Source organism: Rhinolophus ferrumequinum, chromosome 12, assembly GCF_004115265.2.
Source record: "Rhinolophus ferrumequinum isolate MPI-CBG mRhiFer1 chromosome 12, mRhiFer1_v1.p, whole genome shotgun sequence".
NCBI classification, from domain to species: domain Eukaryota; kingdom Metazoa; phylum Chordata; class Mammalia; order Chiroptera; family Rhinolophidae; genus Rhinolophus; species Rhinolophus ferrumequinum.
In genome coordinates, this window is record NC_046295.1 from 3,426,262 (window position 1) to 3,498,350 (window position 72,089).

The following is a 72,089-nucleotide window of genomic DNA, read 5'->3' on the forward strand; positions in this document are numbered from 1 at the left end:
TACACCAAGATCAAGTGGGATTCATTCCTGGTATATAAGATTAATTCAACATCCACAAATCAATTAATGCTATACACCATGTAAACAAAATAAAAAGTAAGAATCATATCGTTATATCAATAGATGCAAAAAACAAAAACAAAAAAAACATTTGACGAAATCTAACATCCATTGATTAAAAACTCTCAGCAAAGTGGAAATAGAGGGAACATACCTCAACCTTATAAAGGCCACATATGGTAAACCCACAGCTAATATCACACTCATTGGGGAAAGGCTAAAAGCATTCTCTTTAAGATCAGGAAAAAGACAAAGATTTCCACTTTCATCTCTTTTATTCAACATAGTTCTGGAAGTCCCAGCCACAGCAATCAGACTAGAAAAAGACATAAAACGTATGCAAGCAGGAAACAAAGAAATAAAATTGTCATTAGTTACAGATGACATGATACTATATAGAGAGACCCCAAAGATATCACCAAAAAACCATTTGAACTGATAAATGAATTTAGTAAAGGAGCAGGACACAAAATTAATATTCAGAAATTCATTTCATTTTTATATACCATTAATAAACTATCAGAAAGAAAAATTAGGAAAACAATCCCATTTACAATTGCATTTAAACGATAAGTAGGAATAAGTTTAACCAAGGAAATAAAAAACCCGTATTCAGAAAACTATAAGATATTGAAGAGAGAAATTAAAGAAGATACAAACAAATGGAAACATATATTAATACCATGCTCACGGGTAGGAAAAATTAATATAATTAAAATATTCATAGTACCCAAAGCAAACTATAGATTCAGTGGAATCCCTATCAAATTACCAATGACATTTTGCAGAGTAGAACAAATAATCCTAAAATCTATATGGAACCATAAGAGATCCTGAATAGTCACAGCAATCCTGAGAAACAAGAACAAATCTAGAGGTATCACACTACCTGATATCAAATTATACTACCAACGCCATAATAATCAAAACTGCATAGGATGATATATAGAAAACTCTAAAGACTCCACCAAAAAGCTATTAGAAACAATCAAGAAATACAGTAAAGTTGCCGACTGCAAAATCAACGTACAAAAGTCCATTGCATTCATATATACTAACAATGAAATCTCAGAAAAAGAAATACAAAAAACAATTCCTTTTGCAATTGCAGCAAAAAGAATAAAATACCTAGTAATAAACTTAACCAAGGATGTCAAAGACCTATATGCTGAAAACTACAAGACATTTTTAAAAGAAATTGAAGAAGACACAAAGAAATGGAAAGACATGCGTGCTCATGGATTGGAAGAATCAACATAGTTAAAATGGCCATATTACCCAAAGCAATATACAGATTCAATGCAATCCCCATCAAAATTCCAATGGCAGTTTTCAAAGAAATAGGCCAAAAAATCATCAGATTTGTTTGGAACCACAAAAGACCCTGAATAGCCAAAGCAATCTTAATAAAAAAGAACAATGCTGGAGGTATCACACTCCCTGACTTTAGCTTGTATTACAGGGCAACAATAATCAAAACAGCATGGTATTGGCAGAAAAACAGACATGTAGACCATGGAATAGAACTGAGAACTCAGAAATAAAACCACATAAATATGGACAGATAATTTTTGACAAAGAAGCAAAAAACATACAATGGAGAAAAGACAGCCTCTTCAATAAATGGTGCTGGGAGAATTGGAAAGCCACGTGCAAAAGAATGAAACTGGACTGCTATCTGTCACCACGTTCCAAAATTAATTCAAAACGAATCAAAGACTTAAACATAAGACCTGAAACAATAAACTGCATAGCAGAAAACATAGGTACTAAACTTATGGACCTTGGGTTCAAAGAGTGTTTCATGAATTTGACTCCAAAGGCAAGGGAAGTAAAAGCTAAAATAAACGAATAGGGACTATATGAAACTTAAAAGCTTCTGCACAGCAAAAGAAACCATCGACAAAATAAAGAGGCACCAACTGAATAGGAGATTATTGCAAACAGTGCCTCCGATAAGGGGCTAATATCCAAAATATATAAGGAACTCATGCAACTCAACAACAAAAAAACAAACAACCCAATTAAAAAATGGGCAGAGGACCTGAAGAGACATTTCTCCAAAGAGGACATACAAATGGCAAATAGACATATGAAAAAATGCTCAACATCACTAAGCATCAGAGAAACGCAAATAAAAACCACAATGAGATATCACCTCACCCCAGTCAGAATGGCTATCATCAACAAAACAAATAGTAACAAGTGTCTGAGAGGCTGTGGAGAAAAAGGAACCCTCATACACTGTTGGTGGGAATGCAGACTGGTGCAGCTGCTATGGAAGGCAGTGTGGAGATTCCTCAAAAAATTACGAATAGAATTATCGTATGACCCAGCAATCCCTCTCCTGGGTATCTACCCAAAAAATCTGAAAACATTTATCCATAAAGACACATGTGCTCCAATGTTCATTGCAGCTTTATTTACGGTGGCCAATACATGGAAACAACCAAAGGTCCTTCGATAGATGAATGGATAAAGAAGTTGTGGTATATATACATAATGGAATACTATTCGGCGGTAAGAAAAGATGAAATAGGACCATTTGTGACAACATGGATGGATCTTGAGACTATAATGCTAAGCGAAATAAGTCAGACAGAAAAAGCAGAGAACCATATGATTTCACTGACATGTGGTATATAAAACTGAAAACAACAAAGGAACAAGACAAACAAATGAGAAACAAAACCTCACAGACACATACAATAGTTTAGTGGTTACCAGAGGGTAAGGGGGGAGGGAGGTGGTAGATGAGGGTAAAGGGGATCAAATATATGGTGATGGAAGGAGAACTGACTCTGGGTGGTGAACACACAATGGGATTTATAGATGATGTAATACAGAATTGTACACCTGAAATATATGTAATTTTACTAACAATTGTCACCCCAATAAACTTTAATTAAAAAAAAAACTGCCTAGCATGGGCATAAAAACAGACACATAGATGAATGGAACAGAATAGAGAGCCCAGAAATAAACCCATTCCTATATGGTCATTTAAATCTATCATGAAGGAAGCAAGATTCTACATTGGGGTAAACTCAGTCTATTAACAAATGGTGATGGGAAAACCAGAGACACGTACAAAAACACTGAAACTGGACCGCCTCCTTACACCATATACAAGAATAAACTCAAAATGGATTAAAGACTTAAATGTAATACCCGAAACCATAAAACTCCTGGAAGAAAATATAGGAAGCAAACTCTTAGACATTATTCATAGTAATATTTTTACTGATACGTCTCCTTGGGCAAGGGAAACAAAAGTAAAATAAACAAATGGGACAACATCAAATTAGTAAAAAGTTTTTTTCACAGTAATGGAAACGATCAACAGAACAAAACAACATCCTACTGATGGGAGGAGATATTTGCCAATGATACATCTGATAAGGGGTTAACAGCCAAAATTTATGAAAAAAACAAAAACTCATACCACTCAACACCAAAAAACCCAAACAATCCCATTTAAAATGGGCAGAGGACCTGTATAGACATTTCTCTATACAAAGAGGATATCCAGATGGCCAATAGACAGGTGAAAAGATGTTCAATGTCACTAATCATCAGGGAAATACAAATAAAAAACCACAACGAGGTACCAGCTCACTCATGTCAGAATGGCCATCAGTAAATCAACAAACCACAAGTGCTGGTGAGGATGTGGAGAAAAAGGAACCCTTATGCATTGTTGGTGGGGTTGCAAATTGGTGCAGCCACTATGGAAAACAAGGGGAGGTTCCTGAAATAATTAAAAATAGAACTACCTTATGGCCCAGCAATTCCATTCCTGGGTATTAATCCAAAGAAATCCAAAACACTTGTTTGAAAAAATATATGTGCACATTATTCATTTTTATCAAGAGAAGTTCTACAACTTACTTTTTTCATTTAAAAATCCAACATCAACATCTTTTCATGTCTGTGCCTATAGATCTATTTCATCTTAAAAATAAAAATAACCCCCCACACACCCCAAATGTAACGCTGTGGAATAGTGTATGTGTATTTGTTTCACCTCTCCAATGCCAGCTAGTTATTTAACAGTCATAACCCCTACAGCTTCATTATTTAGATTATGAACAGCCAAAGTGAAGCCCTGGGTCATTTGATCCCTTTCTTTGCCTGCATTCCCTCTCTGAGTCCCATGAATCAGCCTTGGCCACAGACACCCAAACCTTTCCCTCCCGTATGAGGAAGGTTTTCCAGTAATGACAGCTCCGTTCTTTGCCTTCTCCTCCAGCCTCCCCAGCTTCACCATTGTCTCCACTCAGTAGGGAGGTGCACCTCAAGGCCAGGCCCTCCTCATGCCCTCCTGTGACGGCCGGAGGTGTCTCTGTTCAGAAAAATCCCTCCACATATCTCTGCATCTCTGGTACTTTTTCACGCCAAGTCTGGTTCTGACTGCCCTAAGGTCCCTAGGACTCACAACTGTAAAAACATCATTTAAAGGCTAAGTATGATAAGCTCCACCAAGAAATTTCCAGGTGAGACGGGGTATAAAAATGACACATTGAATATATTCTTCAAAAGTGGCCTTGTTATGAAAAAGAAAGGCTGAGAAACTGATCCAGATGAAAGGAGGCTAAAAACAGAACAACTGAATGCAATATGCAATTCTAGACTGGCTCCTGTGATGGAGGTTTAAAAAAAGTCACAAAGGACATTACTTGATAAATTGCCCAAAATAGCATATGAATAGGAAATTAGTTAAAAGTTTTATGCCAAATGTTAAATTTACTGAAAGGAATAACTGTACTGTATACAAGAGAATCTGCGTTTTCTTAAGAAATGTACAATGAAATACATAAGGAGAAAGTGCATGATGCATGAAATATATTCTCGGATATTCAGGAATGTGTGCATAGTTTTCATGCATGTGTGTTCATGTAGAGACAGACATGGGAAGGAGGGACGGAAGGAGGCAGAAACAGAGAGCGAGACAGGAGAGAGATGGTAAATGAGTCAAAATATTAGTAGATAAATCTGGATAAACAGTTTATGGTTTTAGAATCCATACAACTTTTCCACAAGTTTATTTTGAAGTACATTTTTAAATGGACCATTCACTTTTTAAAAAGTTGTTTTTACCTGACCTTTGAGATTTCTGCCTTTGAAACCCACAGCTACGCTCACCACCACATCCAGACCCCAGAAATGTACAATGCAACTTGCAACTGTTGTCTCGGGTCCTGTCCCAGGAAAGAAACCTGGGACCCTCTACACATTTGAAGCATTCTAACATTGCCACAGGATTTCACAAATTACTGGAGCACTCTCTCCCCTCCAAAATTGTTTCTTTAATTATACACGGTTTAAAATAAGCAATAAATTGAAGACATTTACAGATTGGAACCCCTAATTTCTCTGTTTCCTGGTGCGAACAGGTTGTCCATCTTCTGGGTTTTGTGGTGTGAATTGGTTTGCCAGCCCTTCCTCTGCTCTGCTTGTCACTTACCACTCCTCCAGGGATTTCAATCTTCCAAAAATGCGTTGGCATCTTTTGTCCTAGCCTCTTCCCTTCTTGTCATGCTCAAGCACTTAGTCTTTTAAAATCCTTTACTTGTTTTAACAGCTTTATTGAAATTATACTTCACATACCACAGAATGCACCCATTTAAAGTGTGTAATTCCCTGATCTTTCCTATATTCACAGACATGTGCTTCATCACAATGTTAAAATATTCATGACTTCAAAAAGAAACCTTGCAACCTTTCCCTACCATCCAAGTCTTCCCTCCTCGCCCCAGCCTTTAGCAACTGCTAATCTACTTTGTAGATTTATGTGGACATTTCATAGCAATGGGATCATACGCGGTCATTTGTGACTGGCTTCATTCGCTTAACATAATGTTTTCAAGGTTCATCTACGCTGTAGCATGTACCAGCATTTTTTATTGCCAAAACGTGGCATTGTATGGATACTCCATATTTTATTTACCCATTCATCGGTTGGTGGACATTTTGGTTATTTCCAGCTTTTGACTCTATGAATAATACTGCTAAGAATATTTGTTATAAGTTTTAAGTAGACATGTTTTCATTTCTCTTGAATATATACTTAGAAGTGGTTGCTGGGTCATATGGTAACTCTATGGTGACCATTTTGAGGAAGTGCCAGACTGTTTTCCCAAGTGGCTGCACCGTCGTTCATTCCCACCAGCAGGGTACGAGGGTTCCACTTTCTCCACATTCTCAGTGACACTATTATATGACTTTTTGATTCCAGTCATTTGTGTGAGTGTAGTGCTATCTCATGGTGGTTCTGATTCGCATTTCCCTGATGCCTAATGATGTTGAGCATCTTCTCATCTTTTACTTTTCATGGCTTTTTGGGAAGGAGGAGATAAGTGTGTCTGATCTACTGTGTTTAACTCAAAACACAATAGCTCATTTCAAATGTTAGACAGGAAAACATTTCTTCTAAGTAGTTGGAAACATGTATGCGTACAGTGACACCAAGTCCTTATCAACATGTATAGATTTCAGGTTCTATACTTTTTACATGTTAGTGTAGTTACTGTGTGATTAAGGGACAGCAATACTGTGCACTGGGTTTGCTCTGTAAGATTACTACTTAGGTGGACTTGAGGGGGACATTCACTCAAATTAATCCTCGTGGAGGAGTAAAACGCAGAACAGGACTGATTGCCGAAGACTCCAGAAGCACAATGCTTTTTTGTCACCAATGAGGTTTACATCTGTGGTATATAAGTGTGTTCCACGGGTGATAAATATTAGAGAAATGTGAGATACTTTGACAGGGCACATAGCATATGATTGAAAGGTAGATGGCAAGATGCTTCAGTGGGCTTTTTCACTTGATTGTGGTGTAAAAATGGGATGCATCACACATGCCAGATGATAACTGTGAAAGTTGGGTGAGGGTACATGGAAGATATATTTTTCTACCTGCTCTTGTGTTTAAACATTTCTGTAATAAAAAGCTTTAAAAAATGAAAAATGTTGGGTGCCTCATAAGAAGAGGTAGGGTACAAAAGGCTGACCAGGGTGTACCACTCCATCAAATCTAGCGTTTAGCTATGTCTCAATAAGGAGAATTCAGGAAGTGTCATTCCTTTGAGGTTGGGAAGGAAATCTCTTTCCATATAACAGGAAGAAAGAAGACGTGGAGGAATAGGAGAGTGTTTTGATGAACAGTTCCCATCTCGTGGCTTCTAGCTCCTCTGTGAACAGCGGTCCAGTATGTCTGCCGAGCACATGAAGATGGCCTCAGTTTGTGGAAATGGAAAGGACATTTGAAGTAGATTTGAGTATATCAGAGAGAGCATTGACTAAGGAAATAGTGACCTCGGGTCCATTTGTTTTCTTCCTGTTAGCAAGCATAGAATCATTATTTGTGGACTGAGTGAATTATTTCCAGGGAGTGCACGGGCTCAATTTATCAGGGCACCAGGAGACTCCAATGTGAGAATTGATCCAATAGTGATCAGTTACTTATATGAAGGAATTTCTGGAAAAGGCAGAGAGATGGGCTTTTTTCCAGACAAAAAGGATTAAAGTGTATTGGAAGGGTCCCACTTACAGTGGAGCTTTTGAAGTGTTGGTTAACTGACAGACCATCTGGTCTACCTTGGTCTATCCACATGGATGTTAGAGCCCTCCCAGATCTCCCCACCTCTTTAAGTTCCAGGCTCTGGGCCCCATCTCACCTTATTTCCGTCCTAGGACCTCCACAGAATCTGCATTCTATCTGTGACGCTGAGCTTCAGACATTGTAGGGTCAGTGTCATAACCCTGGACAAGATACAAGTCAGGTAGTGAGAGAGGGCTGTGGGGGACATCTGTTTTGCATTTGTTTTTTTACACTGGGTATTCATAAGCCTTTCTAGAAAAATCTTAAGTGCTCTCTAGGACATTCGTCCTATTTTTTGAGTCACAGCCTATACAAGTTGAGATGTGTTCCCTCCAGACCCCTATTGTAAGGATGGGTATCAGCGCTATTGTAAGTTTGGGTCAAAACAGAGCATCCCATGGAGGTCCATGATCAACCCTAAATATCTGCAATCCTTGTGCATAGTCTAGGACTCATCACGTCTGATTCATGAGCTGCAAATGTTCTGGGGCAGATTTATTATGGCTCCACCATGGCCATGAATATCAAAGGTGACATTCATCCTCAGAACTGAATGGTACACGCTAAAGGCAAGACCATGTACATTTGCATCAAGCACGGATGGAAGAAGGCACCAAAATCGCCTTCCCCAAAGACAGGGATGCCATGCCTGATGACATCCCTGCAAACACTGTTTTACTACTCAAACAACAGCCCCGTGCCTTTTGGTCTAAGGCACCTGCACGCTCTCTGGTGCTTTGATAAGCTTCAAGCAGGTGGAGCTTGGGTCAGACTGAGGAAGCTGGGAGCAAGGCTGGGTCCCAGTGCAGGGATGATGACGCATAGACCTTTGTTCCACCAGCAAATTCGTTCTCTCCCCTTCCTTGCTTCTTACTTTCCCTCTCACTCTAAGTCATCTTTTCCGTACCTTCAGCTGTATTTTACCTTGGACCGTAGGTAGCTGCCTGGTCAACATTCCTACCACTAACAGCTGAGCGATGCTTTTGCTCTGCTAAAAAAATATCATCAATCCAACCACCTGAAGAAATACCCAGGGGCAGGAACCCCGTTTCCAAGGTGACTTTCCAGTAAGGAAACTTCAGTGTTGACTTTAAAGGATGCTTCCCCAACACATTAACATGACCCACGAGACAGACTTACAGGCTGCATCTATGCTCTTCCTGGACCCCACCCCAACCAGCCCAGGATCCACTGTAGTAATATCCCCCGAAACACACTCACTGAGGGTCACCCGCCCTGGGATCCTCTCATCACTGATTTCTCCATAATGACCACGCCACTGTTTCTTCTTCACTGATGTTTCCTCAAAATGTACCTGTCCCGGACCCTCTTCAGGTACAGAAGGCCCGTCATCCCCACCGCCCTAAAGGATATAAAGCATTCCATGAGGCAGAAGGTGTGGGCTGCTATACGTGGTCATTAAGGCTAAGCTAGGAGGCAGGAGACACAGCCCATCTCCTCACACTCCGTCAGGGACAAAATGGGCTTTTGGGGGCCACATGATATCTCTTTCTCAAGTAGCGCTCCAGGAGACTGGTCCCCCTTTAGAAGCCAAAGGAAGCACTCAGTAAGAGCTGAACTGACTGCTTTCTTTCCCTAAGCACAAGCCCTCAGTTACCCAAAACCCATGCCATCAATACAGTGCACAGAAAAGACATCATCATTATTGGGGAAACATGTATTGGGAGAATCAGTATTCTCCACAAAGGAGATTCATTCGGGGGTGGGGAAATGTATTTCCTGGGAATTATGGACAGCGGTTTTGCCTCTGAATAGTTGAGACCCAAGCCTGAAAGCAGTGCCCTCAAAGGGGTGAGAGCAGCCTGAGGGTCCTGTTGAGCATGACCCCCACAGGTGGGGCTTGGATGGGGCCCAGGCTCTCTGGGGCCCTGGGTGGGGTGCGTCTGACATGAGAGCTGCCCCGGGATGGGCCCTGCCTGGGCTCTTGCTTGGGACTTCTGCTGAGCTTTCCCAGACTTCACTGGGGAGGGAAGGGGCTTTTCAGGGAAGGGGATAACTGTTATACGCCGGCGCCCCAGTTTCTCCTGTAGGAACTTCCCAATGGGTGTCTTCACTTTCTGACCTCTGGTTGTCCCAATGAAGACAGCTCTCCTTTGATCAGAGCCTCTGCTCTGTGTGGATGATACGGGGATGCCCTTTTCCTGGGAATTTTCTTGCTTTTTCATGCACCGTATGCTCCCAGGATTAAGGCACTGAAAACAGCCCATCATTTTTTTCCTGAAAGGTATTTGAGGAGGAGACTGCCCCTTCTGTGGCAGGGTCTGGGAAGACTTGCTCCCAAGCATCTCCTCTAATGCCATGTCCTGAGGACAAATGCTCTGCTGTCCAGGTGGGGATGTTCCCAAGCCTGGATTGCCTCCGCCAAGCTCTCTGGTTTAGGGCATTGAGGGCTCACTCTGTTTTTAGTGTGTGGGAAAAGATTCCTCTGACACCACCTGAAACTGTGCTTACGGAGCCGAGGCTGCTGCCGCTGCTCCAGTCTGACTCCTTGGGCATCCACTCAAACGTGCGGCACGTGGGAAGCTCTCATGTCCACACTGATCACATGCTCAGCATAAGTCAGGGAGGTTGTGTGAGTCAAGCCATCGGAGGCAAGGGACATGTCAGTGTGTTGGCCTTGGGCCTGGCGACGCTCCCTGCTCTCTATTTCAGACTGTAACTCATGAGAGAGTTGCTCCTTAGAGTCTGACAATTGAGGATCTTGGAGAACTGGTATTTTTGCTGGGGGACTTTGAGTGCCACAGGGTGACTGACTCAGAGCCCCCTGTCCTTCCTGGCCCACATGCGAGGTGGCAGGGAGAGGACGAGCCAGGATGGAGGCTGTGCATGCTGCTGTCACGTCATCTCCATGAAGACATGGACAGCTGCCTGTAAGGGGCATGAAGCCCCCAGATTTGAACTCCACCTCAGAATTAAGGCTCATTGAGGAAGTGAGGTTGGAATTCAACAAGGAATGGGACAAGCGACCTTCACATCTGGAGACTTCAGTGGATGCAAGGACCTGGGAGGGAAGGTCCCCCAACTTCCTCATATGAAAATTGTTACTGTGGGCCTCCAACATCTGCACTACACCCAGGGACGGAAAGCTCCTGGCAGGTACTCAGGCAGTTGTCCTGTGCCACATGGTGGCAAGCTTCTGTGTTCTGTTATGGTGTGGGGATTCACGGAACAAGTTGATATTTGCCGCGTATCATGCCATGTGCAACGCACAGATCCAGGTGGCAGACCCGCCTTGATTTCTTCAAACTCTTTGCTCGATTGTAGTTTCCAGACATTTTCAAGTTGTCTCTGACATAGACTATGCCTGACATTATTGTATTTTCTCCCACCAGACTCGGCCTAGGACTTTCCAGGTCTTCCTCAGCGTCATGCACCAGGTGTTTATCTGAGGAGCCCTCTGAGTCACTCAATACATGATCTCGTTTGCCCTTCTCTGGGAGTAGGGACTGAAGGTGGTCCTGGGGCAGGGTTTGAATGAGACGTAAGGGCTGGGTTTGGGGCAGGATTTCAGGGGCGGGTTCAGGCTGGTCTGCAGGCAAGGACGGAGGTAGGGGCTGGAAATGTACTGGGTACACGTGGTATGTGGCTAACCAATTGGCTAACCGGCTGCAGCTGACGGCCAACTAGCCACAGCCGACGGCCATCCACTACCCGAACCAGCACCTTTCCACGTGAGGCCGAGAACCTGGAAACTGCTCTCTGGGGCTCTGTCCCCAAACATAGTCACGAGATGTAAAGTACAGCATAGGAAATGTAGTCAGTGGTATTGTTAATAGCTTTGTGTGGTGTCAGATGGGTAGCAGACTTGTTGGGGTTATCATTTTGTGAGGGGTAATAATCATTATGTTCTTTTGTATACCTGAAACTAATAATAAAAAATTTCTTTTAGTAGTTTTCTGAGCACACAAATATGCAGTAAAATATAAAACACAGTCCAGAAGGATACATACCAACTTCATGATAACGGTTATCTGAAGGAGAAAGGGTACAGGATTGGAGACAATTTGAAAATATCTAAAGCTTGGATATGCAAAGGTTAACACAATAATGGCTGTGACTCATTGCTGTGACAGTAAAATGCATATTCTGTTATTCATAGTCCTTTGAAAATATGACTAAGAACTCATTAATTTTCTCAATTATAGCTGTATCTGTTGCATTAGGCCAATTTTGTTTAAGGATACGATATAGTGAACTGTTCTAGGCTGGCAGAATCACTGGTTCACTACAGTGTGCTTAGTCGTTTCTATTCAACAAATTCTTTACTGGCATCCTGGAGACCTGATCAATTAGAGAGTTTTCAGTGTTTGGTGTCTCCTCTACCCATGGAAAAGAAAAAAAAAATCTCATTAGACATGGCATCTTAATTAAAAGCTATTAAGTACCAATTCCTTCTAACTGAAGCAATAATTTTCAGAAAACAATATTTATTAAGGAATGAGTTCTTACTTAGCTTGAAATGAAGTCACATTCAGCTACAAATGATAAAAATCACTGTTAACATCATTAAAGACCGTTTTCCTCCATGTTATATTCTAAATCAATGCTACGTGTTTGTTTTGTTTCGTTTTAAACTTGTGATACTGCTGGCAACATCCATCAATTGAATTTTTCCCAATGTTTTTCACTATTAATCATCACCCTCTTTTTTTTCCTTTTTTTCTTTCCAGAAACTAGCGGGATGTTTCTATTGCTTTTGCATTTCATTCTGACATTCTAATTCAGCAGAAAGCAAGGTCCAAATGGAGTATTTAACTCAACCTAAAGATGGAGGGAAGTTTCGATTGGAAGTAAAAACGTGAAAATGCTTCAGTTTTTTTATGTTTAACATCTTTATTAAAGTCAGCCTATTTCTATGAGTTCATTTCTTCCTTGCAAGTGGCAGAGATATTACCAGACAGAAACTGGTATAAATCCCATGCAAACGATTTTTATTGAACATCTACTCTGCACATTTTAGGGACTGTATTCTACCTAAATAACGCAGGAGCATGTGATGCCTGCCAAATCCCACGCAATGCTGAAACCCCAGTTAGTGTTTTATCTTCAAAGAGAGAGCTCTGCGTCCTTTTGGCAGCTGATGAGTTCAGACAGAAAACATGCCAGCAGCGTGGACCGAGGCATTATCACCCGCACACCCCCGCCTCACGGTGTTTGCCAGCAGCGTGGACCGATGAATTATCACCCGCACACCCCTGCCTCATCGTGTGCCATCACATTGGCAAGCAGAGCCCAGAGCTCTTTAAGAACAAGAAGCTCATAGGTAACGGTTGAATCGCACAAGGGATAATTAAATGGAACAACTGAAGGGCATTGGGCACCCCAGCAGAAAATACTCTTCAGCGAGAATCATTTCTGCCTCCCCTTTCCTTCTTTCTTTCTTTCTTTCTTTCCTTCCTTCCTTCCTTCCTTCCTTCCTTCCTTCCTTCCTTCCTTCCTTCCTTCCTTCCTTTCTCCACTTTAGTTCTGACTAAAAGTGTATTCCTGTACTTTCCAAATGAGAATTTTTTTTAATGTCAAACTCTGCAAAACATTTTAATATTTAGAAAAATTTCTTCAATGTATATAAACATATAGACATATTCTTATTTTCAATTTTTTAGCTTTCATCTTGCCATTCTAATGACATACCTGTTTGACAAACCAACCACATATAACACTCCTGAAAAGTGAAAGGAGAAAATTCTATGTGTGCAGAATATTTCTGAACCGCACGTCCTACAATGTGGGTGGAATTCATTCATTCTTCTCATTTAGGATAAATACACATCAATGTTATCTCTGCTTCTCATTCTTCAAAACTGAGATTCACAATGGATTTCAATGTGTCTTCACCAACTTCTTCCGAATTCTTTCTCAGAAATGCTTCATTTTTCTGGTTTGACGGCCTGGTGCTCAAGTTTGCTTGTTTATGAAATACGTTTAGCAGATAATCACAGTTGATTTAATATGCATTTACTACTGTCTGAGGAAAAAAACAGCCTTTTTGGAAACACAAAGAGAAATATGCATCCTCTTACCCTGAGGCCACTCAGAATTGGGTGTGCTTGCTGATCAGTGAGGATTGTGCATCTTGCAACAGTAAAAGGCAAGAGAGGAACCATCAAAGGATGTAAACCTAGCTTAGCTCTACTTCTTGATCGATACAAGGAGTCGGGGGTCCCCATCCCGACCCATTTGAATTTAGTATCAACAAGGTTATCTTGATAATAGTGCGAAATGCGTCTCACTTCCAGGCAGGGCTCTGAAAAGTTAGGTGAAAATCAACTTTGTCACTTTGGTCGTCATCCAGTCTTTATTCAGCACCTGTGATGTGCCAGACCCTGTAGTCAGTTCTGGAGCTAAAAATGTAAATAGAATGACACTTGTCACTGTCATCTTGGTGATTAGAATCTAGCAAGAGTACAGATGTAAAGAAATAATTAAAGACCAATGATATCTGTGACAGGACCCAATATCATTTATGCATTATTCCAGCCTGAAATACAGAACATAAATCTAACTATGATGAACTGCCACCCAAAACCAAAATGACATCATTTCTATTTAAAAGGGAAAAACTGACCAAATTCTTTAAAAACTTATCAGTTTCTTGATAGACAAAGCTGTGGAAATTTTATGAATTAAAGAAGACTAAAGAAATAACTAAATGAGCATACATTGCTTCCTGTCCTAGTAGGTGAATTAACAATAATGGTATAGAGATAACATAATGAGAAAACCTCTGTTTTCTACCTTCTGCACTGGGAAAAACCCTGCTCTTCCCTACTATGTCTTTCTTTCCTGTTAGTCTCCTGTACTCGTCAGAATTCTAGACTGCCCAATAGGAGAGGCTTGTCAAGTCTTTTTGGATGCCTGACAGAAAGAGTTGAGATTGTTTTGTCTAATTTGACTTCTGCTGGCATATTTATTAACAGGTATGTAACAAGTGACACTAAGCAGCTAGAAGACATCCATTTGGGGCATGGTTCTCCAACCTGAGTCTGGGAAGGACCCCTGGAGGGCTTAGGACAGACAGACCCCTGGGCTCCCCCCTGGTTCTCATGTAGGGGGGGAGGGGCTGCTGTTCTGGGACATGCATTTGGGGAACAGCTGGTCTGGGGTTCTCCCGTGCAGCACAGACATGCACCCTCTCTCCACATGTGCCTCCGGCCTCTTGACATGGGCAGGTGGGCGGCCCAGTGGGGTCAGTTCTCCCTGCTGCCCCCCAAAAGAACCCTCTGAACCCAACACAAGCAAACATGAAAATGAGTTATAAAAACAACTCAGGAAACATTTGTGAAGAAGAAAATTAGACCATGAAGACTGGTTCAGCAGACTGAATCCTGGTGGAGACGTTTCTTTCTGGAGAGAAATCTTGTCATCAGCTAACAGAAGTCATTCTGGGTAGCAGTGGGACAGGAAGAAGCTGTCTGTACTCACAGAAAGAGTAAGAACATGACTGCATGAGAAGAACAGAGAAGGAACAGCAGAATGCAGGTGTCCTGGCCCACTGGCTCAGGAGGCTGCACTCTGCGGAAGAGATTTTGGAGTCAGACCATGCCTACCTGGGGTCGGGGAGATTCTCATTCTGTAGGACTGAAGGTACGTCATGGCATCTGTCTCTACTCGACAGAGCTCTAAATCCCTTCTGGCTTCAATAATCTGCCCTATTCCTTTCCCAGCATAGCCGAGACAGCCCAGTGAGAAAACTGCTGTCTTGCTTCATTCCTGGCACCTACTGGGAGCCTGGGTCCACTGGTGTGGGTGCATCCGGGCGGTGTCTCTAGTGGCCTCTATCTCTTAGCAACGCCAGGTTTTTCTTTCCCAGTGGGATGCGCCCTGGCTCCCTGAGCTTGGCCCTGCCCCTCCATCCTTGGATGACTGTGGGTTTTCTGGGTTCCTCAGAGGAAGAGTCCCCAGAATCCCGAATGGGGAGACAGGACAGCATGGGGACCTTGAAGATCAGATGAAGCATGGGGGTGTACCACACAGAAAGGAGGCGTCTCATTTCAAGTTGTGTCCTTCACTTGATCTTTGAGGGCTCACTCCCTCAGGAGGCCGCTGTGCGTGGAGAGCCGACTCTCGGGGCTCTGCTGGTCCTGAGGGAAGCATCACTTTGGTCCCTGTCACAGGAGGACAAAGACTCCAACGGGGAGGCCAACTCTGCTCAGTTCAGGTGAGGAAAACCTCACTTGTGGGATGGTCCCTCCCCCACTGCGGGCCGTGGACGGTCGTGGAACACCCTGCGAGCCTCACAGGTGGTCAGATAGAGATGGTCGCGTCCACCGGGGGTATTGTGTTGTGAAGGGGATTCTTTCTAATGGCGAAACACAGAGCTTCATTACCTTAACATCCCTTCTGACTTGGATTTTTAAACTTGATTCAGGGCAAGTCCCCACACTTACAAAAACTAAACCATGGAAACAATTATTTATAAATAATAGAGACCACTCTCGTGACAAACTTAAAGGATGGCAAACAGAGGCCTAAACATACTCGTATATTGGGAAACAATGAAATGATCACATGCAAAAGATAAATGCTCTTTAAAAAATAGCTAAAATTTTAGTGTATCCAAAAAGAGACCGTGTACCCTGCTGTGGTTTTGCCCAAGTGAATATAACTCCTCACAGATTACCTGAACTTTTCATCCACAGTGTGTGCTTTGTGATTTATTTTTATTCGGTTTCCTGGGAAAATTGCTATTTTCATTCTAAAGTAGTGCATTTTAAAGTATAATAGTTTATTACAACTTGTGGCTAAAATGGTTTTCCATGGGGAAGAATTTCTGATTTTATCGTGGAAATCAATGCAGAAATATAAGTTAGTTCACTGAAATTCACTTTGCAGCATTTCAGCAATAGTTAATTCCCAAAGCCATTTGGAGAAATTCTAGACTCCATCATCAGTCCCTGGAAACCACTTTCCAGACATGGACAATCTCCCTCCACAGGACTTTCTCTGCAGCTGGCTGCTGCCACCTCATGGACCCTCTGCAACGTGGGCCTTGAAATCCAGGTACAGCTGCCTCCAGATACAAAGAAACTGTGATACATTTATATAATGGAATATTACTTGGCCATAAAGAAGAACGAAATCTTATCATTTGCAACGATATGCATGGGCCTAGAGAATATTATGCTAAGTGAAATAAGTCAGACAGAGAAAGACAAATACCGTACGATCCCACTTATATGTGGAATCTAAAGAACAGAATAAATGAGCAAACTAAACAGATACAGTTTCAGAGACATAGAGAAAAAACTGATGGTTGCTGGATGGGACGCGGGGGTGGGGATCAGGGAGAAAGTGAGGGGATTAGAAAGTAAAATTGATACCCACAATATTGCCACAGGAAGATGAAAGACAATATAATCAACAATGTAAAGATTTTGTAGGGTATCAGATGGACACTTGTCTTATTAGGGAGACCACTTCATGGACTGTGTGGATGCCTGACCCCTGCAGTGTATATCTGAAGCTGAAGCTGAATAATGTTGAAAGTCAAATATAAATATATATATTCCTGGGATGTGGAGTACACACAGGGAATAGAGTCAATGGAATCATAACAACTATACAATGTCAGAGGGGTAGTAGATGGGGGGAGTGTGGTTATCACTTTGTGAGGGGTATAAATGTCTAACTATTGCATTGTTTTGTACACCTGAAACCAAAAAAAAAAAAAAAAAAAAAAAAAGACACCCTTGCAAAGACCAAGAATGAAGATGAATTTTCTTTGGGAGAATTTTGTGGGTCTTTGCTGAGGAAAGGAGATGATTTGGAGAGAACAGATCAAAGTAAGCCTTTAAGAGACTCTAAAGCATTCCAAATTGGTGCTTCCTTCTGCCACATGTGTCCCTCAGGATATTCTGGTACTTCAGGGAGGCGAATCCCATCAAAAATCCTTCCAAATTGTCCACACAAAAGCCTGCACACAGATATTTACAGCAGTTTCAGTCATAATTGCTCAAACTTGGAAGCAACCAAGATGTCCTTCAGTAGGTGATGGATAAATAAACTGTGGTCCACACAGATAATGGAATATTATTCAGTGCTAAAAGGAAATGACCTAGGAAGCCATAAAAGACATGGAGGAAACTTAAATGCACAATACTAAATGAAAGAAGCCGAACTGGAAAGGCTGCATACTGTATGATGCCAACTACATAGCATTCTGGAAAAGGCAAAACTACGGAAACAGTAAAATATCAGTGGTTGCCAGGGGTTAACAGGAGGTGGGGATGGAATACAGAGAATTTTTAAGGCAGTGAAACTGTTCGGTACAATGGTGGATATATGTCATTATACTTAAAAAAAAAATCCTTCCAAATTGAAGGATTTGGCAGAGCTGTGTCCTCATGACATGTGGGCGTGCAGCCCCCTTTTCCACCAACCACGGTGCTCAGACCGAGGCTTCCCTAGGCTGGTCACTGGGACTATTTGCCCAACTCTTTCCCTCCTGACATATCTTAAACTCAAAGGACAGGTGAAGAAAGTTCACCCAAGTGACATTCAGAAGTGCAGGGAGAGACACCTGGGAGCGCTTTCAAAGCTCAGAACTCCTGACATTTCCCAGGGCCTCCATCCATGCAGGCCTCAGGCCACAAACTTCGGGAGAAGGAAGCGAAAGGGGCCTGCAGGGCATCCAGGTTGTGGTCCCTCAGCTCCCGGCCTCTGAGTGACAGCACTGCCCTCTGTGAGCACCTGGCTCCTTTCAGCCCCACCAGGGAGGGCTCCCACCTGCGGCCTCAGACTCAGATGCCTTGGGCTCCAACCTGAGCATTAACCTGGCTCCTGAGGAACAAGAAGTCAGTAGCTTGGCTCTGTGGCCTGTGGAACACAGGCAGCCCTAGGGCTGTTGTTTTGTTGTTTTATAGCTTTTGTGTATTTTGTTTTCTAGTTACAGAGTGAAATGCGTTCATCGTTAAAAGAAGTTATTAAAATAGACAGGACAAGCAATGGATCTGCACTTGTCTGGGCTGACTCACCCTCAGCAGTGGGGGTCAGCATTTAGAATCGCTGTTCCCCTGCTTATGCCTCTTAGAATAAAGCTCACAGCTCTTAGCCTGTGATCTCCTCCCTCTCACACCCTCCATCTCAGTGTTCTCTGTATCTATGAACTTGGTTTTGTTTGCTTATTTTTTTGTTTTTAGGTTCCACATATAAGTGAGATCATATGGTATTTGTCTCTCTCTGTCTGACTTACTTCACTTAGCATAATACCCTCAAGTTTCATCCATGTTGTTGCAAATGGCAAAATTTCATCCTTTTTAATGTCTGAGTAATACTCCATTGTATAAATGAAGCATATCTTCTTTATCCAATCATCTATCAATGAACACTTAGGTTGTTTTCATATCTTGGCTATTGTAAATCATGCTGCAGTGAACATGGGGTACATACTTTTTGAATTAGTGTTTCTGTTTTCTTCAGATAAATACCCGAAAGCGGCATTGCTGAATCATATGGTAGTTCTATTTTTAACTTTTGCATCGTCCTACCCTTTTCCTCGTAATCACCCTGAAGCAGACAGTAGTTCCTGAGTTCCTCAGAAGGAATCAGTTCAGTTGCCATGACTTTCCCAGTGGTTGAGTTTTAAACAATCCTTCTGATGCTGGCGGAGCGAATCCCCCAGGGTGGGGACTCAAGCCCTGGGCCAAGAAGATCCTTGGCTTCACGGGGGAAAGAAGTTAAATATGAGCTGATACAGAGTTTAAGGTGAAAGTAAGTTTATTTAGCAGAGAGTGAGTAAGGAAAGGCCATCCCACACACGGAGTGATAGTCTCTAATCGCTAGTGGAAGGAGACCCCTTCTACCCACCGGGGTAGTGTTTATATGTGCTTCTTGTTTCCAAGGAGAATTTCTGGTATGGGGAAAAGGAGGAAAGAAGAATAATGGTAAGTGTAACTTCTGCAAGGTACAAGAAGAATAGGGGCAGATTTATCTGTCACTTTTGTAAGGTACAACCTGTGGCTAGTTTGTCATAGGTTTAATTATGGGAACGGCCATCACAATGGAATCTCTTTGCTCAATAGGCTTTGGTTGGTCTGTTCTGTGTGACTGACTAACGTCTGCCTGAGGTCGGTGTCTGGTGGCAAGTAAGCAGCGTGCTTGGCATCCAGCCTCCTAGTTCCGTCCTTTGTAAAAATAGTCGTCATGCCCCCTCCCTACGTGATTTCCACGTAATTAACCCTGGGCCCTCTGGCTGGCTGCACACATGCTTCTCACAAATAGCATGTGCTCAGCACATGTGTGTGTCCTCTGCTTTCATCTTGTCAGCAACCAGGAGAGAAAGTTACTGCCTGTCCTGCTTTATGGAGGGAAACCTGATTGTGAAGCCACATGGGCATGAAGTAAGTGACCCAGATCCTGCATTTTCTATCTTGCACACATTTAATGCTTCATTCTGTGGCTATGCACTCAAGTCCTGACACACGGAAACACCATGCTACGTGCTGAGAATGCAATTCTGAACACGACAATCACAGTTCCTGTCCTTATGGAGTCTGCATTAGAGTGAGAGAACAGGCGTTTTACAAATAATTACACGATAAGCATTAAATTGCAACTGTAATTAAGTACAACAAAGGAGAGCTACAAAGGGCCATCAAAACAGGACACAGGGGTGGGACCTCTTCTGGAGGTTCAAAGAAGGCTCTGTGAGAGAGGCCACGGGGAGGGGAACTGAGGTGTCCCAGCCATCGTTCAGCACCAGGGGCCTTCCAAACCAGTTCATCCACCAGCTGAATTTAGTCACGTGAATGACCCCAAGCAAGACCTGCAGAAGTCAACCCACCATGAGAAATACAAAGTGGTGTTGTAAGCCACACAGTTTTGGGTTGGTTTTGTATACAAGTATAGAAAACTGAAATAGAATACAATGGCTAAACAGAAAATGATACTTTCTATTTTTGCCTGTGGTCATTTGGGCTGAAGTGTTCAGTTCAGTCAAGCTTTTGTAACCACTATAAGACAGAATACAGAATATTAGCGATTCAAGGCCTCTAGGGCTCCAGTGGGGAACGACTGCTTTACTGGCACTGGGCAGATGAAAGAGAAAGAAGTTCAAATCCCAACACATGTCCTCAACCCAGGGTCTTCCGAAGGTGTGTTAACAGTCTCTTATTGCTCCACAGAGTGACAGTAGCTAAAAATCAAAAGCAAAGTTAGATCCAGGGGTTTCCCAATTTACGGTAACAATTGAATTCAAAGGGCCCATCTGTGACCGTTAAGGATGAGACAGGAAGCAGTGGCAATGAACATAGAAACAGGGATATGTGGGAGAATGAAGAAACTCAGAGAGACTTGCTCACACGCACCCTTCGTCCGTCTTTGGAAAATACTGTAATTTCCTTTCCTGAGGAAATTGCCCTGCACAGGACCGATCTACAATTACACTCAGATGTGGGAGGCGAATTCCAGAGACAAATCATAGTCAAGACTGATGACACCATACACGCACACCAAGAGGGTATGAAAGGACTTCTTACTTACACAATCGAGGGCTCTGGGGGAGCAGGGCAGGCCTCTCCAGCAGGTCCCAACCAGCCAGGAACAGCCAGGGATGGAGACTCAGCTGAATCTATTGTGGGAGACAGGGTGCCGGGCTGAGAGTTCCCACACTGCACAAAGGCTTGCAGAGTTTGAAAATGCTGTCCACTCCAAGGAGGGAGCAGCTGGCTGTCCTGTCTGTTTTCTCAGATGTGGGATACAAGGGGAAGAGGGAGAGGTGAGACTCAAAAGCTGTCTGCAATCATATGTCCACAAATGGGACTCCTTATTCATAACTTCTTTGCGTTTTAAAAATGCTTTATTAGAGTTTATCATTCTGACTTACCCTACACTGCAGAAAGCCATGGACTTTCCGTGGGGGTCGAGAAGTAGGACCCCATCCAGCTCTGATGTGTCCGTCACAGCTGCTCAGTCACGTCACCTCCCTCCCCACCGAGGATAACTATGCTCCTCAGCTCTGCAAACTGAGAGCGGTCTGGCTGGTTTTGAGCTGCACACAGAGAGTCACACAGAGAGTGCTTCTGTGTTAGGTTTGCTTTGCTCCTTTTGTGAGGTCTGCCCAGGCGGTAGTGTGGGGCGCAGGGCACCTCATCTCTAAGGATGTGCCCAGGTCCATTTAGGACCACGTGGAATTTGTTCCCACGCTACTGTCTAGGATTGGATTCGTCCCAGTGCTACTATTACTCTAGTCATGGTTCCAAATAACAGCGAAACAACCATTCGTTTGTGTCTTTGGGGCACATGTGTAAAATTTCTGTTGAGTAAACACATAGGTGGGGATTTGTTGAATCTCAAGATGTGTGCTAGTTGAGCTTTAACAGATACTGCTAACAGCTTTCCAAAATGATTTAACTATGTACACACCTCGCACAAGAGACTGACAAGTGTTCCAACCCTCACTCATATCTGGAATATTCTGCCTTCTTAACTTTACCATTTAGGGAGAGTATAATGGCATTTCACTGTGGCTTAATTTTTGAGTATCTTTTCTTATGTTAATTGCCATTGAACATTGTCCTTTGTGAAATTCCTGTTCATGACTTTTATTCACATAAAAATTGGATTATCTTTCTTTTTCTTAATGATCTGAAAAATCATTCTGAATAATCGTCTTTTGCCACCTATATGAGGAATGACAATTAATTAAGCAAACTTTGCCACCGTGCGCTTACATTGGCAGCAGTGTACAAACATCTCGATAAGGTTTCATAACCTTGGTATATCAGTGCCTCACAGCTGTGTTCATGTGGACATGTGGCGGTGTCTTTCTGAGTGACGTTTACTATTGTTGTTGCGTGTTTTCATGTGCTATCGTGAGAATGTCTGAGCTTGAATGAGAGCAATGAACAAACATTAAATTTCTTGTTAAACTTGACAAGAGTGGAAGTGAAATCAGAGACGTGTTAGTCCAAGTTTATGGGGAGAATGCCATGAAGAAAACAGTAGTGTACAAATGGATTAAAGGTTTTTCTGAGAGGAGAGAATGCATCACTGATAAAGAGAGGTCAGGATGGCCAGTAACGAGTAGAACTGATGATAACAGTGCAAAAATTCATCAAATTTTGCGTCAAAATCATTGGCTGACTGGAAGAAGCATAGAGATCAAGTAAACATCGATAGAGAAACAGGAAAATCTTAACTGAAAATCTTGGCATGAGAAAGGTGTGTGCAAAACTGGTCCTGAAGGAGCTCACTGATGAACAAAAGCAAAGGAGAATCGATGTTTGCCAAGACCTTTTGGAGACGCAATACGATGTATTGGGCCATGTAATTACTGGTGGTGACACATGGGTGTACCAATGTGATCCTGAAATAAAGCATCAAAGTGCGCAACGGAAGTCAGCCAATTCTCCAAGACCAAAAAAGCTCCGTCAGTCCAAATCAAGAGTCAAAACAGTCAGTGGTAGCGCGGGGACCTGCGGGAAAAGCGGGTCGGTAAAGTCGCCGTGCGTGGTTGCCGGTGCTGCTGGAACCCGAGCGGAAGAGAGTTCACGGGTGATAACCACGTGACTTATTAGAGATCGCTAGACAAAATCAAACGGGAAATTTGCTAGAATCAAGAATGATGGATCCATGTTCAGTTGGAGTCCAGCTTCGTATCACAAACGAGTGCCATAAAACCTACTATACTCGTCACACAGGTTTCAAGACTTTGCAAGAGTTGTCATCAAATGATATGCTTTTACTTCAACTGAGGACTGGAATGACACTTTCTGGGAACAATACAATTTGCTTTCATCATGCAAAAATTTACATTGATAGATTTGAGGATTTGCAGAAGTCATGTTGTGACCCATTTAACATACACAAAAAACTAGCCAAAAAAAATTTGCATGTAATTGACTTAGATGATGCCACTTTTCTGAGCGCAAAATTTGGCAGACAGCTGGTACCTGGTTGGAAGCTTTGTCCCAAATGTACGCAGATCATCAATGGAAGTGTGGATGTTGACTCTGAAGACCGGCAGAGGAGAAAACCTGACTCAGATGGAAGAACTGCTAAAGCTTTGAGGTCATTACAATTTGCAAACCCAGGAAAGCAAACTGAATTTGCTCCAGAAACTGGTAAAAGAGAAAAAAGAAGGCTTACAAAGAATGCATCCGCTGGTTCAGACAGACAAGTGATACCAGCAAAGAGTAAGGTCTATGATAGCCAGGGCCTCCTCATTTTCAGCGGGATGGACCTCTGCGACTGCCTTGATGAAGACTGCTTAGGATGCTTCTATGCGTGTCCTGCCTGTGGTTCTACCAAGTGTGGGGCTGAATGTCGCTGTGACCGCAAGTGGCTGTACGAGCAGATTGAAATCGAAGGAGGAGAAATCATTCATAATAAACATGCTGGATAATTTGTGGTATCAGATGTAGGATCTTTAAAAGTTCTTTCTCTGTTTCTAAAATTCTGTCATTTTGAGGTACATTTTAAAGTTGATTGCCAAATGACAGAAATTTGAAATCTGTCTCAACATGGACTCACCGTGTGCTAATACTGCATTTAGGGTGCTTTACAAGTCATGGTTTGATGTAAATATAGATGGCCCATTACTCAGCAGTCAGCTCAAAGCCTGTCTGGGTCAATGTAAACAAGTAGGGTATAGGGAGTCCTCGATTTGCACAATTCCCACATCCACATGTTTCGATGACAGTGATTTAGTTCACACCAGTTCCTTAACAGCACAGTTCAAATTTTAGTTACCACGGTATATTAACTGAGTAATTACACCAAGTGTAAATTTCCCTGCTAGCTCTTTAGTCCATAAGTCACTATGTGAGTAACAGATGTATTTCATGTTCAGTGACCAATCATGTTACTTCTCTCAAATTCTGCTACTGATTGGTCACTGCACATCTATTAATCAGTTCACTCACAGCAAACTATGCAGTTGTGCTGTCTGTCACCCATGTGACATTTTATAAACAATGGAAAGAATTGGCCAACAAAGATGAGATTGCAGCAAAAAAATGAAAAATTATATGCTAGAAGTGAGATTTGAATGAATTGAACATTAATGGATCTGTAGAAGAAACCACTGAGTGTGGGAATATTGACCCTGCGCCTTTCTGGAGCCTCTACAGACATAGCCAGAGGTGCTTACTGAAGGCAGTTTACCAGCCTAGATGGGGAAAAGGAGCTGAGGAAGTGATGGTAAGACTTCACATTAAAGGAAATCACAGAAATATTTCACAACATTCAAAGTACAAATGATGAAATAGTGGAAACTTAATCCAGACTTAAAGGATTATGTCATTTTGCCATGGTATGGAAGAGATGCTTACCCAAATAAGTTATTTGACAAAAAAAGGCAAGCATTGTTCAAATTACACTTGATTAGTTGTTTTACAGTGAAATAACACTGATTCCCATTGTTTCTAATATTTTAAATTACAGTGTACTAAATACTTTTATAATTTTGTATTTACATTTTAACTGACAGAATTTTTAATATTTTGACTAGATTTTTAAAACTTGTAGAACAAGCATAATTTTCCCCATTGATTATTAAGAAATATTGCTTGGCCATTTTTTATGGTCCCATACTATCGTGCAAGGCAAGGACTGCCTATAGCTAAGAACAGTGCCTACTTCAGGGAAAGTTAATTTTGATACAAGTAAGCGGTAGGTTGGTAAACTATTTGGGGAATAATCTACATATCTTAAGTGCTAAAATATGCTCTTTTTGTCTCCCCACTTAAACTTCAAATAGATTATTAATATGGTGTACTACAAACCTTTCATTGCATAGACCAGGCATTTTTGGTGAAATTGTGTTCTTGGTGACAAAAATCTTATTTCTATGTATAAAGCACGAATATACGAGTACATACAATACATGAACAGATACACATTAATTCCTTGGCATTAAAATCTTACAGGGTGTTGATTAGGATTAAAAGGTCTAAAAAAGGCTCTTAAAAAAGGTAGTAATTTTTTTAAAAGGTGGAGAAACACTGGTTGAGACTATCAATTATTTGGAAATTGATTGAGACTTGATGGCATTCGGGTGCTGTTTGGAGGCTGGGAGTGACTGATAACTTCTCTGTTTTCTTTTTTTAAGACAGCTACCTGTCATTCTGTCTAAAATCTTTCATCATCTAGGATATTGCCACTAAGCTAGTTTTTTTTTTTTTGTCTTCCTTAAATATAGTACTTTAATCAAATGAGCTTTAAACAATTTGAAATATTTTTGTAGCTATTGAAACTATAAATTTATACAGCCAGTTTTATTGAATTGATCAACAGAGGTTTATTTTTATTTCTGTACACTTTTGGTATCTCTTTAAAGTGATTGGTTTTACTTTGATAGAATGCCATTTTCAACCACAGAATTAAATGTCATCTTTAAGTTATAATTGTTCACTGACCTAGTTATCAGAAGTACATTTAATCAATTCCAAAGCACTGGCAAAAAGAATATTTTAACATTATATGCTTAAATCTGATGCTAGGGTTTTTTTTCTGAATTAAATATTTTTTTATAAAGGATACAGACTCTAATATTTTGATCCTATCATTTTTGTTGCTTTTAAGTATAATTTAGTATATTTATTAGGCTCTTTCTAGGGACAAATTAAAATTTGATTTTTTGTTTAAAACAGGAATATCTTTTCAATGGACTAAATGGCTTTAAAATTGTGATATTTCGTCATTCCTTAGTAGAACATTTCCGTTATTTTTAAAAGATAGTAGTAAGTTTTTCAAGGTAAAATTTCTTGAACAGTTTTGCTAATATTGGTTCATTATACCTATTTAGAAGAGCAAACTTTGAGCATGCAAAACGTTTACAGAGAAAGTTATATCTGATTTAGAGTAGGCTGTAATAACTGTTTTGGAAAATTTGTATCACAAGTCTACTTGCTGTTTTTAATATAAAAATTTCACAATACAGAATACAACGAAATCGTCTACATCCTTTTTATATTTTACATATGACTCAAGGTGGCTAAGTTATTTTAGAATGCTCTTTATCTAAAAAGAAAAATAAAAGTTCTGTAAACACTCCTGCTAAAAAAAAAAAAAAAAAAAAAAAAAAAAAAAAAAAAAGAGTCAAAACAATGTTACTAACCTTTTTTTGATATTACAGGAATTATTCATTATGAACTTGTACCAACTGGACAAACAGTTAACCAAGTTTACTATTTGGAAGTGCTGGAAAGGCTGCATGAAAAAGTTAGACAAAAATGACCTGAAGTTTTCGCCAACAAGTCATGGCTCTTGCATCAGGACCATGCACCAGCTTACACAGCACTGTCTGAAAGGGAGTTTTTAGCCAATAAACACATAACTGTATTGGAACACCCTCCCTACTCACCTGATCTGGCCCCCAATGACTTGTTTCTTTACCTGAAGATAAAGGAAATATTGAAAGAAAGACATTTTGATGGCATTCAGAACATCAAGGGTCATACCATGACAGCTCTGTTGGCCATTCCAGAAAAAGAGTTCCAAAATTGTTTGGAAGGGTGGACTAGGCGCTGACATCAGTGCATAGCTTCCCAAGGGGAGTATTTCGAAGGTGACCATAGTGATATTCAGCAATGAGGCATGTTGCACTTTTTCTAGGATGAGTTCACAAACTTAATTGTCAGTCCTCGTAGCACTTCCACTTTGCAGCATGTCATTTCTGTCTTAATATTTTTTGATAAATAGAAATTCTTGGTTTTAATGACTCTAACTGGTCAATCTTTTCCATTATGCTTAGTGTAGTTTATCCTGTTTGAGAAATATCTTTGTACCCTAAGGCAATGTGTTCTTTTCTAGAGATTTTTAAATTTGGCTTTCACATGTAGATATCTAATCCAGCAGGAATTAATTTTAGTCTGTATTATTGGGGTGGAGTCACATATTTCATTTTTCTCTATATGTATATCCAATTTACTCAGTGTTATTTACTTTAAAGAACTATAATTTCCCATTTTCCTTAGTGTCACCTCTGTCAAAAATCAAGTCTCCCTTTACCTTTGGGTCTGTTCATGAAATTTTTATTGTTTAGTATAGGGCTGTTTACCTGTCCTTGTGCCAATGCCACACTGCTTTAAGTAATATGCATTTACAATAAATAATGATAGTAAGTCCTCAAACACTGTTTTTTTGTTTGTTTGTTTTTTCAAATTAAGATTATTTAGGTTCTTCCTGGTCCTTTCTATTCCATATATATATATTTTTAGAGTGAGCTTGTCAATTTCGGTTGGAAAAAAACAAGGAGGATTTACACAGGATTGACACTGGATTTTTAGAATCAGTTTGGAAAGAATTGACATTGTGACACTGCTGAGTCTTCTTATCCTTAAACACAACATATTCTTCTCTTTATTTAGGTTTTGTTTAATTACTTTCCATAATATTTTGTAGCTTTTGTGCAAAAGTCTTCTAATCTTGAGAGTTGTATGCCTATGTATTTGATTGGTTTTATTTGATAATGTGGCAAGAATCATTTAAAAATTGCATTCTCTCGTTTTCTATTGCTTGTATATAGAAATATAATTAATTTGTACAATAAATTTGTATCCAGAGACTTTGCTAATTTCAATGAATAATCCCCTAACTTATTTGTGGATACTTGAATGTTTTACGAATACAATCATGTCATCCAGAGATAGACACAATTTTCTTTGTTCTTTCCAATATTCGGACCTTTTCTTTCTACCACTTTCCAAATCACATTGGTCAGAACCTTAAGTAAAAGATGACTATAAGTCTTGATGATGATGTCCTTATTTTATTCCTGGCATTTGAGAGAACTTTGAAATGTTTTCTATCAAGTGTGATAATCGGTGAAATTTGTTGCAGACATCTTTTCTCAGATTAAAGAGGTTCTGTTCTTTTACATGTTAGCTGAGAGTTTTAATTATAATTAGAAATTGGAGTTTATACCATCTTTTCAAATATTTCATGAGAGAATTACATGATTTTCTTCCTTTTTTTCTGTTAATGTAGTGATTTATATGAATTTTCCAATGTTAAACCAACTTTGCAATGTTGGAATAAACAAAACTTCTTTCTGTTCTAGTATCATTTCCACATAGTTCTTTACTTAGATTGCTACTATTGTACTTAGAATATTTGTATTTATGTTCATGAAAAGGAGTGGCCTACAATTTTTCTATCTTTTAATGATGGATAAAGGTTCTGGTGAGCAGGTTATGTGGTTGTCATTAACCACGTTGCGAATTTTTCTATCTTTTTTCTGTACTGTGAAAGAATACGTGTAAAATTTGTGTAATTTCTTCACTAATTTTTTTTTTTTTAAACACATTTCTCTGGTGAAGCTAACTGTACTGAAGTTTCTTTGTAATTTCTTTGGGTTCGGTTTTATTATAAGACTACTAAAACGTTCTACTTATTGTTTAGTTTAGGATGTTTGTTTTTCTAGGAATTTGTCCAAAATTGTTTCTGTAAATTTTTCATAATATTGTCTTATTAAGTTTTAGTGTCTATCATATCTGTAGCTTTTTTCTCCTTTATACTCCTGATGTTGTTTGTGTTTTCTTTCTTTTTGTGATCATCACTGTCAGTAGTTTATCAATTTTCTTAATCTTACGAAGATTCTAAAGGGAAATGTATCCTTGCCTATGAAATATTTTTTTCTATTTCACAATTTCTGCTCTTGTTTTCATAATTCCTTGTTTTCACTTAATTATTTTTAAATTTCTTAGCACTCATTGATTTTGCAGTCTTTCTTCTAATATGTGTATTTATAACTATACATGCTCTAGGCACAGCTTTAGAAACACTTAATAAATTTGGTCTGTTGCATTTTCATTATTATTTAGCACAAACACTTTCTGACATCTATTGTGATTTCTTTAATTCAGTGGCTATTTAAAATGACACCGCTTAGTATTCGTACATTTAGAGATTTTCCAGTTTTCTTTTTGTTACTGACTTCTGGTTTTACTGTGGTTACAGAATCATACTTGGTATAATTTCAAACCTTTGAAATTTGTTGTAACTTGCTTTATGGTATGGCACATGGTCAATTTTGGTAATTTTTCCATGTTCACTTGAAAAGAATGGATTTGTTATGTGATGTGCTATCTCCATCCTTTCCTTAATCTTGGACCCTGGTTGCTCTCTGATGTTTTTCATTGAATTTTTCAAGATAATTGATTCATATGCAGCTGTAGGAAATAATACAGAGAAATCACTTGTATACTTTAGTTGCTTTTCCCAAATGGTGACATTATACAAAATTAGAGCATATCACCACCAGGATATCAACATCGATGGGGTGACATTCCCTGTGCTGTGATCCCCTGGGCATTTCCAGCATCTCTGGGTGATGGACTAGCATCTCAAGGCCCAAAGGGACAAAGCAGCTTTCCAAATCAGGCCACTGGCTATGGCTACACTCTTTATTCTTGGCTCTACCTGCCGTTGTAGATATCCTTCTGCAGACAGGGGAGTTTCAGGCCCAGAGTGGAAGGAAAGTATTTCTGGCAGAGCTCCCAATCCATGCCCTTGTGGTGGGATCCTGCCTGTTGTTGTCAGATGGACTTTTGTTGGACGGGGTCGGAATGACTTTGCCTGCCCAGATGGCCCTCTGGTGCTGTGTGGTGGCTGGGAAATGCCAGGTCATCTTTTAGAAGATGCCATACTGCCCTCCAGGCCTGGAGCCACAACCAGTTTCCTGTCTTCTTTCCACTTTTCAGAGTCTCCTTTGGTTGTCTCCTATGCCATTTCCAGGGTTTATAATTGTGCATAGCAAGGCGGAGCCAGGAGACAGGGGCCAATGCTGTCTTGTATTGACCAGAAATCTCTGTTTTTAAAAAAATATTTTGTCTGGATTATGAGTTGTTTTCAAAAAGTCATCTGGTAAGGAAAACAGAAAATGCACAGCAAAAAGAAATCTGGAAAATCTACCAATAGGTGGAAATTAAGCAGCACACTGAAACAATGAAAGGGTCAAAGAAGACAGCACAAGGGAGCTTCTGAATCCTATGTCCTGGCTCAATCAGACTGGAGTCCTGCAGTTCACATAATTGCTTCTTCTTTCAGTGTTTGATTTAGTTTTACATAAGTCCTAAGTAGTAGTCCTGCATTCCTGCCGATGGCATTTCAGGAGTACTGTCTCAAATCCATCTCTTATGTGTAAACAATGCTGTTGTTTCTGTTAATGAGCCATGTGCTGGTGGAGATAACTGAGTGTGCACTTTATTTTCAGAAGAGAACTGAGGTCCTAGAGGGAAGGCTTTGGCAGTGGAAGATGCCAGGGTGTTGTTTTAGAAAATACCCTCCCTTCCTTTAAAAAAATATCGTGGTAACTTTAAGAAAAGTTCCATTTCCTATAAACTAAGTGCTTTTGTGGTTACTCATACCTTTATTCTGCACTTCTAATATTTAAGCAGCTGGAAGAGTTCTGGAAAAGGTACTTGTCATTATTTTATGCAAATTCTTAACAGGAACCCCAGTGGGCGCTCTACTTTAGTGGAACACATTTCTTTCCAATGTTACCCCAATCTGCCAGGGTTAGAACTGAAACGTATTTTGCATTTAAATGAAAAACGCATAAAACTTAAGTAAATGTCAGTGTAAAGAGTAACTGAAATGTTGGTCCTGGAAGTATAATCAGAGCTTCTTGGGAGGGGTGACCAGATGGGCTGCCAGCAGAGAGGGAACAGGCACCCCCAAGGGAAGTCTTAATTGTTAAACCACAAGCTCCAGCTAGGAAGGAAAGCTGGCTAGTGAAACCCAGGATCTGCTAACCTGAATCAAAATTGTGCTGTGGAAGGAGAGTGTCCTCATTGGCCACAGGCCCCCCTGGGGACTGAAATCCTCTCCTGCGAACTGGCTCCCATCCCCTGGGCCTGCCTGCACCCAGCATTTGCAGCTCCACCTGGGCGCTTGCTTCTGCTGGATCACCCTCACCCTTGAAGGCTAGTCAGAAATGCCCTCAAACAGAGCAGGGCAGGCCCTGCTGGGTAAACACCCTGCCGAGCAGGCCCCTGGCGGTGTCACATCTACACAGTCTCCACAGCCCCCAGAGCCTACAGGTCACTTGCTCATGAAGATGTCCTGAGGGGCTTCGCTTTCTTCCTGCTGCAGGTCCGTTCCCTGCAGGGCTCTCTTGTGCTCACATGTCCTGTTCAGCACTACAAGAGCAGTGGGAAGTAAGAAGGGCGGTGCAAGGTTAAGAAAGACAGCAGACAAGAGTAGAGTGCAAGCCAAGGGACTCAAGCCTCAAGGACTGAACCCCAGTCATGCCAACACATGGCTTTTATTAGTAATCATACAAGGAAGGAAAATTTGCTTTTTCCATGGTCCACGAGTCACGTGCCTGCCTGGCTGTTCTTCCCGAAAGCCCCCATCGTGCTCCAACACATACTGTGCCTTCACACACACGCACAACCCCAGGGGATGGAGTCACTGTGCTGAAACCATCAGATAGGAGAGCCTGACCAATATTCCATCACTTCCCAGATTTCCGGGACACTCCCCCAAGGAAGGTTTATCGACCTTATTCCATTGGGTCTCAGCTTTCTGAGACACTTCCTTGTGATGTCATGGGGAAGGCGTGGCGAAAAGACGGTTCGGCAGTTGTAAGGCAACACTCATGTCTCCAATAGTCACTTCTACCTGTTGGGAACGTGCACATTTGTGCCAACTGGACTGATGAACAGGCAGCAACTGAGCAGGACCTCTCAACCTTGTTTCACATTTGTCCTCTGGTTGATTTTCTTTGTTCATTGCTCTTTTCTCTCAGTCCTTTTCTATTTCTATTTTGTTCTCTTCCTCTGCACACAGGGCACCCGGCAGCACTGTCACAAACCAACTTTAGGGCTTTTTCCAGATGATGTGTTCTATTTGTTGCCGTATTTATGTATGTTTGAACCACATGTATGTCTTAACATGCAAAAACTGTGCTACTATTTTTATTAGATTCCTACCTTTTTTTTTATGTCACAAAGTCATTGAGTGCTGTGCGCTTACCCCGTTTTCCCACTCATCCTATGAGTTTTGTGGAGTGATATTACCAGGGCGGTGATTTTTAGGAAGGCGTATTAGGCTCACGTTCCACAGAACAGACTGTGGACTCCTGGCAATGGAACCCTTGACTTGGCCTCTGCTGGTCCAGCTCAGGCACCGAGAGGAGGGCAGGCCAATCAGACTACATGACGTATGTGTGCTACAGAATCGATATCTTAGTGCAAACTCCAAGAGAGAACCACAAATAACTGACATAAATCCAAGCTGAGACTCGAACAATACTTGCAAATAATACAGAGGAAGCATCATGTTCTAGGACCTTTCTGCAGAACGTCCTTTCACATCATACTCATTTGCAAGTGAATCCATTCTCTCGCCCTCTTTCTCCTTTGGTTGTACATGAAAGCCAGAGTGGAGGAAGCCAAAAGGAGAGATTGTCCAACCACAGAAGAACTCCTCCAACCCTACAGAGCAGAGAACTGACAGTGTGCAAGGTTAAGAATACAGGACGGAGCCGCCCTGGCAGGAAGTAAGCTTGGACAGCGTGTTGCAGGGCACAGCGAAAGTCCGATTTCCTGTTGCCCTGATTGCATGGACCTACGCAGTACCTATTCAGGGACAGTAAGGGCGATAGAAAAAGTATAATACTTTGGGGACTATGTTTAACTTGAAGTGTGAACCTTTAGGAATTATAAGTGGAGCTACCAAGACCAAGTTAGAATAGATGTGAGAGCCGTGATAGCATGAAGTGCCCCCAGGATTGCAGGGCCACACAGGCTTGAGAGCGGCTCTCCTTGACATTGAACTCATGGGATGTGAGGACCAGGGATGGAACTTTCCTCTGACCACACTCAGCCCAGGTGCTTCATTTGACGCCTGGTCTTTAGTGAGGCAGAATATGTTCACCTCAATAAAACACAACATGTTTTATATTGTTTGTTTTATACAGGTAAGCCCCGTAAAACACAGCACTTCTATAACACAGCTTCGCTCTAACACAGCTTGAGAATTGGGGAAAACCCTCGTACAACGCGGCATCCTAGCACAAGGGTTCACTCTAACACGGTTTGAGAATTAGAGAAATCCCCAAACAACACAGAGCGTAATAAGAGCTTTTAAGAGCAAAAGATATCTCATTTGAAATTTTTCATTCGATCGTGGATTCTGTATCAGATTTGACTACAGAATTTTAATATTTGTTAGAAGTTTAAGTCCATTTTGTTTGTGGAGTATTAAGTTCAGAAGATGAAGATATCTTGTCAAAAAGAAAACGCCCTCGGTTAAAGGTGCTTAGGAGTAATGACGAAGAAAACATTATTTAATACATATTAATATGTATATTTTTGGTGAAAATTACTTTAATAAAGATATTTCTCTTAATTATAAAAATGTAATAGTACGTTTTTTTAATTTTTGGAAACAAACCCCCTTTTTGTACTAGTTCTTTGTTGCGTAGAACACGGATTCGCATAACATGGCGTTTTAGGAACCTAACAACCGTGTTATACAGGGGTTACCTGTATATACCAATGCTTTTTTATCTTTCTTGTAAAGTGCGTTTGTAAAGCCTCATTCCAAAATATAGGTTCAGTCCAGTCATCCTCAATTACTCTTTCAATGTTTTTATAAAACAATACTTTTAAATATGTTGAAGATCACTATGTGAGATGGTTGTGTTCAAAATGAGCAAGGTTTCTTTATAAATCCTACCTTAATGTTTTTATTTTAGCAAGAGACAGCTTAACTATAAATATTCATTACCCCAGTTTGGCAGGTCTAATTTGCAATCTCTGGGAGGCCAAGAAAGGAGAAGTGGCATGCAAGGGGCATGCTGAGTCTGGAGGGAGCACTGGAAGCCAACCTGCAGCACCTGCAGTCTTCTCCCCACTGTCTCAGCAGCCTGCTATCCACCTGCAGGTACCCATCCTCTCGTGCTTCCTCCTGACAGGAGGCAACTGTTTAAAATAAGCAATGATAATACCATCTACAAAAGTCTCAGAGAACATTCGCTTTTTAGTCATAATGCATACTTAATTGCAGAAGAAATTCACACTGAATAGATAAGAAAATGGTAAAAAGTGACAATCATTATAACTACTTTATGCTCAAATAGAGTATTAGCATCTTAGTTAATTAGTACAGGAAGATTTTTAATACCGTCATACACGAATGTAAATGTAACGCACTTGTGTAAGTTCATGTTTAAAATTTAAAGGGTGTACATGTCTGTGTGTATGTATGTGTATTGTGTATGTATATTGTTTGTGTGTGTGTGTGTAAGACCCTATTCTAGTGTAAGTAGGAAGGATTTTTTTTTTTTTTACTTTTTAGCTGAGAAAATCTTTTCATGCCAATAAAAATACCTGACTTGAATAGCAGCATTGTAGGCCATCATATAGCCATATGATATTCTTTAAACCAGCTGTATGTCAGTTTCCTTACAACTTTCCACCATCAGGTATATTTAATACATTGCATTGCAGGGACTCAGCTTCCGCTCTCTGCAGAAGAATGCAGACTATGTTGTGGCCAAAATGGAACACCAACGGAGCCATGGGTAGGGGGTTCATACCACTATTTCTCGCTGGTGTCTGTGTTGGAGACACAGGAAGCAGGAGCCACGTGATCTGGAATCTGCCGTCCGCTTCTCTGCCAACCAACCAACCAACGCCCTAGCATAGCCACAACAGTTATATTAGTGGCTAATGGCTAACCGGTAACAGCTGATGGCCACCCAGCCACAGTGGATGGCCATCCGATTACAGCTGGTGGCCATCTAATAACCGAGCCAGCACCTTTCCATGTGTAGCTGAGAGGCTGAGAGCCTGGAAACTGCTCTTTGGGACTCTGTCCCTACCCTATATCTCTAGATGTCTTTCGTCCTCCTCCCATGTAGGACAAGGGGCTTGTGCTCCTATAATTCCCCCTTAATTCTATCCAAGCACGTCTTTGCTTTCACTTTTTCAAGGCTTTTATAATGTGATAGATAGAATAATGGCCGCAGCAATGCCCACATAAATTCCCAGAACCTGTGAATATGTCACCTTATATGACAAAGGCCCTTTGCAGTTGGGATTAAGTTAAGGGGACCTCTAGTTGGGGAGACCATCCTGGATTATCCCAGTGGGCTCAACGTCAGCACAGGCATCCTTTTAAGGGAAAGAGGAAGGCAGGAGAGTCAGAGTCAGAGAAGATGTGATGATGGAAGCAGATGGAACTGGGCCCCTTGTTAACTCTCTAGTCCCGACTTTCTGTTAAACTTTGTGGTAACTTCCAGGGAACGGATGCTAATAAATAAAGAAGCCATCTTGGAATCAGGCTTTTTGCATGTGTGCAGCTTGTTGGAGCTCGGGTTGGAAGTGGTGTGCATTCACACACTACTGTGGTAGCCTCCTTTCTTTTTCTTTTCCTGAATAAACCACTCTTTTGGTGGATTTTCTGGAGAGTTATTTTGGCCAGTCAACAAGAGTCGTAAAATGATAAATTCTGTGTTGGTTTAAAGGACTAAGTTTGTGATAGTTTGTTACAGCAGCAACAGGAAACTCATATAGCACCATCACTAAGCCATCTGGGGTTTTGTCTATAGATTATATGCTATTATTTCTGGGGTGGTTGAGATATGTTCTCCCATTTCATCTTCTTAACCACCAGGACTCCCCCATTTTACACAAGAAGAACCTGGAATTCAAGGTTTTATTACCTCCATGAATGTCACACAAGCAAATAGTTGGCCTGGGGCTTACCCACGCCTAATGGAGGCCAAGTTCTGATGCTTTACCTCAGACTGGCTCCCCAGTGAAAGAGGTAAAAGCTACCTTAAGGGCTAACAATTCACAAGAAGGCAGATTTAGGGGTTGGAGAAGAGAAGAAAAAGGCAACATTGCTAGCCTCTTCAAAGGAAGGGTGCAGTTTGTTGGTTGGTCCATTGTGATCCCACTGTCCTTTTTGATGAGCACAGATCTGGGACCTTTGAAAGCATACAAGGGCTGGTTTCTCCACCCCAGTGATGTAAATGATGTTGGATCTGTCAGCAGTTTCTTGGTGTGGGCCAGGATTGTGTCTCATGAGACCGAAGAATGGAAACACAGACCCAGGGGAGACAAAGAGTTTTAAAAAGAGGATAGTTTATTGAAAGCAAAGGGCCAGAGCTCCCAAACGGGAGGGGGTCCCGAATGGGGGTGCCCAGTGACTGTGGCAAAAGCTCTTACTTTTACACCTTCTCTTGTCTGCTTAGGGCAGGGGGCTGGAGCCTCCTGATGGAATTCATCTATCAGGTTTGTCCTGTTTGCCCGTCCTGAAGGGATTAATGAAATAACCCATTCCTATCTATCAGATCTGCTCTTTTGTCGGACCAAAAAGGGGTTTGAGATAACTTATTCTCATGTCTTTGTCCTGGAATGAAGGAGACATTCCAGAATCTGGAGTTTCAAGATATGGCTGCTTTTTTGTTTATTCCACCAGTGACTTCCCTGTCTACCTAGCAACACCAACTAACCTATCTCACCAGCTTCTCTACGCATACAGAGGTGAACCAAGAATGGGGTGTGCAGGACACTTTCTCAGAGGCCAGAGAAGTGTGGTTGCAATGTCTCCTCTCTCTGGAAAGTTTACTGGTTTGGGGATCCCTGGGCCTCCCTCTAAAGAGGGGACTTACGTCCCTACCCCCACCATATCGGGGCTTCTATAGCATCTTTCAGACCCTTCAGTCTGGGCAACAGGGCAGTAAGACAGACAGCAAGCTGTGATGGACAGTCTTTTACAGCTTGGCTGGGCAGAAGGCTGGGCTGGGAGAGGGCCTCACACCCTGCGTGGGGTCAGCAAGTTGAAGCTGAGATGGGTGCTGGCGTATCCCTTACCTCCTACACTCATCTCCTGTCTTTTTCCATTCCTTCCTCCTTCGCGCTGACGCAACATTTGTCTTTTCGACTCCTTACTGATACAGGAGAGTTAGCATGTCCCTATGCAGACAGGGCGGTCCCTGGTGGGATAAACAAAGACAGCCATATCCTAAAACTCCAGGTTTTGAAATCACTCCTTTGCTCCAGGACATAATGTAACAAGGCCTTGAAGTGAATCATAAAATTCCTTTTGGCCTGACAAACGAAGCTGATCTGATAGATAAGAGTGGGTTACTTTGCTAATTACTTTAGGATGGGCAAGCAGACCAAACCTGGTAGAGAAATTTCATTAGAAGGCGCCAGTTCCCTTCTTCAAACATTTCCCTTCTTCAAACAGCTCCCCTTCCCCAAGCAGGCAAGGGAAGGTATAAAAGTAAGAGCTTTTGCCTCAGTTACAGGCACCCCCCATTCGGGACCCCCTCCTTCTCGGGAGCTACAACCTCTTCTCCTGCCTCTAATAAACTATCCTTTTTAAAAAATCTTTTTGCCTCTCCCTGGTCCGTGTTTCCATTCTTCGGCTTCACGAGACACGATCCCGGCCCACACCCAGAAACTGCAAGCAGATCCAACATCACCTACATCATTACCATTTCTCTCTGAAATTAAATCCTTCTGGAGAGTTCTCTGTGAAATACCCCTCTCATATCTCCTTCCTTCTCTAAATTTTCCTCCCTCTAGGTCATCCTCTGAAATGATTGGGTAGAACATACACATATAAAGAAGCAGGGAGTCTCTCTGGACCTTACATCTGAACACTCTTTACTCAGCTAATGCTCATTTACAAGTAGCTCAAAATTATTCCAGTAAATTAAAAAACAAAACAAAACTAGGAACTTCTAGTGATGCCTGTAGCCCCCAGTTATTTCTTAATATTTCTCATATTTTATATTCTAACCCAGATAGTGGCTCATTGCTGTCAATTATGTCTTTGTATTAAAAAGTTTTGGAAAAAGTCCCTTAACTTTTCTAGTAAACTACATTTCTTGTAAGAAGCAGCTTTTCATTTCTTTTCCCTCAGCAGTCTGATGAGTCCCTGTATTAATTGAGTGTATGAAATGACCCTTTCACACTGAGACTATTGCTTGCTATATTCATGACTTCACTTATATTTGCAGAACAATTCTATATTATTATGGTAATAACAAGGCTGCCTCCCTTTTACTATGCAAATTGTTTTTCCATTTTAGCTGAGTAAATACTTCCTGTCTGCCTATTGGAATAATTTGAATAACAAAGATGCAGGCTGGTAAGAGCAGGCTGCCTTGCTGAAGACTTGATTCAGCTGAAGACTTCATACAAAGAAGTTTCTTGAATAAAATGATAACCCCTCCCTAGGTCATTTCGCAGCTGTGACAGTGAAAATATGTCCAATAAAAGCATGGGATCCCTTGAAGCAAAATTCAGTTTTGGTATTTGGCAAGAAGATGAAACTTGTGAACTCTGGACTTCAACTTTAAAGTTTTTCTTTTCTGTTTTTCAAGATTTAGAAAAAAAAAAAAAAAAAGGCTGTAACTGTTGCCAAAAAAAAGGTTCTTGGTTTCATCACAGGAAAGAATTGAAGGACTCATTGAATAAGCCAAACATGCAAAGGCAAGCAAGCACTGTGTGGGGACAGAGCCCCAGAGAGCAGTTTCCAGGCTCTCGGCCTCATGTGGAAAGGTGCTGGCTCGGGTAGTAGATGGCCGTCAGCTGTGGCTAGTTGGCCATCAGCTGTAACCATTGAGCCGGTGGCCACCAGTATAACTGCCGCGGCTGCGCTGGGGAGAGCTGAGTTCGTCGGTTGGCAGAGAAGCGGACAGCAGGTTGCATGTCATTTGAATCCAGCCTCCAGCGAGATTATAGTGGTATGACTCCCTTACCTATGGCTCCGTGGGTGTTCCTTTTTGGCCTAGCCACATCCTGTGTTCTTGTGTGGGGAGCGGGAGCAGAGACCCCGCATGCTACCCGGCGTGACACACTGGATTTATTTAATAAATCAACAACATCAAAACAACAACAAAAAAGGAGATAGCACACTCCCAAGGTGGTATGAAAGTGGGCAGGCCTAGAGAAGAGCAACTGCATTTATGACTTCTAAAATGAGGGCATGACATATCCAAGTTTCAGGGGTGCCACTCTAGGCACTCCGGGTGGGTCCTCACTGACCACTGCTTCCTGTCCGGAGGAGGGGTTCCCTAGTTCTCATGTGGCCCTGTCATGGTGGCCCTGTCCTCACTGTCATGCTGAGGACACAGGACAGCCCCCTCACTATGGGGATTTTAAGTCTCCTTTTTCCTACTTGCTTAGCTCCTCAGTCCCCGGTCTTAATCACTCTTCTCATCAGTTTCTCAATCCTAAACTACAGATTGCTCCTAGCCTGAATCACAGAACGTCTCTCACCCCTGCCTAATCACTACTTCAAAGCCTGTGACTTAAGCTTGTGAGCTGTAATCATTGGAGCCCAACATTCCCTCAGGCCATTCCAGACCTAACCCCGGGGTGAAAGGACATAAACGGACTTCAGTCCTGTTCCTAGAGCCAGTGTTCTTAATTTATTAGCTAACACCTGTCTCTCCTCATCTAGGGGCTGTTGGGATACAAATTATGTCCCAGCGAGGCTTCCAGTGCACCCCGACCAAGGAAGAAGAGACCCCCTCCTCTTTCATTATTTAAGATCAGATAGGGCGAGAGTTCCGTGAATCCCCATTAGGTAGGGACAGCTCCACCCCCTTCTCAGCCTGAAGCAGATACAGAAGGAGAGACCTCCCATCCCTCAACTCCCCACAGAGATTTATGGGGATCACGTGTCTCAGGAGAAATGAGGCAGGCAGTTAGAGACAGGAAATAGGGTCTCTGCACTCCTGCACGTCCAACACAACCTACGGGGAGCACCACCTGGAGACCTCCTCAATTCTCCCCTTACTGCCCTCACCGTTAACCACTGTGAGGAACTAACTAGATTAGACCAGTGGCTCACACCTGCGCAGTAGAGGCCACAATGATCTCCATCTCACCCTAGCCTCATTATATCATCATTATAATATCATACATATGCCCAGAAGTTCATTCATATCATTAGAACAGACTGAATTCTGGGAAGGAACATGCTCGGTTTAAGGAGATGAGGTAATAGTGATACAAGAGAGTTAACACGTCCCTAGGCAGACAGGGAGGTCCCTGGTGGAATAAACAAAGACAGCCATATCCTAAAACTCCAGGTTTTGAAATCACTCCTTTGCTCTGGGACATAATGTAACAAGGTCTTGAGGTTAATCATAAAATTCCTTTTGGCCTGGCAAATGGAACAGATCTGATAGATAAGAGTGGGTCACTTTGCTAATTCCTTCAGGATGGGCAAGCAGAACAAACCTGGTAGAGGAATTTCATTAGAAGGCGCCAGTTCCCTTCTTCAAACAAGTTCCCTTCTTCACACAGCTCCCCTTCCCCAAGCAGGCAAGGGAAGGTATAAAAGTAAGAGCTTTTGCCTCAGTCAGGGGGCACCCCCCATTCGGGACGCCCTCCTGCTCAGGAGCTGCAACCTCTTCTCCTGCCTCTAATAAACTATCCTCTTTTTAAAACTTGTTGCCTCTCTCTGGTCCGTGTTTCCATTCTTCGGCTTCATGAGACACATGGGCCCACACCCAGAAACTGCTGGCAGATCCAACATCACCTACATCAATAGCCCCTTGTCAATGACAGATGTCAGCCAGGTGGTCCCATGGCCAGAGAGGAACAGCCCATCCTGGAGAAAACAAGACAAACTCCCCAGGCTCCCCCGAACCGCTGCCTTTGAGCCGCAGCGTTTTGAGCCGTTTCTTTTGCTCAGGCCTGCTCCTAACCCTTTGGAGTGTATTTTTCTCTTCTAATAAACTGCTCTTTCACCACTTTATCTCTGTGTCTCATTCAATTCTTTGCTCCAGACACCAAGAACCTGGACACCGCGCAGAGGATGGCCCGTCCTCTGGTAACTCAGCATTAGGATTCCCGCCTCTCACCCAGGAGGCCTTGATTCAACACCCCACCGCGCCGAGAAGGGCCCTCCTCTTTGGTAACAGTGACGTGGGGGGTGGAGATGTTTCCCTGCCCGCAATGCTAATAATATTATAATCCGTTACAATTGGCCAAAGTTCAGCTTGAGGGACAAGATAGCGTCCTAGATTCTCAGCCACTGAAATCTAGTTCTGGCAGGGCTGGCAGCTGCACCTTTTTTAAAGAATGATCTCATCCCCTCCTTCCTTTGTTTCCCCTCTCATTCACCTTCTTTTCCTCCCTCCTCTCTCCCCATAGCCCTATTCCTTCTGCCTATGGTAACATAACCACCACAACACAAGCATGTATGCACATGTATGGAAACAGAAACTATGCTCACTGGTAAAAATGGGCATTTCACTTCCAAATTTGCTGCTTTACACCTATCTTGAAGTACACCATTACATCTTTGAAATGCATCTGTTTTAGAAATGCAAAGTTTTTGTAAAACCTTGTGTTTAAAATATTCTTTCTTTAAACACACAAGTAATATATAGAAGGGGCATGAGGACTATTTTTAGAAAAGAAGAAACTAGGAGGTTGGATTCCAAGCCTGTTACTTTTGTGCTACCAGAGATGGAACTAAGGCAGACGTTAGTCAGTCACACAGAACAAACCATCCAAAGCCTATTGAGCAAAGAGAGTCCATTGTAATGGCCATTTCCATAATAAAACCTACTAAAAAGTTAAAGATAAACCTACCCCTATTCTTCTTGTACCTTATAGAAGTTAAAGATGAACTTACCATTGCTTTTCTTTTCTCCTTTTCCCCATACTAAGAAATTTTCCATAGAAACAAGAAAATACATATAAACCTTAGCCCAGTGGATGGAGTGGGGGGTGTCTCTTCCACTAGCCATTAGATAATGCCACTCAGATTGTGGGATGGCCTTACCTTACTTATTCACTGCTAAATAAACTTACTTTCACTTTAACTTGTTTATCTGCTCACGTTTGAATTCTTTCCTATGTGAAAACAAGGACTTCCTTGGCTCAGGGCTTGAGTCCCCACTCTGGGGAATTAATTTCACTGGCATCACAAGTGTTAGAACTTCAAGTGACACTGATATGCAAGTATCCTTTAAAAATACATTAGCTGTGAAATATTGTTGTGTAAGACAATGTGCCCCTTTTGTTTTAACTCCTTGCTTCAGACATCTCATGTTAAACCTGTAAAGTGACTACTTGTGATCTTTTCTTCCTTCACTCTTTCTTAATAAATTCTGTATACTCAAATCATATTTATTCTCCCAATCCTCATGTTTATGATGTTACTCCATTTTGCAAAAACTCATCAGTGATTCCCCATACCTGTATCTGCTAGGTATAGTTCAAATTTCTTCATTAGGTATTGAAATGTTTCAACCACTTGGGAATATATTGGTCTCTTGAATTCTGCTTCCTTTTAACTGCATTCAGTTACAATTAGACCAGTCCTCCTGGTTTTCTCCACTCCTTTCATGCCCTGGACTTCACTAAATCCTTACTCCCTTGAGCTCTATCAGTATTCTTTCACAAAGATGTCTAGCTTAAGTTTACTTCTATGTTTTCAATGAAAGAGTAATGCCTTTCTTCTCACATTCAGCTTTAAAATATCATTTTTTGACTTATAGTCCAACATTATTTTGCATCCACTTCAATGACTTCAGTATTTCCTTAGACAGAGAGGAGATATATTACACCATTTAAGAATAAACTATACTAAGTGGTATATTGATTTTCTTGACAGATCATTTATAATGAGCTTTGGAGTCATTTTGGTTTCTTAAGAACTTTTGCTTATAAATAATAGAAAACAACTTTATTTTAAGTAAAAAAAAAAAAAAAGATGAGTTGCTTATAAAGGCAGGGGACCTTGCAAAAACTCTGAAAGCTCTGAGATTTTACCCGACTTGCAAGCTAATAAGTTAGATTGCCATAATTTCATCGATGGTAGCAAAAAATATGAGACTCCTGGATTAGAGATAAAAGGCAGTTTTATTACTTCATCAATAGCCCATTTACTGAGCTCCAAATCCCACAGGATGACATGAAGACTGTCAACGTGCACATAGAGTGGGTTGCATTATAGGTAAGGAACTCTGAGCTTAGGGAGCTCAAATTTTTTTATAGTAGTAGCCAACAACTGGGCAGGCTCATTGCTCTGGAAGGAGACATGTTCTTTATTTTCCAAGGCTGTTTGCTATGCAAACATCCTTGCAAAGTTATTCTAGAACAAAGGACAATTATTACCTCACTTGCAGGATTTGAAGAAAGGTGAGAGACACATGGAGGATTGTCCCTCAAGAATATCCACCTCTTGGGTGGCCGGTTAGCTTAGTTGGTTAGAGCGCAGTGCTCTTAACAACAAGGTTGCCTGTCCGATCCCCACATGGGCCTCTGTGAGCAGCACCCTCCACAACTAGATTGAAACAACTACTTGCTTTGGAGCTGATGGGTCCTGGAAAAACACTTAAAAAAAATAAATGTTAAAAAAAAAACCCCAAACAATATCCACCTCTTATCTACACCTTATTGTCTTCTGGAAAAATTTCTGATTAGTACTCTACTCCTTTAACCAATCTTATTTTTCTGACTGATAGATGCTAGAACCCAACCTATTTTTATTCTCATATAGCATTTAATCAAGGCTACTGTTTACAAGACTCTAAGAAGAAGGATGATATCAAACTGCAATATTGACATTATCCATGACCACAGGGTCTCAGACCCAAACAACTGAATAAAACTTAGACAACACTAGGGTCTACCTTATAAACATAGGTGTTGTTCCCTAATTTCTGCATTGATCTTTTCATTTGTCATGAGGTCCCTTTACCTTTCTCCGCTTATAATATAATGATATCAAATATTTTCTCTCTATCTATTGAGAATCCCATCAGACAGTGTTAATTTTTGCTTGAACTGTTAAACATGATTTAGAAAATTCAAGAGGAGAAGGAATGTCTATTGCAGTCAATCATATTTTCACTCTTTCTTTTGCTTTTCCTTCCTTCCTGATGTTCCAGGTTTCCTAATTCTATCAGTTCCATTCTATTTAAAAAAAACTTTCTTTATCCATTTTTAAAACATAGGTCTGCTGGAGACAAATTTTCCCATTCTGTTTCATCATCTGAGAATGTTTTATTTTCCCTTCACTTTGCAGGATGTTTTTGCTGGATATAAAATTGTGGGTGTTAGTTCTTTTCTTTCAACACTTGAAAAATGTTGTTCAATTTATTCAGATCTCCTTGCTTTTTGATTAAAAGAAAAATGCTTTCATTGGAATTTTAAGGTGCTTTTTAAAATCTTTCTTTTCTTCAGTATTCAGAAGTTTGTGATGTGTTTTCGTAATGATTTATTTGAGTTTGTCATGCTTGGGACTCGATTAGCTTCTTAAATCTGTAGGTTTGTGTCTTTTATCAAATTTGGAAAATTTTCAGCCACTATTTCATGAAATACCTTTTCAGTCCACTCTCTTTCTCCTCTCCTTCTAGAGCTCTTTCCTTAGAGTCCCACAGGTCTCTGAGGCTCTGTCCTTTTCATTTTTTTCAGTTTATTTCTTATTTTGTTCACATTGTATAATTTTATCATTCTATATTCCAGTTCATTCATTCTGTTTTTTGTCTTTCCCATTCTGCTAGTCAGCCCATCCATTAAGTTCTTTATTAGAATTTCTGAATTTCTGAAATTTCCACATGGTTCATCTTTGTATCTTTTATCTATTTTGGGGGCTTTCCTTTTTTAAATTTATTTCACTTATTTTTGTTTGTTTGTTTATTTAATATATTTGTTCCCTCTGGCGTCAAATGATACCTTAAAGGGGGTAGATTGCCTCATTCTGCTGGATGAGGAGGGGAGTTTGGGCTCTGCACTAAGCCGCTGATGATGCCACTCTTCCTGACAGAGCTAGGCTGCCTTGTTGCTGCTCCCAGTGTATTATTCTCCACTGATACTGCAGAGAGATGTGCCTCATTGTCACAAGGTGGGGATGGAAGCCTAGGCTATGTACTTTGCCTCTTTTGATACCACCCCAGCAGAAAGGATGGGGGGAATAGAACTTTTGTAATAGCAAGTGAGAGTGGGCATCTAGGCTTCCCACTAGACTTTGCTCATGAGTTTGTACTTGGGACTGCAGGATTTTCTGTGGTATTTGGCTGGAGTAGAGTGGTTATTATTTGAAAGTTTTCTGTTTTTCTTGACTGCCACTTTTCTGGTGGTTTAGCTAGAAACAGCAAGCTTTTTAGTGGGCTATTGTTTGTACTGTTTGTATTTTTGGTGTATCTGATTGCTAGTTTCTTCAGCATATGAGGGTCATATAAGGCCAAAGAGAAATCCCATGGAACTCACTGTTGTGTTATTTGGGTCCTAATGTCCCTAGCCAGCTTCTAACTGTCAAAGCTATTTTCTATATAAATGTTCTTGGATAGATGGTTCAAGACAAAGGGCAATCTTTGCCTTGCTTACAAGATAAGCACAAATATGTGAGAAGTGTACAGAATTGTCTCCCAACACTCATTTCCATAAAAAACTAAAAGCTAGAAATGTGTGAAGAATATGCTTAAAGAAAAAGTGTGTTAAATATTTGATAGCATAAATAGAAGCCAGGAGGTTGGGAAGGAAGATAACATATGTTATCCATACATTATTTTACTCATCTATGTTAACAGAGAGTGAAAGGAAGAAAAGTATTTTTAGTATAGTGTTATAGAAGTATATACCAGAGCTAAAAATGATGATATTTATAATTAAGTTCCAAAATGCAGAAGAAAAGGCAAGGTAAAATTGGGCTATTTTTCATCTTTTCTAGACAGTCAGTAGCCTCTAATCTTACACAGACATTTATGTATAATATTTAAAGTTGTAAGAATAATTGGTAGGAAACAAATGAAATGAGCATATAAGCCTGCAAATTCACAAAAGACACACACACACCATATTTATATATGGGTGTACACAAACGCACACACACATAATCACATTAAAAAGAGACAAATATTGATCAAAAACAAAGATGCAGTTTCAGTATAAAGTAAAATAGGGTGACTGAATTAAGTCATATCAAAATATTTCAAAATAATCAAGATAATATCAAATAATATAATTGGAGCAAACCACTATTAAAGAAACTGTCTCAGTTTGGGTTAAAAAATAAGCTTTACTATTTCTTTTCTAATATATATATATATATAAAACAGAGGTATACCAAAATGTTAACCATTAAGAAGATAAAAAACAGCTTTCCAGATAAGTGCTGCAAAAGAAGAAAAACAGAACAAGATAAAAAGGTGATGATCATCATCCCCATGGAGGACGGGGAGAAGGAGCAGGGGATGATGACAGTGGCCTAAGTTCTTGATTATCCTGTTTGACAAGTTTGAACTCAAGTCAAAAATTGTTAATGAAGACAAAAAAAGTAGCATTTGAGAATGACAAACTTTCACATTCCTGGTACTATAAATTATTATGTACCAATTGATGTGGCATCAAAATCAATAAAGCAAAAAATAGCAGGGAATACAAGGGGAAATCCTTTTAAACATAATATTAACCAATGGGATCAAGTCTTTATTGTCATTTGATAGTTGATTTACTCAAATAAGGAAAGGTAACCACAATACAAATAATATAATTAACAAGGAAAATGAAATAATAGGTATATATTGAACTCTATACTTGATAAAAGAGAACACACTTTATTTTCAAGTGTCCTTTGACCTTTAATGAAAGATATCCTATGATTGGACAAAAAAATAAATTACCAAAAATACATAAAAATCCAGAGACCATAATCTCTGAACCATTAATCCAATAAACTAGAATTAAAAATATAAGCAAAATAACTGCACTTGGTATTGTCAGTTTCCCAGATTTTAGCCATTCTCATAGGTGTGTAGTGGTGATTTATTGTCATTTTAATTTGCATTTCCTTGATGATACATGATGTGGACTATCTTTTCATATGCTATTTGCCACGTGTATACTTTCTTTGGAGAGGTGTCTATTAAGGTCTTTTGACCATTTGTTCATTTAATTGTTCATTTTTTTATTGTTGAGCTTTAAGTGTTCTTTGTCTATTTTGGAAAGCAGTTCTTTGTCAGATATCTCTTCTAAATATTTTCCCTCAGTCTGTGGCATGTCTTTTCATTCTCCTGACAGGATCTACTGCAGAGAAGAAAAATTTAATTTTAATGATTCCAGCATATCCATTGTTTCTTTCATGGATGATGCCTTTGGTGTTGTTTCTAAAAACTCATCACCAGACCTAAAGTCATCTAAATTTTCTCCTATGTTATCTTTTAAGAGATTTACAGTTTTGCATTTTACGTTTATGTTTAGAATCCATTTTGAATTATTTTATGTGAAGTTTTATGTCTAGATTTCCTTTTTATTCTTTTTTTTTATGGTATATGGATACTGCCTTTGTTCTTTTGTCAAAGATGAGTTGACTATATTTATGTGAGTCTATTTTGGGGGGCTTTCTATTGTTCCACTTTTCTTTCTTTCTTTCTTTCTTTCTTTCTTTTTAAAGATTTTATTGGGGAAGGGGAATAGGACTTTATTGGGGAACAGTGTGTACTTCCAAGATTTTCTCCAAGTCAAGTTGTTGTCCTTTCAATTGTAGTTGTGGAGGGCGCAGTTTAGCTCCAGGTCCAGTTGCCATTGTTAGTTGCAGGGGGAACAGCCCACCATCCCTTGCAGGAGTAGAACCGGCAACCTTGTGGTTGAGAGCCTGCACTCCAACCAAATGAGCCATCTGGGAGCTCAGCGGCAGCTCAGCTCAAGGTACTGTGTTCAATTTTAGTTGCAGGGGGCAGAGCCCACCATCCCCTGCAGGACTCGAGGAGTTGAACCAGCAACCTTGTGGTTGAGAGCCCACTGGCCCATGTGGGAATTGAACCAGAAGCCTTTGGCGTTAGGAGCATGGAGGTCCAACTGCCTGAGCCACGGGGCCGGCCCTGTTCCATTTTCCTATTTGTCTATTCTTCATTCAATACCGCACTATCTTGGTAGATTTCTGGTAAGAGTTGATTGATGTCAAGTACTATCAATCCTCCAACTTTGTTCACCTTCAATATTGTGTTGACTATTCTGGGTCTTTATCTCTTCATATACACTTTAGAATCAGTTGTTAATATCCACAAAATAACTTAATTGGAATTTTGTTTAGACTGCATCGAATCTATAGATCAAGTTGGGAAAAACTGACATCTTGACAACATTAAGTGTTTCTATCAATGAACATGAAATATCTCTCCATTTATTTAGTAATATTTCAATTTATTCATCAAATTTATGTAGTTTTCATCATATAGATCTTGTATATATTTTATTAGATTTATGCCCAAGTATTTAATTTTTTAGTGCTAAAGTAAATGGTAATATGTTTCATATATTTATTTATTTATTTATATTTTTGCTAATAATTTTTATGTTTTGTCAGATTAGACAATGATTATTAAGTATCTGTTGTTTCCACTATGAGTGCTCATATAATAGCACTTAACAAAGAAGCATAATTCTTGTCCTTTAGCCTGTCAATTTTTTTTAAACTAATAATGTAGGAAATTTTATTTAGGGATATAAACAATGTCTGAACAAGTTGAAAGACATATTCTTACTGCTATAATTTTCTTATTGTGATGACTTAATATCATTAAAATGTTTACTATCCTGCAAAGAGTTTTTATTTTTATTTTTTTTATTGAGGTATACTTGACATATAACATTATAATTATTTTCAGGAATACTACATAGTTCTTTAATATTTGTATATTGATGTACTGTGAAATAATCACCACAAAAAGTCTAGTTAATAGCCATCACCATACATAGTTACAATTTTTTTTCTTGTGACGAGAATATTTAACATCAATGTCAGCAACATTAAAATGTGCAATACAATAATGATAACTATAATCACCATGTTGTACATTATATTCCCATAACTTATTTATTTTGTAACTAGAAGTGTATTTTTTGACCCCCTTCCCCCATTTTGCTCATGCCCTCATCCCCTGGCAACCACCAATTTGTTCTCTGTATCTTTGAACTTGGCTCTTTTTATTTTTATTTTCCACATAAAAGTGATATCATATAGTATTTTTATTTCTCTTCTGACTTATTTCATTTAGTATAATGCCCTCAAGATCCATTCATATTGTTGCAAATAGCAAGATTTTATTTTATTTTTGTGGTTGAATAACGTTGCATTATATACATTGCAACTTCTTTATCCATTCATACATCAATGGGTACTTAGTTGTTCCCTTGTCTTGGCTATTATAAATAATGCTGCAGTGAACATGGGGGGGGGCATATATCTTTTCAAGTTAGTGTTTTTATTTTCTTCAGATAAATACTGAAAACTGGAATTAGCAGTTCCAGTCAAGATGGCAGAGTAGGTCAATGCTGTGCTAAACTCCTCTCATGACCACATCAAAATTGCAACTAAACTACAGAACAATCATCAAGAATTTCCTGAAGTCTAGCTGAACAGAAGTCCTATAGCTAAAGATATACAAGTACAGAAGAAGCCACATCAACACTGGTAGGAGGGGCAGAGACATACAGCAGGCTGATCTCACATCCATGTGTACCTGTTAAAAATTGGGAGGGATATCTTGGCTGTGGAAGTCCCTCCTGCGGAGTTAGCAGTCCCAGGTGCACACAAGCCTCCCCAGCTCAGAGTTCCAGTGCCAGCAAGAAAAGTCTCCACAACTTCTGGCTGTGAAAACCAGTGGAGAATGTGGTGAAGTGAGATTGAGGGTGGCTGGATTCCTGGGTATTCCTCTCAAAGGGCCTGTGCACAGACTTACTCATTTGTTGACATACTCACTTGCTCTGAGCTCCAGTGCTGGGTCAGTAGCTCTAAGGTGCCAGGGACATGCAGGGAGGAATTGAGTTGTCTAGCTTCAGGGCGAGGAATGGAGCAGCAGCTTTCTCCCATACAGAAGTGCTGGCATAGACCATTGTTCCTTTGTTGAGCCCTCCCTGACTTGTATGCAGAAGACAGCGAGCTCTATATCTGAATCTCCATCAACCTAGCTAACACTGTCCACCCTGCCCTGCCCCACTCAACTTTTGGGACCACCCAAGCCACTCCCAGTGGACTTTCCATACAAACACCCTGTCATGGCTCATGTTGTGGAATTTCCTAAAATCTCTCAAAGGTTCACAAACCCCAAACAAGTAGTATCTGGCCTTGTTATACTCCATACCTCTTGCTAAGCAGTCCCAAGCCTGGCATTACCAACAGCCAGCCTCAGTTCCCTAGCCTCTACCAGGCACCTCCAAGCCCACCACAATTGGCAACTATCTATAGATCACTTTGTAGCTCCTACCAAGTGGCTTCGGGCACGGCACAGTCAGTGACTGATCTTGGCCTGTGACAGAGTCCCTTCCAATAGGCCACAGAACCAACACACCTGGTGGCCAGCTACAGACCACACCAGACCACCACCCAACCACCTCCACAAATGACACACATAAAGGGCAGACTGGGTAGGCACTAAAACCTCACTAAAGTGAACCCTGTTCTGTAAGGTCAGCCCCTGCACAACAGCTCTTCCACAGTATGCAGGGCCAATCTTCAGAAAAACTCAGCCTGAGGGTCAGTCCCTCCCACTGATACGCAAACAGCAACCCAGGCTCATCTACCACAGGAGGGAACACATAACCCACACAAGGGACACACCTGGAACACCTGGCTCAGGTGACCAGGGAGACTGCACCACTGGGTCCCACAGGATACCGACTACGTAAGGCCATTCTACTAAGAACAGGAAATATAGCAGCTCTACCTAATACTCAGAAACAAACACGGGGAGACAGCCAAAATGGGGAGACAAAGAAACATGCCCCAAAGAACAGACCAAAGCACCAGAAAAAGAGCTAAACAAAATGGAGGCAAGCATTCTATTAGATGCAGAGTTCGAAATACAGATATAAGGATGCTCAATGATCTCAAGGACAACATCAACAAAGAGATAGGAAACATAAAAAAAGAACCATTCAGAAATAAATACTATAATAACTGAAATGAAGAATACATTAGAGGGAATCAACAATAGATTAGATAAAGCAGAGGATCAAATCAGTGATTTGAAACATAAGATAGCAAAACCACTCAATCAGAACAGCAAAAAGAATCCCCCCCAAACAAAGATAGTTTAAGGGGCCTGGGGGACAGATTTAAGTGTACCAACATTTGCACCATAGGGTTACCAGAAAAAGAAAAGAGCAAAGAGTTGAAAAACCTTTTTGAAGAAATGACAGAAAACTTTTTCTTTTCCTCCTTCTTCGACGGTTCAAGCCATTGTTTCTCTCTCAGGCTAGTTGTATAGGGCACAGCTCCCTGGCCCATGCTGGCATTATGAGATTTGCTCTCCTCCCCACCCGCCTAGCTGAGACAGTCAGTAGCCAGTCTGCTGCTTCGTGGTCGGCCCGACCACCACTTGTGGCAGCACTCAGCAGCTCAGCTCCAGGGAGAACTATTGTTCACAACCTTAGCTGTAGAGGGCGCAACTCACTGGACCATGTGGGAATTGAACCCACGACCTTGGCATTGGGAGCATAGCGCTCCAAGGGCCGAGCCACTGGGCCAGCCCAGAAAACTTTCTTAATGTGGTGAAGGACATGAACATACAAGCCCAGGAAGCACAGAAAGCCCCAAACACAATGAACCCAAAGAGGCCACACCAAGACTCATCATAATTAAAATGGCAAAGATTAAAAGCAAAGAGAGAATCTTAAAAGCAGCAAGAGAAAAGCAGTTAGTTACCCACAAGGGAGCTCCAGTAAGATTGTCAGCTGATTTATCAATAGAAACTTTACAGGCCAGAAAAGACTGGCAGGAAATATTCAAAGTGATAAAAAACCAAGACCTACAAACAAGATTACTCTATTCAGCAAAGATATCATTTAGAATCGAAGCACAGTTACAGAGCTTCCAGGAGAAGAAAAAGCTAAAGGAGTTCATCACCACCAAACCAGTATTAAAAGAAATATTAAAGGGGCTTTTTTAAGGAGAAGAAAAAAAAATTAGAATAATAAAATGGCAATAACTACATATTTACCAATAATTACTTTGAATGTAAATGGATTAAATACTCCAGTCAAAAGACAGAGGGTGGTTGAATGGATAAGAAAACTAGACCCATACATATGCTGTCTACAAGAGATGCACTTCAGATCCAAGGACACACACAGACTGAAAGTAAAGGGATGGAAAAAAAAAATTCATGAAAATGGAAATGAAAAGAAACAGCTGAGGTAGCAATACTTATACCAGACAAAATAGACTTTAAAACAAAAGCTATCACAAGAGACAAAAAGAATGTAGTAATCTCAGTTCTGGGTATTTATAAAAAAAAAAACCCAAAACACTACTTCAAAAGGACATGTGCCTCTATATATTCATTGCAGCATTGTTTACAATAGCCAAGAAATGGAGGCAACCTTGGTGTCCATCAGTGGATGAATGGATAAAGAAGAGGTGGTACATATATACAATGGAATAATACTCAGCCATAAAAAAGAATGAAATCTTGTTATCTGCAACAACATAGATGGACTAGAGGGTATCGTGCTGAGTGGATAAGAGAAAGACAGATGCTACATGATTTCACTTATATGTTTAATCTAAAGAACAAAATAAATGAACAAACAGAAGAGAAACAAACTCAGATACAGAAAAACTGATGGTTGCCAGATGGGAGGGGGTTGGGGGTATGGGTGTAAAATGGGAAGGGATTGAGAAGTACAAATTGTTAGTTACAAAATAGTCATGGGGACATAAAGTATAGCATGAGAAACATAGTCATTAATATTGTAATAACCATGTATGGTGTCAGGTGGGTACCAGACTTATTGGCATGATCACTTCATAACTATATGTCTAACAACTATGTTGTACAATCAAAACTTATATAATATTAAATGTTAGCTGAAACTGAAAACTGAAAAATTATTTTAAAAAGTGGAATTGCTGGATTGTATGGTGTTCCATTTTTAATTTTTTAAGGAGCCTCCATATTGTTTTCCATAGTGGCTATATCAGTATACAGTCTCACCGACAGTGACAAGGGTTCCCTTTTCTCCACATTCTCACCAACACTTATTATTTTTTGTCTTCTTTGATAGTAGCCATTCTAATTGGTGTGAGGTGATATTTCATTGTAGTTTTTATCTGCATTTCCCTGATAGTTAGTGACATTGAGCACCTTATCATATACTTGTTGGCTGTCTGTATATCTTCTTTGGAAAAATATCTTTTCAGATCCTTTGCCCATTTTTTAACTGGATTTTTTTTTGCTATTGAGTATGAATTCTTTATACATTTTTAATATTAACGCCTGATCAGATATATGATTTGCAAATATTTTCTCCTATTCTGTTAGTTGCCTTTTCATTTTATTGATTTCCTTTGCTATGCAGAACATTTTTAGTTTGATATAGTCACACTTCTTTCTTTCTCTCTCTCTTTCTCTCTCTCTCTCTTTCTTTCTTTCTTTCTTCTTGCCTCTGTTTTTGGTATCAAATCCAAAAATTCATCACCAACACTGATGTCAAGGAGCTTACCACCTATCTACTTTTCTAGGATTTTTATGGTTTCAGGTCTTATAATCAAGTCTTTAATCCTTTTTGAGTTAATTTTTGTGTGTGGTGTAAAATAGTGGTCCAGTTTTATTCTTTTGCATGTGGGTATCCAACACCACTTATTAAAGAGGCTATCCTTTCCCCACTGTATGTTTTTGGATACTTCATTAAAAATTAATTGATCGTACATGCATGGGTTTATTTCTGGGGGTCTCTCTATTTTGTTCCATTGATTTATGTGTCTGTTTTTATGTCAATACCATACTGTTTTGATTTCTGTAGTTTTGTAATATAGTTTGAAATCAGGGAGCCTTATGCTTCCAGTTTCATTTTACTCTCTCAAGTATTATTTTTTAAATGCCTAATTCCAATTATTTATTGCTGGTATATAGGAACACGGTTGACTTTTTGTATTAACCTTGTATTCTGCACCTTGCTATCTCACTTATTAGTTGCAGGCATTTTTCTGTCAATTTTTCCCCCAGATTTTCTAAATAGATGATTGTGTTATCTACAAACAAAGACAGTTTCATTTCTACCTTCCCAATCAGTATAATTTTTATTTGCTTTTCCTTATTGCATTAGCTAAGACTTTCAGTATAGTGTTGAAAGGAGTGGTGAGAGAGAATTTCCTTGCCTTATACCTGATCTTAGTGTGAAAGTTTTGAATTCCTTATGATTAAGTATGATGTTAGCTGTAGGTGTTTTTGCAGATTTTTTTAAATCAAGTTAAGAAAGTTCCCTTACCTTTTTAATATTAAGGACTTCTTAAAAACCTAAGTAAGCTGATAAGTAATTATAGAAGCAAGCAAGCAGAATTAAAAATGTACAGGAGGTTAGAAGTAAGGACACCAATTCTGGTACTTTGAGAACTGAAGAGCTCTCCCTGACAGCCTCTGTTCTCCACAGTACCCAGGTGTTGGATGGCATCAGTGTGAGGGCAAAATTGAATGTAAGTAGTTACTTACTTAAGGCTAATTGAGATCAAGATTAGTTTTCCCTACAAAATTCTCTGAATATATTTTTTCTTGAATAACATTCTGGAGATAGTGACCAGAAATCTCACTAATGTGACAGTGTTCAAACATATAATGTATTAAATTTAGCATCAACTTTGAAAAGAAGTCTAAAAATCAATTGCTGTTTTCATGACTGTGCTTAGAAAGCTGGGAAAGTCAACCTAAAGTACCAGTTTTACGTTGCTCGACTCCAGTGCTAGAATCTACGTTCAGGGTTTATCTGAGCATCTAGAGGTATAGGTTTCATTGAGCATTTGGTTGGGCTGTGCTGCCAAAGTTTATTATTAAGTAGGAGAGGCCCTCAGTCCAACTTGTCAATATGTACCTGAGCAATAGCCATAAAAGTTTAATATATTTTACATAAAATATATACCATTATTATTGTATATAACAAAGATATTGCAGTAAAGGATGCTCATCGAGCTAAGTGATAATGCATTCAGAGTTCTGGTATAGAAGTCCACAAAAAGCGTGCTTTGAAAACTGCAAGTGATCGAATAATTTGAGTTTTTGGTAATGTTGGAATCATCTTCCCCATCTTTGAGAAGAGGAAGCCCTGGGAGAAGAATGCAGGGATCCCCCTTCCATTCTGTCCTCAGTTTCCAGTGAGTTGAGGACCAGGTGGGCTGTGCTGGAGTGCGCTTGGGGAAGGTGAAGAAAGACATCTGCCTCTGCAGATCAGTACTCTCTCACTTGAGCACTTCCCCTTCTAGATTTAGCTTCTCTGGCCACAGACAGAGGTAGGTAAAAAGGGTATGACAGCATCTCGTCAGCCACTGGCCTTGCTACTATGGGAGGAAAGGAGAAAGAGGACAGTCATAATGCCGAATGCAATTTGGAAGAAGAATTCATGTAAGTAGGCAACCATATGTGTTATCATACTTACTAATTTTCTGTTGCTTTCATTTTTCTTGCTACTGAAAGCATGCCCACCGGTAGAGAAAAAAGTATAAATATGGAAGATAGGCAAAGGAACATTGACTTAAATATAATAGGTATTCCTAGAAAAATTGAACACAAAAGAACAACTATTAAAGATGGAAGGAAAACAATCTTCTCTAAAACAAATAATCTAAATCTATATAGTTAAGGACACAGCATGCCTAGGAAAAGTAAACACAGAATGATTAATCTTGAACATGAACTTTTAATAGTAACTGCCTTTTAAATATATAGCAAGAGCCTAATAATCTTATTAGTATCCTGCAAAACCCAAATCACCTAGAATAGTCAGGCTGGCTGCAGACTGTCTCCACAGTTACTTTCAGTGAAGGAAATGGACACAAACAGAGGCATTTGAGGAAAAGAAAATTTGATCCAGAATATTACCCCCAGATTACCTTTCATTAACTCACATACACAAAAATGACACAAACTGAATTTTTACACAGAAGGAAATTCAAATACTAGCTAGCATGAAATCTTCAGAGGAGGAAGAAGAGGGACTCCACGAAACCAAGAGATAAACAGGAAAGCTGTGATAATAGAACTCATGCTAAACTGTGTAAGAACTATGGCTGCAGAATGAAAGGTAACTGTGTGATAACATAACAGAGTGTAAAAACCATCATATAATTAACAAAAGTACAGAAGTGATGGGAGAGAACATGTCAGACTTCTTGGAAACTTTCCTTATCTTTCACAGAGTCAGGAGACATTTCAGACATATTCTGAGTAAGAACTCAAACTGAGGCTTACATCGTTTTTACAAAGACAGTCAATTTACCAAGAGAAGAACTGATGGTAGATAGATAACTTTCCAATATTCAGAAAATCAGACACAGGCAAGCCTCCATATACAGAATAAACATAGATCAAATAGCAAAAACATAAAAATGGAAGCTTTAAGACAAAAAATGATATAAAATAGTAGAACTAAGACTAAGCTAAGCATCCTTGTCATGTCAGTAAATTTATGCAGACGTAATTAAATAGAAAGCTAAAAAATGAACCAATTCTGTTTTTAAAATGGCTCACACAGAATAAAGAAAGCAAACCAGTTGTGTGCTGTCTACAGCCCAGGAGGCTAAGGGCACAGGGGGAGCGAAAATGTACAAGCTAGAGATGCTGGAGGAGCAGGTGGGCACCGAGGATGCCGGCAATATGGCCACAGAGGCAGGACCTTAAAGAAGAAGCAGCAGGAGGATGCACGGCTCAGCGAAGCTTTGTGCACAAACAAACAGCATCAGACTTGAGACAGCACAGGCAGGACAAGATAACTACTGGTGCAGAGACTTGAATTCCGTTGTCTGGGCCACAGGTGGGCTGGGCTTGAGCAGCTGGGTAGGGATGGAGGGAAGTAAGGAGGGGGCCTGACAGGATTAGGTGTGATGTGGAGGGCTCAGGGGAAAACAAATGTCCTGGGCTCACGTTTCCCTTTGAAGAGCTCCTGCCCACACTCCAGTAACCTCTCTTGGTGGATGCAGGAATTATCAGGTAGGTGGTCTTTGCTCAGAGAGGCAAGACATTTACTGATGTCTTGCCAAGCACTAAGCATATGTGGCCCCTCAAATCGCATCCTAGTTAAGAGCAGAGGTATCCAGGTAACTGGCTGATGTCAAGAGACTGCTCCTACATATACCTTCTCCAGGGGAGAAAACTGAGACCAAGTGCAGGGTGTCCAGCCCTCTCTTAACGACTGCCATTTATGGGTCTGAGTCACTCAATGCCTCATTCCTTATTCAGGCTCTAGCCTCTGTCACCTTCGCTTCTTACTTCTGTCCTTATTGAAACCTCAGGGACAAAATCATGTATTGAATTTTATATACACTGATTTCTTTGAGTGTGATACTCTGGCTGAGAGGAAATGTGTTAAAGCTTCGATTTTGGTACAGAAACCCTTATGATTGCAGACAGGCTTGGGATTGGGTAGCTCTGCCACTGTGACTAGGGAGTGAGTCTGGGCTGAGTAAGACAGGGCTCTGGGGCTCAGAGAGGCCTTAGAATCCCTCTCGTTCTTACTTCACAAGTGAGAAAACTGAGTTCAGAGGAAGAGAAATGTTTTGCCTGAGCCATGCACCATTATGCTAAAGCAGGTGCTGTAATCAGGGTTTGCAAGGAGCCACATGCAGAAATCTCTTATAGAAAAGCACAATCACAAGAGAACACACACACACACACACACACACGTGCCGAAAGGCCATATAAATGATGGTGTGCAAAGCTGGCTGCTTTTGCCTCGTTTATTATTAATGGTCCATAACACACACTCCCATTTCCAATATGAGTTTCTTCATAGAGAACAAACCCAGCAAATGTGTTGCTGTCTGTACCAGTAATACCACCTTGGAATACCACATGGCGATTTCCACTGAATAGCTAAAAAAAAATGTAAGTAATATTTCTTCTTTGTCACAAGAAAACTCCCATTGTTGGATGAGGAGCCCTTGTGGTAATCTTTGCTACAGCATAAGACTAGAGATCTGAAACCAAGGAATGTCACCTGGTGAAGCAAGCTGGGACACAGCTCCTTGCCCGGGTTTGGCAGGGCTTGGAGGCGGCAGGTATTTCCAGTATTTGAGCCAGGCTCCCCTTGCCAGCCTCCAGACCCAGCCACAGCGGCCTGGGCACACCAACACCGCCACCCTTCACCCGCTTCTCTGCAAGTTCCTCACTCTGTTTTATTTTTCTTTTAAAATTCTGTTAGTGGTTTTGCAAAAGGAAGAAGTGCTTCATCCCCATCCTAATAATAACTCACATTTAACAATTTTTAAAAAACTGCTTTGCAAAACATGAATTTTTAAAAAGCTGATTAGTATTCAAAATCTGCTTTAATGGAAATGACTTGAATCACAGAACCCAGAAGCCATCTGCATACTGTTCGGTGACAAGCGTGTTGGCTGGTCGTTTTAGCAGAAAGAATGTGGTTGGTTAATAACACCAGGAAGCAGGCCTAGGACCTGGAAAGATAGCCAAAAACTGAGTTTCTTTCACATTTTCATTTTTATGTGGTTCCTTTATGAATATGAGCATTTGGCATTTCCCTGCAGTTTGACATTTTATGTTCTGAAGCTTTTTATACTTCAGTATATCTCCTTTTTATAGGTGGCTTTGAGAACCTTTGCTGCCATATGTGAGTGCAAAACTCATTGTGTGGTATTGATGCCTTCAGTGAGTGTTCAGTGGTGAGAGAAGACAAGGATTCGGGAGGGGACTGGCACCCCCATAGCCTCCTTCCTCTCCTGCCCCTTAGTGTGTCATGTGGCTGCCTTGGTGGTTTGTTGTTGTTGTTGTTGTTGTTGTTGTTGTTTTAATCTGTGTCCTGACATTGCACCCAGGTCAGTAAACGAGAAGCCCACAGGGAGGGCTCATACCAGCTGTTCCTGCTTCAGAAAGTCCTTCCTGGCTTCTACTGAGCAGAATGAAAAGAGAAACTGCTATGCTTAGGCGCCCTTCCTCTGCTCAAGCATTGCTCTAAGCATTTGTGTTAAGCCATTTAAATTTCACCAGGGCTCTTTGAGAAACTACTGCTATCATCTCGTTTTACTGTTGAGGAAACCAGGTACAGAGAGGTTAAGTAACTTGTCCAAAGCCACCCAGCTTGCAAGATGTAGATGGAGCTTAACCACTGCGCTCAACAGTCCTTGAAGCACACTTAATCTTATTTTGGCACAACTGGCATTCAAAAACATTATTTTCTCTAATCCCCTCTGTCATCCATGAGCTTCAAGGCAGTTGAGTAAACCTGGAAATTGCAGTTAAAAGCATCCTGCAGCTGAATCAAGAATCTCATGGAGGCTTGTCTTCACATTAACGAGAGGATCTAGGAATGTGCAGAAGACTCTAGAAATATAGGGATATAGAACCTACCTGTTTTCATGACTACCCTATTAGAACCACGCCCCCTAGCAGGGTTTAGAAGGAAGGAAACTCAGCATTATAGAACATTCACCTATGTAAAGCTTAAGCTTTTTTGTTTATTAATTGGTCTTTTCTCTTGAGAGGAAACGGTCCCCTAGATAAACCATAAATAAAGTTAAAAGTTCCTAATGTTGAAAAGCGCAGGCCGCAAATTCCCTCTTTCTGTTTGCTTAACTTTGCAGAGCAATTAGATCAGCTAGGAAATAGGACAATTTTTATTTTTGAAAAAGAAAATTTTAATGTTAAAAGCCACAGTGTGCCTTAAACGTCAGATGGAGGCAGCAGCTCCTTTTCCACGGAGGCATCACATTTCCAGGAACCTCAGTGGAACTCTGGCTGGGGACAGAGACAATCCTTTATGCTAATTGGAACTGCAAACCCATAGGAATACAGACCATCTCCTAGTTTTCCTATTCTCCTAACAACTAGGAAAATGCAGTATGCTTTTTTTTTTTTTTTTTTTTTTTTTTTTTTTTTTTTTTAAGATATAATAAAAGCTTTTGACTAAGAATGTAGGGAGACCAATCTCAGGGGTAAAACTATTGTTGGAATGAAAAGAGTTTAGCCAATTCTGTTTAGCTATGGATAAAGCTTAAGCTTAACTAACAAAGGTATCTTTTTCTGAGTTAAAAATAAATGTTTGGTTTCTTTCACAAAATCAAAATTAAGCTGTGATTTTTTACCAGCTTCTAACCTACTAGTAAAATTAATCATTCTCATACTGAAATAATCTCATTTGGTGAAAGTAAGAATTAAATCAAATCAATGAATTTATATAATTAATTTATATAATAATTATAAATATCTATAATTAATTATATTTATAAATATAAACATAAAATTACTTTACATAATAAAGTAGATGCAAACTAGATACACAAAGATTATATGTGCGTCCGTCCGTGTGTGTGTGTGTGTGTGTGTGTGGTACCTTTGTTTCCTTCTGTAGACACAGATAAATGTGGGTGGAGGATAGCAAACAACATATAAAGATTTTCCCTCAAGAGAAACAAAGCAAACAGGAAAACAGAATTCCTGAAACTGGACAAGTTGTGGAGTTTCCCAAAGATAGTTAACATGCATTGAGTTGGTGGTGTGGTTCTGATCCACTTAACTCTCACAGAAAGCCTGTGAGGGAGGTCCCTTTTTATCCTCTCATTTTTACGGATGAGGAAACTGAGGGAAAGGAAAGGGAAGTGAGTGGTCCCTCCTCACACAATGGATATGGGCAGAGCTGGGCTATCAGTCAGGAGCAATCTACCTGGGATGAAAATCATGTGACCTTAACCACCTGATTTACCACTCCCTGCCTCAGTTTCCTCATCTATAAAATGGGAATGATAAGATTACCAAATAAGCAGGGTTGTTACGCAATTGAATGAATAAAAGTGAGTTAATCTTTGCAAAATACTTAGACCCATCCTTGGCACATAGGAAGTACCTTTTCCAGGAAAGAAAATGGACCAGTGAATAGAGGCTGCCCTCTGCATCCCACGTATAGTGCTGCTTCTCGAAGACCAGGATATGTGTAAAGCGGGATGATGGATGGCTCGTGATGAAGGGAAATCAATGTTACTCCTTCCGGGACGTCATCAAAATGACAGAGGTGAGCCTCTGTAAAATCAGAGGTGAGCCTCTGTAAAGCTCCCCTGGAATTTATAACTAATCGAACAACAATAACTCCACAAAAGACTCCCTGCACAGCAGACAGGCAAGACGAAGAGGCCCACTACTGAAATCACCGAAAGGTGGTGAATCGCGCGAGCAGGGGAGGAAGGAAGGGAGAAGTGCGGAGACAGAGCCGCGCGGGCGGGCGCAGGACGCAGACCTAGCTCAGTGCTCCGAGCTCGCTGCATCCCAGAACTACCGCAGCTGCGGGACAGGGAAGCACTCGGGCTGCTAGGGCTCCGCTTATGGCCCACAGGGCTGAGGGGGCAGCATATAACACGGCTGAACCCAATGCTCACGGCAGAGACCTCGGAGCAAAGACTGAGGGAAGAAGGCTGAAAACGGTGGTTTAAGACCTCACTGCCAAGCAGAGAACGGTAGCCTTAGGCACTGAGACTAGCCGCCCCCTCCCTCCCCTCCCAGAGCTCGCCCCGCCCCCACCTGCCCGGTGCTAGAAGCGGAACAGTAGCAGTGTCAGATCAAAAGGACAGAATATTTGCAGTTCTGAGAACTGTGGTCCCCAGACACAGATTCGCAGCCCAACTAGTTCCGGCAGAGGGGAGGGAGCTGTGGAAGCAGGACCGGCTGTGGTGGTGGTCACTGCCATTGCTCTGGGTCACCTTTCACAACTCACCCCACCCCTGGCCCCACCTATCTGGGCGGATCACTGCAGGAGTAAACAGAACTGCTGAAACATACGGGCTCTGAATCTGGTGCAGGAAGAGCTTTGGAACTTCAAAAGCTCTCCGAATACCCACAGGGACACTGTGCCCTCTGACCCAGGCGAATTATTAACAGAGGAGAAGCCAGTCTCCCAAGGAAGCCCCCCATTGTGTGAAAAGTTAGAATAGTGCAGAGAAAACATAGCACTACGTGTGAAAGAGAAAAAAAAGGCTGCAGTTGGAGAGAAAATAAAACATTTTACCAACAACTACTGGAAAACAAAAGAAAGACCTCTTCCTATCAACCTGTTGCAGAAGCCATTCCTGTAGATGTCTAGGAAGAGAAATAATAAATCAGAAATTGCCATGAATAACCAAGGCAATAAGACCGCTCAGAAAGAAAGTGAAAAGTCTCCAGAAAAGAAGCTTAAAGATATGGAAATATTTGACTTAAATGACAGAGAATTCAAGAATGCAGTTCTGAAAAAAATCAACGAGATGCAAAAAAACACAGAAAGGCAGTTTAATGTACTCAGAAACACAATCAAAGAACAACATGAGCATTTTACGAAAGAGATTAAAATTTTAAAAAAGAACCAAATAGAATTTCTGGAGATTAAGAACTCAATAGAAGAAATTAAGAATGAAATAACCAGCTTAGGTAGTAGAGTTGACCAGATGGAGGAAAGAATCAGTGACATCAAAGATAGAAACCTGGAATTTACACAGATGGAAGAAGAAAGAGACTTGAGACTTAAAAGAAATGAAAGAACTCTACAAGAACTTTCTGATTCCATCAGAAAGAGCAATATAAGAATAATGGGCATACCAGAAGGAGAAGAAAGAGAGAAGGGAACAGAGAATATATTCAAACAAATTATTGATGAGAACTTCCCAAACTTGTGGACAGAACTGGATCCTCGAATCCAAGAAGCAAATAGAACACCTAATTACCTCAATCCCAACAGGCCTTCTCCAAGGCACATTGTATTGAAGCTGTCTAAAATCAATGACAAAGAAAGAATCCTCAAGGCAGCCAGGGAAAAGAAGACGGTAAACTACAGAGGAAAGCCCATTAGATTATCATCAGATTTTTCAGCAGAAACTCTACAAGCCAGGCGGTAGTGGAACCAAATATTCAAACTATTCAAAGAGAGAAATTATGAGCCAAGAGTAATATATCCAGCAAAGATATCCTTTAGATATGAAGGAGGAATAAAGACCTTTCCAGACATACAGAAACTGAGGGAATTTTCTAATACACGACCTGCACTACAAGAAATACTAAAGAAGGATATTCGACCACCATCAACAGAGACAATTTGTGGCAACCAAAACATAAAAAGGGGGAGAGTAAAGGCCTGAACTGGAATATAGGAATGGAGAAAGTAAGCGTGCTGAAGAAAATGGAATACTCTAAATATCAAACTTTCTTTTACATAAACTTAAGGGTAATCACTCAAAAAAAATCCAGAACTGAAATATATACTGTAATAAAAGAAGAAACAGAGGGAAACATCATAGAATACCACCACACAGAAAAAATAGACAACAAAAAGGCAAAGAAACAATGGAGACTCAGCCTTACCAGAAAACTAAAGATAGAATGACAGGAAATCCTCACATATCAATAATCACCCTAAATGTAAATGGACTGAACTCACCAATAAAAAGGCACAGAGTAGCAGATTGGATCAAAAAAATAAACCTAACCATATGCTGTCTCCAAGAGACACATCTCAGCTACAAGGACAAGCACAGACTCAAAGTAAAAGGGTGGAAATTGACACTCCAAGCAAATGGTACCCAGATAAAATCAGGTGTAGCCATAATGATATCAGATGAAACGGACTTCAGGGTGAAAATGATAACAAGAGACAAAGATGGACATTTCATAATGATAAAGGAGACTATACAGCAAGAAGACATAACAGTCATCAATAGTTATACCCCCAATCAGGGAGTACCGAAATATACCAAACAGCTACTAACAGAACTAAAGGGAGAAATTGACCAAAACACAATTATACTAGGGGACTTAAATACATCATTGACAGCTATGGATAGATCATTCAGACAGAAAATAAATAACGAAATAGCAGCCCTAAATGACACATTAGATGAAATGGACATAATTGACATATATAGAGCACTTCATCCTAAAACATCAGACTATACATTCTTTTCTAGTGTACATGGAACATTCTCAAGGATAGACCATATATTGGGACATAAAATCAGCCTCAGCAAATTTAAGAAGATTGAAATCATACCAAGCATATTCTCTGATCACAAGGCTTTGAAATTGGATATCAACTGCAAAAAGAAAGCAGGGAAAAACACAAATACATGGAGATTCAACAACATACTTTTAAAGAACGACTGAGTCAAAGAAGAAATTGGAGGAGAGATCAAAAGATACATAGAAACAAATGACAATGAAAATACATCCTACCAAAATTTTTGGGATGCAGCGAAAGCAGTTTTAAGAGGGAAATTTATATCATTACAGGCCTATCTCAAGAAACAAGAAAAATCCCAAATAGATAACCTCATGTTACACCTTAAAGAACTAGAAAAAGAAGAACAAGTGAAACCCAAGGTCAGCAGAAGAAAGGAAATAACAAAAATCAGAGCAGAACTAATGAAATAGAGAACAAAAAGACAATAGAAAAAATTAATGTGACAAACAGCTGGTTCTTTGAAAAGATTAACAAAATTGACAAACCCTTGGCTAGACTCACTAAGATAAAAAGAGAGAAGACACTAATTAACAAAATCAGAAACGAAAAAGGGGAAGTTATCACGGACACCACAGAAATATAAAGGATCATCCAAGAATACTATGAAGGACTATATGCCACCAAATTCAATAACCTAGAAGAAATAGACAAGTGTTTAGAAACATATAGCCTTCCAAGGCTGAACCATGAAGAACTGGAAAATCTAAACAGACCGATCACCAGTAACGAAATTGAATCAGTCATCCAAAACCTTCCCAAAAGCAAAAGTCTGGGACCAAATGGCTTCACTAGTGAATTCTACCAAACTTTCAAAGAGGATCTAATACCAATCCTGCTTGAACTCTTCCAAAAAATTGAAGAAGAGACAGTACTCCCTAACTCATTTTATGAGGCCAACATTACCCTGATACCAAAACCTGGTAAGGACAACACAAAAAAAGAAAACTACAGACCAATATCTCTGATGAATATAGATGCAAAATCCTAAACAAAATTCTAGCAAATCGAATACAACAATGCATTAAAAAGATCATTCATCACGACCAAGTGGGGTTCATCCCCAGGGCACAAGGATGGTTCAACATCTGCAAATCCATCAATGTGATACATCACATAAACAAAATAAAGGACAAAAATCATATGATTATATCAATTGATGCAGAAAAAGCATTTGACAATATACAACATCCATTTATGATTCAAATACTTAATAAAATAGGTATAGAAGGAAAATACCTTAACATAATAAAGGCCATATATGACAAGTCCTCAGCTAATCTGAAAATTAATGGTGAAAAACTGAAGCCCTTTGCTCTACGTTCAGGAACACGACAGGGCTGTCCCCTATCACCTCTGCTTTTCAACATAGTGTTGGAAGTCCTTGCCAGAGCAATCAGGCAAGAGAAAAAAATAAAAGGCATCTAAATTGGGAAGGAAGAAGTTAAATTATCACTCGTTGCAGATGACATGATGCTATATATAGAAAACCCTAAAGACTCCACCAAAAAGCTATTATAAACAATCAACGAATACAGTAACAATGATGGCTACAAAATCAACGTACAAAAGTCCATTGCATTCCTATATACTAACAATGAAATCTCAGAAAAAGAAATACAAAAATCAATTCCTTTTGCAATTGCAGCAAAAAAGAATAAAATGCCTAGGAATAAACTTAACCAAGGATGTGAAGGACCTATATGCTGAAAACTATAAGACATTTTTGAAAGAAATTGAAGAAGACACAAAGAAATAGAAAGACATTCTGTGTTCAGGGATTGGAAGAATCAACATAGTTAAAATGGCCATATTACCCAAAGCAATATACGGATTTAATGCAATCCCCATCAAATTCCAATGGCATTTTTTAAAGAAATAGAACAAAAAATCATCAGATTTGTTTGGAACCACAAAAGACCCCGAATAGCCAAAGCAATCTTAATGAAAAAAAACAATACTGGAGGTATCACACTCCCTGACTTTAGCTTGTACTACAGGGCTACAATAATCAAAACAGCATGGTATTGGCAGAAAAAGAGACACATAGACCAATGGAATAGAATTGAGAACCCAGAAAAAAAACCACATAAATATGGACAGATCATTTTTGACAACGAACCTAAAAACATACAATGGAGGAAAGACAGCCTCTTCAGTAATTGGTGCTGGGAGAATTGGAATACCACGTGCAAAAGAATGAAACTGGACTGCTGTCACCATGTACCAAAATTAATTCAAAATGGATCAAAGACTTAAGCATAAGACCCGACACAATAAACTGCATAGAAGAAAACATAGGTACTAAACTTATGGACCTTTGCTTCAAAGAGCATTTTATGAATTTGACTCCAAAGGCAAGGGAAGTAAAAGCTAAAATAAACGAATGGGACTATATGAAACTTAAAAGCTTCTGCACAGCAAAAGAAACCATCGACAAAAAAAAGAGGCACCAACTGAATGGGAGAAAATTTTTGCAAACAGCGCCTCCGATAAGGAGCTACTATCCAAAATATACAAGGAACTCATGAAACTCAACCACAAAAAAACAAACAACCCAATTGAAAAATGGACAGACGACCTGAAGAGACATTTCTCCAAAGAGAATATACAAATGGCAAATAGACATATGAAAAAATGCTCAACATCACTAATCATCAGAGAAATGTAAATGAAAACCACAATGAGGTATCACCTCACCCCAGTCAGAATGGCTATCATCAACAAGACAAATAGTAACAAGTGTTGGAGAAGCTGTGGAGAAAAAGGAACCCTCATACACTATTGGTGGCAATGCAGACTGGTGCAGCCGTTATGGAAGGCAGTGTGGAGGTTCCTCAAAAAATTACGAATAGAATTACCATATGACCCAGCAATCCCTCTCCTGGGTATCTACCCAAAAAATCTGAAAACATTTATCCATAAAGACACATGTGCTCCAATGTTCATTGCAGCTATTTTTACGGTGGCCAAGACACGGAAACAACCAAAATGTCCTTCGATAGATGAATGGATAAAGAAGTTGTGGTATATATACACAATGGAATACTATTCAGCGGTAAAAAAAGATGATATAGGAACATTTGTGACAACATGGATGGATTTTGAGATTATAATGCTAAGCGAAATAAGTCAGACAGAAAAAGCAGAAAACCATATGATTTCAGTGATATGTGGTGTATAAACCAGAAAGAACAAAAGAACAAGACAAACAAATGAGAAACAAAAACTCATAGACACAGACAATAGTTTAGTGGTTACCAGAGGGTAAGGGGGGTGGGGGGTGGGAGATGGGGGTCAGGGGGATCAAATATATGGTGATGGAAGGAGAACTGACTCTGGGTGGTGAACACACAATGAGATTTATAGATGATGTAATACAGAATTGTACACCTGAAATCTATGTAACTTTACTAACAATTGTCACCCCAATAAAATTTAAAAAAAAAAGAAGAAAAAAAAATGTTACTCCTTCTGCTTTCTAATCAAATGTTTACCTCTTGACTGTGCCCAACAACATTGAGAATGCAGGCAGTACAGTTAATTTTCACGATAAATTGTGTATTCGCGAAGCAGCCCAGGGATAGCACAAAAAGTGCTTTGGTTTTCCTCTTTGGGCGTTTTACTCTATAAGACTTGGCCTCCTTAGGGCATTTAGAGTTAGCTGTTACCTGGTCTCTCTCCTCTCTCTCCACCTTCGCTGGGGTCCCCACCTCTTCCTGTCATCACCCCACACAGTGGCTCTCAACCTTGCCGGTGCGTGAGAATCACTTGGGGGACTGGCTAAAATCCTGGGCCCCACCCCTGAGTTTCTGGTCAGTAGGTGTGAGTAGACTTGAGAACTTGCATTCCTACCAAGTTCCCAGGTGAGGGTGGTCCTGCTGTGGGAGCAGGCCGCATCCCAGACCAGGGTCCCCGCCGTGGACGTGCCCGTGGAAGCTCTCCGTGTAGACAAAAGTGGGCTCCTCTTTCAGGCTCTGCAGAAAGAAGGCTGAAAACAGCACGGCTTCCCTGGCTATGTGCACAACCACCTGCAGCAGAGCCGGGCCTGTGACTGTGCCAGAAGTCCCCTTCCAGCAGGGGTGAGAGGACAACCTCCCAAAGGTGGGCACAGAGAAACTCTGTCCTACGTAGCTGGACCTCCAGAAACTCAGATAAATAGGAGATTTTTTGAATTCCTGGCTGAAGGCTGATAACTCTTTTTGAAAAAAGTCTCCCAGGAAGACAGAGGAGGCTTGAGGCCACGAGAGTGTCTGGATTCCGTGGATGCTTTCCCAGCCTACCATCCTAAGAAACCAGAACTTGAAAATTCAAATCATGGCTGTGGATGCCATGTCCCCTCTGTTGAGAAGCACAAATGCACACAAACCACAGCGTTACCGCAGGCCAGCAGCACTTCTGTACCCTGGGAACTCCATGGCATGGGGAGACCAGAGTGTCCCTGAGGGAGGCACCCTGCTCCCCATCAGGGCCCAGCAGGCGTCTTGGAGCCCTCCACCCAAATAACGCACACATGATGTTGGGCACGTTATTTGACTCTTGATGCCTCGATTTCCCCATCTGTGAAATGCTGACAATACTGGTGCTGTCTGTGAGGATTAAATGGATTAATGCCCACAGAGCTCTGTGCCAATCCATGGACACACGGGAGGGGGCTGTGCAGTGTGGGGAGGTGCTGGTAGGCACCCCCCTCCCCCCCCGCCCTTGGAGTTCGCTGGGTCACAGGCAGATAGACATATAGGTACAGATTCTGGTGCAAGCCCCGTATGGTCCTGCCTGGGGTCACGAGTTTCTTACCCAAAATCCAGCATCTGATAATTCTCCCTGTCACCTTTTCTGGGTCACATTGATATTTGAGGTGCTCCACCACCAGGCATCTGTCCCCATTCCAGTTGACTGAGGTTCCTCTTCTATCTTTACATTTTCGCCCATGGTCTCATTTGCTCCTAAATCTATGCCAACACTTGCCACATGCATAACCCAGTCCAAACCTCTCCATGGCTACCATATACCCCAGCTTTGGGGCTATCTCTGTGAGGACATCACTCAGCCATCTCAGACTCATGCTTAGTCCTGAACAGCTCTTATTTCCTCCAGAGTCCCCCAGTCCTCTGATCTCCCTCATATCACCTTCCTTCCCCCAGGAGTTCCACGCAGGCAGTTAGGACATCCTGACATTTCTCCCATCACTGGGTCATATCAGCACAGTCTGCAGACTGTACCCTGAACACATCCACTTTCCCTTCTCTATGGTCCCCCTTGTCCTGTTACCACCACCTCTAGCTTGGCCCTGCAGGACTCCCCACCTGGCCGCACTTGCCCCTCCCTCAGCTCTTCTTTACTGGGATGTCAGAGTAATCTTTAAAAATGTACCCGGAAACCCTTGGCGGTCTTCTCATCACCCTACCTTTAGGCCCTGCACTTTCCCTGTCTACTCTTGGTTAATCTCCTGAACTGTGATGTCTGAGGATAAAGCCCAACTCCACCACTAACCAGCTGTCTGCCCTTGGGCTTAACCTCTCTGAGCCTCAGTTTTATCATCTGTAGAATGGAGATAATGATTTCACTGACTTCCTAGGCATTTTGTAAAGATGATATGAGATGAGCCAAGAAAGCCGTTAGTAAAGCTGGGTTATGGAGAGCACGCATTGTTCCCCCGCAGGCCATGACACTCGGCACGGCCCACAGAATGCTGCTGCCCAGGCCCTGGGGCACACCCAGCGTTTGCCTGCCATGCCTTTGCACGAGCTGTTCTGACTGTCTGAGCTCCTGCACCATTCAGACTTCGGCCAATCCCCTGATCTTCTGGATTTTAGTTCTGCAGGGATGCTCCACAACTCCTTGGTGGAAATCCCCCCTGCCCCAACCAGTCCTTAGGCTTCAGTGACTGGCTCTCATGGTCAGAGAGCCCAGAACCATTAGTCTCTAATGAGTTTTCCAATACAAAGAGTGGAAAATCAACAGATATCAAAATAACCCCTTCTTTATTTTCAGCCTTGGACTAGCTCCCAACTTTGTCTTCTGTACAGGTCAGGCTGTGAGCAATTCACAGGAGTCACAGCCCTCTCTGGGAACCCTTCATATTATTGTTGTCATGAGAAGGGAAATGTGGGCAGAAGCTGCCAGTATTCAGGGCCATGGCCCCTGGCTGAGACTCCCAGGCCTGAACTGGTGTCTTCCGTACAGATATCTTCTGGACCCACTGGGCAGCTACCTAGCACTGACGCACAATGTCAGTGCCCACGTTCTTACTTAACAGTTGCCTTTTGAGCCAAGCAATGCCAAATTAATTGTCCTGAACTAATGCAATACACACAGATTTCCCAATCACACCCAGTAAAAGCCATTCTATGTTCAAGCAACGCTCTAAAGAAGGCTCCTTTGGGGTTCAAAGAGAGGAGAGAGGGAGAAAACTACGTTGTCTGGCACACACTGCAGTGAAGATGCCAAGTCCTCAGGGGTCTGGGACACGGGAATGGGGCGATAGTCACACTGGAGCATCGGTTGTGTTTTCAGCTCCTGAATGGAGCGTGGCCGAGCGTGAGGGAAACCCTGTGTAAGAGACTGTTAGCATGTGAACTGCTATCTTCAGGTCAGGGTTAACAGCCCCTAGCCTGAAACAACATAATTATAAAATTCCAGGATGTGGGCAGTTGCAGCATGGAGACTAGAAGTCCTGTAGCTTATCTTATACTCCTGGTCTCCTTGTCCTGCAGTAAATCTTATACTCTTTGAAACTATGTAAGTCCTGTAAGTTTATCTTGTACTCTCAGAAGCTATGGAAGGCCTTGAAAATGCTATATAACCCCTTGGCTTTAAGTGTTTGGGGTCCTTGTTAAAACCCGCTGCGTCGGGCAGAGACGGGGACCCCAGCCGGCTGGTAATAAACCTCGCTGTGTGACTTGCATTATTGTGCGGGTTCTCTGTCTGTCTGAGGGGGACAATTCCGGACCTTAACACCTGCACAGGAAGTGCCAGGCTGGGCATCAGGGTGGCAGGCTCTGTGAAGGTCCCCGGGTGTCACTGTCATCACAGCATCTTTCCCTCCTCCTTGCAGTCCCCCTCCAAGCCTGAGGCCATCCAGACACCGTAGCTTATGGTGGGCGACAGCTGCAGTTGCCATCAGCTGTATCCATTGCTTGCTGTCTTGTTCTAATTGCCTGGACTCAGGTCAGCATGCATGTCCTTACGACACTGTCCTACTCCCTTGTTAATCCACAAACATTTATTGAGGTGTTTTATGAGCAAAGCACAGTGACTGAAGCTGATGCCGTAGAAAGTTAAGTAAGATGTAGCCACCCTCCCATGGGGTCTGCTACCCTTGTAACCAGCTCCACGGGATGGCAGTGCTCATGTTTGTTCTGAGGTCCTCAGCCTCAGGAGGTCCTGGTTCTCAGGCTGTGACCGACGGTTTATCATTTGGTAAAAACATCTCTCTGTCACAGAAATACGAGTCCCAAGTGTCAAGGATTCTCTTTGTGGAATTGGTGGCTGGTTTTCATCCATAAATGTGGCATTTACACATTTGTAATTCACCAAGTTAGATCAGT

The 72,089-nt window shown here is 40.9% G+C and overlaps 1 protein-coding gene across 1 annotated transcript; it reads left to right on the top strand.

The window, feature by feature from the left end:
- Positions 1–23,098: 23,098 nt before the first annotated feature.
- LOC117032511 (ARL14 effector protein) lies at positions 23,099–26,398 on the top strand. Its single transcript, XM_033124097.1, has one exon. The coding sequence runs from the start codon at positions 23,247–23,249 to the stop codon at positions 24,027–24,029; it is 783 nt and encodes a 260-aa protein (XP_032979988.1). The 5' UTR covers positions 23,099–23,246; the 3' UTR covers positions 24,030–26,398.
- Positions 26,399–72,089: the final 45,691 nt, after the last annotated feature.

Coding starts and splice junctions, on each gene's coding strand:
- LOC117032511 (XM_033124097.1), top strand. CDS start 23,247: ATGATGGATCCATGTTCAGTTGGAGTCCAGCTTCGTATCACAAACGAG.